Here is a 71,353-nt window from a genome sequence, read left to right as displayed (position 1 = left end):
AAGAGGGGCCAGGGCCCACCCACGCCCTCGTGCCTCTCAGCCCCTTCTCCCAAGAGGGCACCTCCAGCCTTTCTGCCCTGCATAGTGCCTGGGTGCCCCTTCTCTGGACTCTTGGACTCCTGTTCTGTGTCCCCTTGCCCCGGGACCCCTCCTCATATGTCTACCCCATCAAGGCTGCGCTTGTTCTCCACACCCCCACTCCACACACAGGCACCCCCAGCTCGAGCACTGCTCATCCTTCTCTTATGCACCCAATTCTGTCCTCATACCAGGGCACTGTGAAGCTGTCCCTCCTTCAGAGGGACCAGCCCTGGCTACTGGAAGGGAAAAGAAGCCCGGTAGGAGAGGTAATGCGTTTTCCTAGACACTTCCACATGGTTGCAGGGGCATCCTCCCCCCTGACGGATCTAACTGGAGAATTTCAGGATGCTGGCTGCCTCCACAGACCTGCCCGTAAGCCATGAGATTGGCACATGCCAGTCGTACCTGGCACTCGGCACATGTGGACCTTCGATGTGCTTTTTTGTTGTTGTTGGGGATGGACACAATACCTTTACTTAATTTATTTTATTCATTTATTTAATGCAGTGCTGAGAATTGAATCCAGTGCCTCACAAGTGCGAGGCAAGTGCTTTGCCACTGAGCCCCAGCCCCAGCCCCCAGCCCCCATTTCTTTTTAGATGTGGAAAATTTGAAACATAAGGAAAAATGAGAGTGTTCTCCCCCCCAAAGAAAATAACAGTCATGTATATTACCATCACCAATAATAAACTGTTACAGTATTCCAGCACATTTTCTCCTGTTTTTTTTTTTTTTTTTCATACTATATATATTGCTTTTTAAAGTATGCTGGTTTAAGCAAATTGATCCCTCTCAAAAAAAAAAAAAAAAAAAAAAATTGGAACCCTCTAGGTGAGGCTCAGTCCTTCTCTTTAGGCTAGGTCTTTTTGGATAAGGCCCACCCATCCCCTGCTTCTTTTCTCTTTTCCCCAGAGATTTTCGTTGCTATGTGTTTGGGGTGTGTTTTCCTACTTCATTGTTTCACTTTTATCCATGTGTGTATCAAGCACACGGCTTCATTTTGTCTGTTTGTATTTTTTCCTAGTGGTAAAATGTCACCTGTGTTGTCCCACAGCTCGTGTCCTTCCTCCCCAATAGGGACTCGCTGTTGACAGGCACAGATCTGCGCATTTTAACGACCCGTGCCTCCTGATGGGCATCTGCCTGTTCTCAGAGCCAGCTGAGGTGGCAGCCTGCTCCCAGTGCAAGTAGCTAGAGGTGACACTCTGGGTGATGGCCCCGCACAGTTCCCGTTTTACCAGGGGCAGGCAGAGTCCCTCGCTGTGGCCCTGTCACTCCCACTTACATCTGAGTCAGGAGACCCCTGGACCTGATAACCAGGTCAATTCCGGGGGTGGCTCACTTTTCTGAGTGTGGCCAGGGAGAATGGATCTCCGTGTTGCTTTTCTTTGGTTGCTGCTGAGGTTGAGCATATAATTTATTTATTTATTTTCTTGTTTGGATGCCAACTGCTTCAGTATCATTTACTGAATCCCTTTTCTCCATTCTGGGTTTAAATGCCAACATGTAATACTATTTATTTCATATGGGCCATTGTGCTTACTCCTGCTGACCTGGCCCACTCTGGGTCAACACCGCGGGCCTTGTCGTTGCGCTTCACAGGATGCTGACACTCACACAACTCCGCTGCTCCTTCTCTGCCGATTCTCCTGCCTGCTGTGTCCTTGGTCCTTTTCCCCCTTGGCACATATGTGTGCTACGGGGAATGACTAATGAGCCTCCCTCCAAGCTTTGTCACGAGTGTTGGTGGGGGGGTTGTGTCCACAGTATAAGTGTCCTCACCCAAGAAGATCCATCAGCTGTTCCTCCACACTGAGTGGACGTTTTAGTGACCTCAGCCTCAGGAGGACTGGGCTTCTGCAGAGCAGCAGGTTTACCCTTCTCCTTTGGGAGACTGGCTAATGAGTGTGCTGGGTGCTCTCACTCTGCAATCTAGAGCATCCAGAGCTGAGTGAGTGCTCCCTTAGCTTGAGGAGAAGCCTCCCGGGGCTTGGGTCTGCTGCCCTCCTTCCTCCTCTGTTTTCCTTTCCTACTCTTATTCCCCCCACCCTTCCTATGCTGCCATAGGTGGCAGTCTGGGACACCACACTGTTTTAATTGTTATAGCTTTATAATACACTGACAACCACGTAATTTTGCTAGTTCCTGTCTGCTGATTCCCTGCCTGTGGTAGCAATGTCATCTCTGAATGCAAAGTGAAAGGAAAGCACTTTGGGTGGTCCTGGGAGCTATCTGGGGACCCATCTCGGTGTCCTGGGAAGTTCCAGGGTCTTCTGGGGCCTCCAGACTTTTCTTCCCTAACCAGAGCCTTCTTCCCTTCCTCAGCTCATCACATGCCAAGTCCTGCAGCCACTGTGCCTGCCCAGCCCAGCCCCGGCTCCCCCTGCTCGGTCATGCTCACCCGCCTTGGCTTGTGGTTCAGGGAGAGACCCTGGCTGAGCTTCAGCTTCTGCTGCTGCCCTGGCGAGACCAGAATCCTCTCAGGCACTGGGGCCCGCAATAGCTTCCATCGACTAGGCTGTGACTCACCAGGGTGGGCCCCTCCAGGCTGGGATGACCCTGGTGACCGAGCAGTGGACGTTGTTGACCTTTTTTTAAATTACTGAGAAAGGTTGTTTTGTGCAGCTCAGCCTTCAGGGTTTGAAGTTCCCAGCACATCTGCTCTCATCCTAACCCGTCATTAGTGGGACTGCGGAATGGAGGTCTGGGAAGTGTTTTCTAAGAGGCAAACGCCAGAGAGAAAGGGAACTGGACCGCAGGTCGAGAGGCCTGGGTCTGGTATGACGTCACTGCTTGCTGTCTTGTGACCTTGAGAAAATCTCTTTTCTTTCTTAACCTTGCAAAACAGGGGCAACAGGACCTGGATATGAGGCTGCTTCAATCACTGTAATTTTGATGGTTTACTTTCCATGTGTTAAGGACTCTTCAAGGTCACTGGGGGCACAGTGATGGACGAGATGGCAGGGCTCCATCTTGTGGATCTTACTTGTATCCTAGTAAGCAAAAATAGGCAGCAACTATCAAATAAGCCAATGAACAAGGTACCTTTGGATACTGATAAGTACCATCAGGAAAACAAAACAGGTGACTCAAGGGAAATCACGGAGTAGGCGATCAGAAGGCAATTGTCTCAGCAGGCTCAGCCTTGACCTGGGCAAACAGATCCCCCTGGAGGTGGAGCCCGTGGGGTTTGCTGCTTGGGGGACAGGAGTCAAGAGGCTGCATCCATGTTCAGGCCAGACGGCTGTCCTTCTGGAATCAGACAGCTGTCCGATTCCTGAGCAAGGCTGGGGAGCCCAGACTGGGGCAGCACATACCCCGGGGCTCTCTCTGGGTGGATTTGAGCCCTTCGAGAGGTGCTCAACTGCGTCCTGCTCAGCTGAAGTTTACATTCTGCCACCAAAGCTTGATTTGTACCTGGGGAAATGCAGCTTTGCTGGCGGTGGGGTGTTTGGTGACCACTGTGGTTGGAAGTAAGCAGTGGGCAGGCCTTGTAGACAGCAGTCTTGCACAGGGGCTGCCACAGAGCCTGCCACCACAGACCAAACGGGGCCCTCGGGGAGTCACCACTGGCATGTGGGGGTCTGGTAACAGGAGCTCAGCTCCTGAGTATGGTCCTTCCCCAGGATGAGTAGGGGAACAGGTCTTCTGACAGTCTCAGACTTCTGTATGAACCTTTACATTCCCCCCCAAAACAGTGCCCTATGAGAACAGAGATCGTGCAGAAATTCAGAGGACTGAAGTAACTTGACCAAGGTCACATTTAGGAAGTGACAGAGGCAACACAAAGTTTTTCTGCCATCACAGCCTACCCTCTTTCTACTCTCTCCAGGACAGTGGCTGAGGACTCCAGGTAGGGACTTACACAAGAATGGAACCTTTAAAAACCAGCGTGCCCTCAGGTCCCAGCTGGGAGCCGACACCCAAGCGCACAGAGAGCCCTCCTGGGACAGCTGGCTTTTGTCTTTGAGGCAGGGAATACGACAGAAACTTGGACCCAGGTTCTCAGGATTACGGAGTCACTCTGAATCCCTTTCCCTCTTTGGGTTGTAGTGCTCTTAGCTCCAAGAGGAGGAAGAAGTTGGAGCAGATAAAAGGTCAAAAACCCAAAGGCCCCATTAGCCCAGAACATGACAGGCAGAGCAGATCCAGGTTAAGGGTAGTCTCTCTCTCTGCCACGCATTGTCCCACTGTCATAGTAGAATGGGGACAGAAATGATTTTGCCTTCTGTGGGCCCATCTACAGCAGGCAAGCCACAGTGCAGCTCAGGGAGAAATGGCAACTGAAAGCCAGGCTGCACTGGGGACGGTGCCCAGGCTCCACCTGGGTGGGGGTGGGGTGACTGCTGCCTGCCTCCCCTAACAAGAACCACTGCAACCCCGAGGAATTTCAAAATGAAATAGGAGTCTGGATTTTAAAACAAACCTCCTGTTTGAGAACTGCTATCCACAAATCCCAAACCTGAAGTAAATGGGCTAACGGTGAGGGGCAAACAAACAGAAGGCACGGTGTCGCTGGGGACTGACCACACACCCGGGCCACCCCAGCTTCCTCCTTGGTGGCAGGGTCTGGTAGTCTGACGATGCCACAAGATAGATAGTCCTAAGGTGACGCATAATTTTGATGCAGTTCAAACGGCTGGGCCACACACAGGCACAGACACCAGCAGGACAGCCCGGTCTCTGGCTGCGAAAGGGCCAGGATGGCGGTGCAGGTGTGGTCATGCTCAGCGTTCAGGGTGACCTATCGCCCTGTCCCCACGTGCTGTCATCATTTCATGTGTCCTGCCAAGGTGATTACAGTGGTGACGGCAAATGTCTACAGCCATCTCTGTGTTGGAAATTATTCTAAAAGTTCTGTGTATATCAGCTCTTAGAATCCTCACGGCACCCGGGAAGATAGATATCAATATCCTTCAGGGCAAGGAAACATACCCCAGCTGGGCTGGCAACTCCAAGCTGTTGGCCACTAAGCTACACCAGGGACACAGAAGGACTCCCAGGTGAGGAGTCACTCCTTGTGTTTTAAAGAACAGACAACAAGTGCTTTCTGAGTGCCTTTTGAGGGTCAGTCACTTTACAGACCTGCTGATACAAGAACCCCAAGAGCTGCATTTTGTTATCCCCATTTTAAAGATGAGGAAACTAAGGTCTGGGTAGTTAGATAACACAACTAGAATCTTTTTTTTTTTTTTTTTTAAAGAGAGAGTGAGAGAGAGAGAGAATTTTAATATTTATTTTTTAGTATTTGGCGGACACACATCTTTGTTTGTATGTGGTGCTGAGGATCGAACCCGGGCCGCACGCATGCCAGGCGAGCGCGCTACCACTTGAGCCACATCCGCAGCCCACAACTAGAATCTTGAAGCTGGCGAGTTTGCACAGCTTGGATTTCAACTTCATACTGCATGGTGTTAAGTCCTGGGCTTGTCCTGCTGGATCGAGAACTTCCTAGGCTCCACAAACTCCCTTCCAGAAACTCCATACCAGCATTACTTTTTTCTTTTTGGGATTTGATTACCAAGTGGCAGTAAAAATCAACATGGTTGGTTAAACTAACATTATAAAAATGAAACAGAGACGGAATGATGTCAGCAAGATGGCAGACTACCACTTATTTACCCACAAAGACAAGATTTAACAACTACCCATGGAGAAAATAGCTCTGGCGAGCTGCAGAGTACAGCCAGGAAGTTGCAGTGCCCCAGCAGAGCACAAAAACCAAGGGTGTCAAGGTAGGAAAGTATAGGAAGCGTTTTCCATGGATCACCCCAATCCCAGGCTGGCCTAACTCGAGGGCAAGAGCTTTCTCTTTGGCTGTAAACTTCCTGACTTAGGAAAAGGAGAGCAGGAGGAACCCAGCAGCTTTCTCCACAGAGGTGCCAGCAGCTCTTGCCATGGTCACCACAGGCCATGCAGTCTTAACCAATGCTGACCCCGGCTGAATGAGCTGCCTAAAGCCCATACCACTGTGCTCCCCTAGAGCCAGAACCTCACTCCACAACTCCCAGAGCTGCCTCTGTGCCCTCCTGGACTCGCCACCACACACACATACCAGTGTCCCAGCCCTATTGCTGCTGCCCACGTATGCCTGCCCATTTTTGGTCTTAGCACCACTAGTGCTGCTCACGCACCAAACCTGGTGTTGCTGCCTGTCCCCAGAACAGGTACCTGTATGTCCTGTGTATTAGTCAGGAGGAACAGAATCAATAGGAAGTATAATTATAAAAGGGGGACTTATTAGGTTGGCTTATGTGACCAGAAGCTGGATAGTCCACAATGGCCATCTGCAGGCTGGAGAACTGGGGGAACCAGTAGCTGTGCAGTTCAAGAGGCTGAAGCCCCAGACCAAGAGGGATCAATGGTGATACCCTAGTCCTGAGATTGATGGCTTCTGGAAACTCCCTGGAGAATCACTGGCAGAGTCTGCTTTGAAAAAGTGAAGAAGCAAGACTCCCTGATATCTTCAGAGGATTGTAGCAGCCATCAAGAACCCGTTCAAGGGACTGCAGTCATGGCTCAGTGGTAGAGTGCTTGCCTGGCATGTGTGAGACCCTGGGTTTGATCCTCAGCACCACATATAAATAAATAAATAAATAAATATCCATGGGGGGGAATATATATATATATATATATATATATATATATATATATATATATATATATATATATCTCCCCTTCAAGAAGAATCAAGCTTGCTTCTCTGCTACTTCCTTGTTCTTCCACTTATTATAACATCTAGGCTATCATCCTATTGGATGGTGCTGCCCATGATTAGGGAGGGTCTCCATTTCAGTTGGCTATCCCACATGCCAATCATTTCTTGACACACCCTCATCAACATACCCAGAAGCTTCTTAATCTTGGGCATCTCTTAAATGGATAAAATCAACAATTCAAATTAACCATTACACACTGGAATCAGTGTCCCTGTGCATGGCACCTCCCATATCTCATCCAGCCACCACCCTTAAGCCCACTCATAGGTGAAGGTCTTTCTCCACCAAAGCTAGCCCATAAAATTGGAAGACAAACTGTTCTTAGAGTGTTCAGACATCAACCCAAGGCTACAAGGAACACCCCAAAACCAGGGAGCCAAAACAGTACCTAAATATACAATATACAATATAAATATACAATCCCAAAGTAATGGAATTTACAAATTGCCTGACAAAGAATTCAAAGTAATTGTGTTAAAGGAGCTCATCAAGCTACAAGACAACATAGGTAGATAATGCAACTATGTCAGGAAAACAATACTTGAGCAACATTAGAAATTCAACAAGAGATTGAAATCATTGAAAAGAACCAAACAAAAGTTCTGGAGTTGAAGAATACAAAGAATGAAGTGAAAAAAAAATTCAATACAAATCATCTACAGAAGGTTTGATTAAGCAGAAGAAAGAACCAGCAAACTCTAAGACAAGTCATTTGAAATTACCTAGTCAGAGGAGGAAAAAATGAAAAGGAGTAAGCATAACTTAGGGGATTTATGGAGACTGTCTAGAGAGCCAATATATACATGTCAGAGTCCCAAAAGGAGAAAAAAGAAAAAAATAGGTATAAAGTTTATTTAAAGAAATAAAATGGCTGAAAACTTCCTATAATTCAGGAGGGAAATGGACATTTAGATTCATGGAGATCAGAAGACACCAAATAGGATCAACCCAAAGAAGAGAACAGCAAGACACATTATAATCAAATTGCCAGAAGTCAGGAACAAAGAGAATTTGAAAGTAGCAAGAGAAGAGCAACTCGTTATATATAAAGGAACCTCAACAGCCCCATGGGCATATTTCTCAGCAGAAATCTTGCAGACAAGGAGAGTGGAGTATGTTCAAAGTATTGAAAGAAAGAAACCACTGCCAACCAAGAGTACTGTGCACTTCAGATTTAAAAATATATATAGGCTGAAAGTGAAGGAGTAGAAAAAGATATTCCATGAAAATGGTAAACGAAAGAAGGCAAGGACAACTATACTTGGATGAAACAAAATAGGTTTTAAGGAAAAAAACCTGTCTCTAAGAATAAAGAACATATTTTATATAATAATAAAAGGGTCAATAGGAAGATACAAGAAATATAATATATATGCATTTACCATTAGAGTACCTAAGTATATAAAGCAAAAACAGCTAGAGCCAAGAGAGAAATTGACAACAATACAACAATAATAGGAGGCCTCAGTATCTTAGTTTTAATAAGGTATAAAACACTCAGATAGAAATAGTAGATAAATAGATGACTTGAGCAACACTATAAACAAAACAGACCTCACAAACATGCAGAACTTTCTACTGAACGGTTGAATGTACATTATTGCCCAGTGCACGTGGAAAAGTTTCCAGAATAGATCACAGAACAAGACTTAAAGATCAAATTCATTCCAAGTATATTTTCTGACCACCTGGAATAAAACTAGAAATCCCGTGATAGTTTATAAAAAAAGGGGGAAAAAATCACAAATACACGGAAATTAAATAACACATCCTTGAGAAACTATTGAGTCAAACCACATTATAATTCAGCAATCCCACTTCTAGGTAAACATCCACAGGAAGTAAAATGAATATCGCAGAGACGGCTGAACTCCCACGTTTGTTGCAGCATTGATTCACAATGCTAAGAAATGGACATGACACAATGCTTATTGATTGATAAAAGGATAAAGAAAAATAAGCCTATATACACACAATGAAATGTTGACCTTTTAAAAGAAGAAAATCCTGTTAGTTGCGTCACACAGATGAACCTGGAGGACACTGTGCTGAGTGGAATAAGACAGTCACAGAAAGACACACACAACAAGATTCCACACACGTGCGTGTTATAAAATACTTAAAATTATAAAGGCAGAGAACAAAAAGGCAGTTGCTGGGGGCTGGGGGAAAAGGGAAATGGGAAGGTGTTGTTCACGTGGTCCAAGTGACAGTTACAAAAGATGATCAAGTTCTGGAGATTAATGCACAGAAATGTGAATAGAATTAACAATTCTGTTGTATTCTTGAAATTTGGTAAGACAGTGGATATCGTGTGTTACAAACACACACACAGACACACACAGGGGAAGAATGAGAACTATGAGTATGTGAGGGGATGGATTTGTTAATTAGCTTGGTTGTAGTGATGAGAGATATATATGGATGTATGGATCTCATGTCAAGTTGTATACCTTAAGTACTTAAAGTTTTCTACCTGTTAGTTATATCTCAATAAATCTGGGGAAATTAAATGAATAATAATGAAACAGAACAAAAGAACAAAGAGCTTACGGGTATGAAATAGAACAAAAGAGCAAAGACGATATGGGTATGAAATAGAAGAGAAGGTGAGACAAACTGCCTTTGGGTGAAACTGGTTTCACGTTCGTGTGTGTAATGTGAACAACTTGGTTGTAACAGGAACTTTGTTCACTGACGAGACCTTGGAAGCCTCTGCTACGCTCTTTCCCTGCTCTCGACGAGGAGGCACCTCCTTTGGGACCCAGGGATGATGGTATCGTGTCCTAACGGTAGTCCCTGTACCCTCCCAGCTTTGGACAGAGCTATTTCTGAAAAGCAAATCCATTTCCTATTGGTATCCCCAAAGGTTAGGGGCCAGACTGTCAGTTGGGTGAACTTTGGGAGGGGTGCTGAGAGTTACGTCCTTGCTTCTTCTTATGCCTGCATCAAGACATTCCTCAGGGCCACAGCCCCAGAATCTCCCCTTGTCTCTGACAGATGCCCCCTGGAGGTCAGAGAAGCTCTCCTCCCCAACTTGAGTCGCTCTGACCTTTCTCCCTGGATACTCTCTATTTTCAAATTTTAGTTTTAGTATTTTTCAAGGTCATAGATGGATGTGGTTTTCACTTCCTCTGAAAAAGGCTCCCTTGGCTTTGTCAACTCCCTACCCTCTCTGCTCCCCAGAGCCCCGGCTCTTAGCTGGTTCAGCTGATACTGGTGATGCTGACCTCTGTTTCACCGAATAACCTGCTTGGATTGCTACTTCTTTATTTTTTAGTTTTAGGTATAAATTCTGACTTCTTACTATAATGTAAATTGAACTCTTCCACCTCTCCAACTCACCATCTTCCCAGGATAGCTATAAAATAAATTTGATTAGATCAAATATTCAGTGTTGGTATTATAATGATTGCAATGAACTCTACTCACAACTCATGAGCCACATGGTATACTATGCTTATTTTCTTTTGAAGACAATATTATATTTCTCCTGGATATAACTGGTTTGATTTTTTTCATTTGCTTAACTATCAGCATGTTAGATAATTCAACCTCCAGACTAGTTGCCCAACTGTGGAAATCTTTTACCAATACATTCAAACATAGTAGGCAACTTGAATAACAATGAGACGGTGCTATCACCTTCCCAGAGCCCTGACCTGCCCCAGTGTGAGTGGGTTTCTCCCAGGCCTGCAGTACTTGGAGACTCCTTAGGATTTCTCTTTGGGCTTCTTGGGGACCCCTTGCCTCTCTCCTGTTGTCTGTTCTCTTTCTGGGATCCCTGGTCTTCTCTTCCTTGTCTTATGACTTCCCTTGGATGATGCACCTTGTTGAGTACCTTCTAAGATGGGGGATACAAAACCAATGTTTTGAGACCCCACATGCCTGAAAATGTCTCTATTCTACTTTCATCCCTGGTGCATTCGGCTTAAGACAGGACTCCATGTTGCAAGCAATTTTCCCTTAGCATTTTGAAAACATGGTTCCATTATTTTCTGACTTCTGGTGTTGCCTGGAGAAGTTCAAAGGTATTTTGGTTATTGAACACTCCGCTACTTGTTTTTATTTCCGGAAGCTTGTAGATATTCTTATTACTTCATTATTCTGGAATTTTATGGTACAGAGCCTTGGTATAACTTTGATTTTGATTTTATCACTGTTCTGAACATACAATGGGCCCTTTCAATCTGGAAACTTATATCTTTCAACTCTAAGAAATTTTCCTTAAGTATTTGAAAATCTCCTCCCTTCTGTATTCTTTATCCATCTTTGTGTAAGACTTTGTTATTTAAAAGTCAGACCTTCTGGAATGATCTTTAAATCTTTTGCTTCTTTTCTAACTGTTTCTCTTTTCTTCTTTTGCTTTATTTCTTTGAGATTTCTTCAACTTTGTCTTCTTTTTCGTTTTTTTCTATGGATCCCTAAAAATTTGAAAAAAAATCTCTGAATCTTCTTTCTTAGACATCTTGTTTTGATTTTTTTTATGATTCAGTATTACCTATTAACTCTTTAAGAATATCATAGTCTTTTTGAAATTCCTGCATAGGCTATGTCCTCCAAGATAATTTTTTTCTTTTTCCTATTTTTTCCCTGCATGACTTTATAAAGATATTTTTTAGATTTTTCCCCTCAATTATCTGCTTATCTACTTGTTGTTGGCCAGTTGTTCATATTTCAGAATGTTGTGTTAAGAGAAGTAGGGGAGGAGAAACAGCTCTTTGGGAATTCTGAGCCCGTGTCAAGGTCTTGTCGACTGCTCTCACTCTAGATGCTTTGACCTGGGGAGTGTCCATGGAACGCCCTTCCCTGCCTGGTGTTGGCCTGTGTCCACTCTGGCTGGTCCGGTTTCCCATAGAGGACGTTTCACTCTCTTCCTCGGAGGCAGGGCCTTGCTGCCTGTGCTGTGGATGGAGAGTGGGAGGAAGCTGGGGTTGGCAGCTGTCCACCCTCAGCGGGCAGGCGTCCACTCTTCCTTTGGCTTCAGAGTGTGCTCAAGCGTGCTCAGAATCCTTCCACCGAGCCTTACCAGGGGACAGCCTTCAGGCTCCTGGGACAGTGAGGAGGGGCACGTGCCAAGGGAGTGGACAGGCAGAGCCAGGGGTGGGGTCTAACGGCTTCCTAACGGCAAACTTTCACCAACCACATGGGTGTCCAGCACCCCATGACCCTGACTTCTAATCCCTGAACCTTTTGGGGACTCTGTGAGGAAAACAGAATCTTCTCTTCCTATTGGTGTAGCTGGAGATTTGTCAATACCGTCTTTGGTTTCATTGGTTATCTCTTTGTTTGACTTGTATTTCATCGATTCCTGTTCTGAGCTTTATGAGTAACATCCTTCCACTCACAGTGGATTTGATTTGCTTTTCCTTCTCCTTGATCATAGAGCATGCTTCTATTATTTTCTAACATTAACATTTAAAGTCATAAATTTTCATGTCACTACTGTTTTCACTGCTGTCATAAAATTTTATTTGCTATACTTTCATTTTGATTCAGGTAAAAATATGTTCTAATTTTTCCATTTAATTTTTTTCTTGGGGTTATTTAGAAGTATGCTCTTTGTGCACATTACATAAATCTAAAATTTGACCAGATTTGTTTCCGACGTTGATTTCTAATTGAATTCCCTAGTGGTTGGAGAACACACTTGGCATACTTTTATGCCTTTGGTGATCAGTAAGGCTAGCTTTATGGCCCACAGGATTTACCCAAGCGCTGTTCCAGGTCGGATTGGAAACTCTGGCTCCCCGATGTTGGGAGGATGCTTTTTCTGTCTTTGGTAGGGTTGGCTGGGAGTGCTCGCCACTTCTTTCAGGTGCAAATAGAAAATTTGCATCTGATAATTTTTGTTGTTGTTTCTGCCCTTTAAATACACCATCTGCTCTGCTTTGCACTTGTTTGTCAATTCCTGCAAGAGGAGTATCAAAATCTTCAAATAAGTGTTCCACGATGTGCTTTGCCTTCTAATTCTGCCCGTCTTTGCTCCACATGCATTGGGGCTTTCAAAAGAGAAACATACAAATAATTCTGGCGTCTCTGGCTGCATGTGCCCTTTTGTTATCACGAAACCACCCTCTTTTTCCCAGTGCTATTTCTTATCATAGACTACTTTGATATTAATGTAAATGCTCTGTTTATTGCATTTATTATTTACATGGTGCATATTTTCCTATCCTTGTTCCATCTCGTTGAGTCTTTGACATTGAAGTAAATCTTTTGTAGTCATCATAGGATTGGATCTTGCTCTTTTTTTTTTTTCAGTCTAATAAAATTTTCCTTTTGTGTGACACATTTAATCTATTTATAATTAACATAGTCTTTATGTTTGGATTCCCATCTACTACTGTGCTATTTTTTTTTTCTACTTGTCAAGTTCTTTGATGGTCCCACTAGTCTTACTTTACTGGATACTTTTACATTAAAAAATATTTGTGATATACCATTTAAATTCCTCTGTTTAAGTAGTTATTTATTTTGGAGCGATGGGGGCCAAACCCAGGACCTTCACCCACTGAGGCAAGCACTCCACCACCAAGCCACATCCACAGCCCTTTATTTTTAAAACAACATGGCTTTGAATTTTCTTTTCCTCAGTGTTTGCTCCAGAGATTATATTATGCATCTTCAGTTTATAACAAATCTGCTTTAAAATTAATACTGATTTATATTTGGTGAAAAATAAAACTTTGTACTATTATAGCTCTATTCCTTATTTTCCTCTGTGTTATTACTGTTATGGATGTTGTATTTATATGGATAACAAACCTACAACACTGTGTTATAATTTCTGCTTTAAATATTCACATGAATTTTTTAAGAAGAGAAAAAGAGATAATATATCCCTGTGCTTTATATTTTTGCTGTTATGTTACATATTTTTAATTTGCCTGTGTGCTTGCTATTCTCACTGTTGTTCTTTCCTGTCTGTGAACTGGGTTACCATCTGGTAACATTTTTTACCACATGGGTTTCCAGCACCCCATGACCCTAATTTCTAATCCCTGGATCTTTTGGGGATTCTGGGAGGAAAACAGAATCTTCTCTTCCTTGATTGGTGAAGGTTTGTCAATATCATCTTTGGTTTCATTGGTTTTATCTCTGGAAAGATTTTAGTTTTTCTTGTAGAATGTCCGATAGAAACAAATACTCTGAGTTTGTTTATCTGTAAACTATTCATTTTGAAGGATCCATGTACTGGATAGCAAATTTGGACCTGATAATTTTTGTTGTTATTTCATCCCTTTAAATACATCACTTACCACCTGCCAGTTCCTGTTGTGTTGGATGAGAAGTCAGTTGTCAATCATATGGTTGTTGACATGAATGTGACACCCCTTTCCCTCCTTTCTTTGGTTTTTAGCATTTTGACTATGATGTCTTTGTGTTTATCTTATTTTGGGTTCATGCAGTTTCTTTAATGTTTATATGAATGATATTCACTAACATAAGGGAATTTTCAACTATTTTTTCTTCAAATATTTTTTTCTGTGCTTTTTTCTCTTTCCTCCCCCTTTGGTGTTTCTATTACATTTGTTTCAGCAGCTTACATTATTTGACAGGTCTCTGAGTCTGTACTCATTTCCTTTGCTCTTTTAGCTCTCTGTTCTTTGGAATGTATAAATATACTGCTCTATTTTCAAATTTACAGTTTCTTTCTTTTGCCATCTCAGATTTGCTGTTGAGCCTATCTCATGAATTTTCAATTCAGTTTTGGTGGTTTTCAGCTCTAAAAATTCCATATGATTCTTTTTAAAATTTTTGATTTCTTGATATATTTTGATTCATTGACTCTTGTAAACATAATTTAAGTCTTCAAACATATTTTCTTTTAATTACTTGAATACAACTATAACAGATGTTCTCAAAGATTGTCAGAATCTATTGACTGCTTTTGTTTTATTTTGTTTGTTTTTTAGCCACACTTCCCTATTTTTTTTGCATGTCCTGTTATTTCTGTTTGAAAACTGAGTATTATAGTGATTCTGAATGATGCTTTGTTTTTAAGAAGCTATTTTTATTTTTAATTCTAGTAACTTATCTGGACTTTAATTGTAGCATTAGTCTTCTCCATGACATTCAGCCACTAATATCACTGGGTAGTGTCTATTGTTAGTATTTTACTTGCTTTTTAGTCTGATTCCCTAAGGGTATTTCTTATTCATAACAGAGGTTATGCTCAGACATCTTGAAGAAGGGAGCCTTCACCCTCTGCTGCCCATGCTTGTGTGGTTGGAGAAACACTTCAAATCTGCAGCCCATGCTCAGACCCCACTTGGCTTTCACTTTCTACTGGCCTCCCCCCACCCACCGCCCTACTCTTGCATGTTAAGGCAGTCAGTTAGGAATGTACAGGAAGTTTATTATCTCAGCCCTTTCTTGAAAGCCCTCTTACTTCAGGATCTCTCCATTCCAATTCTGGCTGAATCAAGGATATAACGTAGGCCAGGAAGGCTGGAGTTTTTCACATCCTGTGTAGAACTGATTGCATAAGCCTTAACCCCCCAAACTGCAAGTTTTCATCTCCCCATCTCAGATCAAATCTGTTACCTACAGCCGGTACAGCTGCTGGTGCTCACTGACAGACTTCAAACCAAGTCCCTCTCTCCCACTAGTAAACCTGTGGTTTTCCTACCCAAGATAAGTGCTGGAACCTCCGGCAGGAAGATGCATACTTCTGGCGGTTCTGACACCATTGCACTTGCTAAAGATTAGACTTCTAGATTTGTTGTCTGCCCTGGGTCATTTTCCAGTGCTCTAATTTTTTTTTTTTTGACGATTTTATCTAATTTTATATTTGTTTTCATCAAAAGGAAGTTGCCCAACTTCTCACTCCACCATTCCAGAGGTAAATCTTGGACTGAATTATTTTGATGATTCTTTCACTCAAATATTCTATTGCCCACAGTTTTTGATTTTGATCCTAGATGACTTGGTATCAGAGGCTGGTGCAGACTCATGGAAGGAGAAGTCCGAATTTTGCATAAGACACCATAAATGTGCAAAAATAAATGGGGGAGTCAGTGCGGCTGAATGTGAAACTGGAACTTCAGAACTGGGGTCTGTCCAATCCCGGCCTGAGAGGACCTCTCTGAAATTCTCTAAGAAAAGTGTCTAGCCAAGGACACCGCCTCCTAGCACATCTCACTGTGTCTCACTCCCTGAAGTCCTGTCCACCCCCCGCACCCCCCTTCTCATGGACTCTGCGACTCCATGGGGGTGAAAATGGCTGCAGCTAACTTTCACTTCTGTTCAGATACCTGGAACCCGAGACCAGTGTCATTTCCTTGCTCTTTTCTGATTGGCTGCTTGGACCCGTGTGTGTGTGTGTGTGTGTGTGTGTGTGTGTGTGTGCGTGCACCCACATGTCCACCACCTTCTGTCTACTAGGGGTGGCAGAGCGGTGACTTTCCCCAGGAACCCCACAGCCAGGAGACCCAAGCCTCCTCCATGCAAACTCCCTCTCACCTTTCCACTGCCACCTGGAACATTGGGCCGAGTCAGGAAAATGGGCTTCCTCCTCAGGGAGTGGATTTCTTGCCCCCCATTATATTCTTCAATACTAGGGTTCAAGCATATAAAGCTGTCCAAAAATTGTATAGTCAGGCCCCACCAATAAAACATGAGAGGCAGTTCCAGCAGCAGAATAAAATTCCCAGTAAAATTTAAAATTCTTAGTAAAATTCTCAGCCCAGGGATCTGCCTCTGAGAAGCAGTTTGCCTGATTCTTTGTCACCAGTCACGTTCAGAGCTGCCTCCTGGGGGACTCCCCCAGTGATCTCTGATGGGGTTGAGGCTCCCGCCTTTGTTCTGATATGGAGCCTTGATGGGGCTTCTCTAGTCCACTTGCCATGCCTATTGTGATTGTCTGTTTACATGAAGCCGTTCCCAAGCCCCTTGGGCTGGGGCCCTGGGAGGGGACCATGCCTATTTATAGCTGACCTCCCCGCAGTGTGAGCTTACCAGAGTAGAGAGATGTTCAGAAAAGTTTGCTGCGTGAATTGAATTGAAATAATAAGGTTGAGTAATCTCACTCTAATCAGTAGCTGTTTGTTTTGGTACTGAGGATAGAACCCAAGGAGGCTTTACCGCTGAGCCACATTCCCAGTCCTTTTTATTTTTTGAGACAGGGTCTCACTAAGTTGTTTAGGGCCTTATTAAATTGCTGAGGTTGGCTTTGAACTTGAGATCCCTTTGCCTTAGCCTCCCAAATTGCTGGGATTACAGGTGTGCACCACTGTGCCTGGCTCTTCAATCAGTCACTTTTTAAATCATTTAAGGCTTTGAAGCTCTTTCAATTTGTGTTTGATGCTTAGATCCAACTGTTAGGCATCAGGAGGTTAATATAATAATGAATTAACAATAGCTATCATGTGCTGAACATGCGCGGTATTCTGGACACTGTTCTGAGCCCTTTGTAATAGGGACTTTTTATACATCAATCCATTTATTCTCACAAAACCAACGAAGCAGATTGTTTTCACAGTGCCTTAAAACTCAAGAGCTTAATGCTGCTGCTGACATCTGCCAAAAGGTCTTCCCCAGAAGAACTCACAGTGAATTGTTCTCTTAGTCCTAAATTGTGAGGAAAGGAAGTCCACCAGGAAGCTGAGGTTCTGGACTGTGGTGTAGATATGGCCCTGACTGATCCACATGCCCTCAAGGGTCTTAGACTTGAGGTTGGGACGCTGTCCCCATCGCCCTGCTGTCTCTGCCCCTCTGGGTTGTCATAGCCAAGGAAAGTGGTGCAGCTGAAGAAGCTCTGAGATCAGAATCACCTACAGGCTACCGCGCTGTAAAAATGCGGAATTCACTTTCGCCGAGCACCAGTTCCATGCCCACCGTGGGTACTCATTCTACCATGCAGGGCTCAGAGTGGCCTGTGACTTGGCTATTATTAGCATCATTTAAAAGGCAAAACGGAACCCATGCGGCCGAGAGAACAGCTACCCTGGCTCATACAGGTGGCACATGCAGAGGCCAAGCTCTTGTGTAAGGCAGAGCAAAACACCTTGTAGAGTTTGCTAGAGATTCACACACCCTGCCAGACTCGGTGAGGGAAGCATCAGCCATGCCGTTAAACCAAAACCCCCTGAGAAAACACTGGGGCGGCAGAGGGGCCTTTTGACCAACGTGGCTCCAGGCTGGGGAAAGGCCGGGGTTCGCAGACCTTCCTAGCGGGCTTTTCTGGGACAGAGGGGCCACAAGACCCTTTTCTGTGAGCCCGCAGAAGCTTTTGCAGTGCCCAGCTGCAGGGCTGGGGTCTGCAGGGTCAGGGCTCCTGCTGAGCTCGCTCTGTGAAGGCAGCTGAAGGAGCTCCGATCACAGAGTGGGGGGCGACGCCCCCGTCTGCTGCCAGCAGGAAGCCACGAGCTATGCACAGGACGGAGATGCAGATGCGGGGACTCCACCTGAGGACGGGCTTTTCCTTCACAACTGCTTGGTGGGCTGCTGGTCACAGCCAGAAGGCCACTCCACAGTAGGGGTCCTGGCTCCGAAGAGCTATGGTGAGAAGCCACTGAAGCCACGAGGTAGGTCTCTGCTGGTTTTTGGCCATCTCGTGTCTCTACCCTGTGCCAGCCATGCTCTGGGACCCTAAAGTTGGGTGGGCAGGAGGACACCGCTCTGGTGTAGAAAGAGGGTCTGCACTGTGGCTAGGAAGTGGTGGCCCTGCTCTTGGCTTGCTCCTCTTTGGGAGGAATTTCTATTGTTGTATATAAAAGCTCTTCCACCCAGAGTAGAGTCTGTGTCTCGGGCTCCAAGCTGGAAAAGGCCACGAGTGTGTCACAGGACGTGGCTGGAGACGCAGGTGGGAGGGGACCCCAGGCCGGCGGCAGGGCTGAGCCCAGGTGAGCGAGGTTGGCAGGAATGTGGGAACCTCTGGCTCAGGGTCAACGGCTGCTGTCGTTTTGTTTGTTTTTGAATGGGGCTGTTCCATTTTTTCTGTATTCTGAATAGATTTAATGACGGTTCTTTTGGCTAAGACATCTATTTTGCCAGGACAGGCCAACTGTGGAAAGGAAAGGGCAGTGCTAGCATATTTTGAGGGACCTTTTTCGATCCTAGGGTGTTGACGACTTTTCTGTCCACTTTGTCACGGGTCCCTGATTTCACCCTCCTTGCTCCACCCTGCCAAGGAATCAAGGACTGTGACCATGGGGGTGCGTAGTGACAGAGCATTCCCCAGGTGCCGTGGCCACTCTCGTTGGTGGAGCTTCACCCCTCCGACCTTCAGGGAGGAGTGGGCCTGGAGTGTGGAGGGGAAGAACATGGCTGTGCAGAGGAGAACCCTCCAGACACCTGCTGGGCCAAGCGACCAAGTCACAGCCCCGGGGCTGAGTCACTTTTTCTACCTTGCGATTCTTCCCCCAAGCCTGTAACCCGGTTTTAATCATGAGAAAACCTCAGATAAATCCAAACTGAGGGACAGTGTGCAGCATATCTGACCTTCAAAAGTGTCAAGGTCATAAAAAAGGGAAAAATATGAAAATTATCACAGCTCAGAAGAAACTAAAGAGGTGTCACATGTAAATCCAGAACTTCATCCTGAGTTGAATCCCAAAGACAAAAGTGATCAGTGGAAAGATACGTAAGATGTAAACCTAACCTAGGCTTTTATTAATACCATTGTACCGACATCAGTACCTAAGTTCTGGCCAATAAATGGACCATGCTAGGTACGATGCAAACAAATGGGAACCTGGGTGATTCTCTCTATCTTTGCAATTTTTCTACAAATCTAGAATTCCAAACTAGAATCTAAAGCTGAACTAGAACTGTGAATCTAGAATTATGAATAAAATAAAAAGTGAGAAAATATTCACACTCATCCTGTTTTAGTGCAGAGTGGCCAAGTGCTCAACAGTCTAGACACCTGCCATCCATGGCCCCGAGGTCCCCCTCTTTTTGAGCTCCTGAACGTAGGAGCCCTTCTGTATTTTAGCTATTCTCTCTCCCAACCCCCACCTTACTCAGGGAAGAGCTCCGTGTCCCCCCTTTAGGGTCCTTCTTAATGTCCACTTAGTTTTCACTCAGCACCCATTTTGAGCCCTTCCTATTGGGGGACTTGGGGCTGGACACAGCCTGGTCTGCCCTGCCGGGCTCACTGTGCCCACGCAGGCCAGGCTCCCAAACCTGACTCCTCTCAGGAAGGAAGCGGGAGGCCAGAATGGAGGAAAGGAGCCCGGAAAGCCCCCACATGAAACACCGCCTCCTACCCAGATAGAATCTGCGTCCCCTAGCTCCACCATCCCCCAGGGCCTGGGGGCCTCTGATGTGGCCAGTCAAGGAGCCGCTTTCTGTGTGGGAAAATGCTTCTGCCAGCGTGAACTCGTAGCATATAGCGTAGGACTGCAAGTCCCTCCCTGGGTGAGTGAGGTCCCACAGAGTTATGGGACCTGGGGGGCCCACACTGCTGCCCTGCCTCTGTGGGGACAGGCCACTTGTAAGGTTCAGGTGTGCAGAGAGGGAACGGCAGGCAGAGCAGCCTAGCCCACCCCTGCAGGCTCCCCAGGGCAGGTGTGCCCTGCTCAGAAGTGATGCTGGCCAGGAAGGAGAATCAGAAGCTGCAGGAAGACATCGCTTAGATGGAAATCACAACATTGAGATGACAATCACAAAACACTGAGATGAAAGTCAAAACTTGTGAGTGGAAATGACAGCCAGCCCCAACGGCCCTCTTGTCAAATCTGCTCCTTATCTTCAGGGACTCCTCAGACACCTGTGGCTTCTGGAAGGCAGCTGCCCTGCTTGACCTGTCCTGCTTGACCTGCCCCTGCACGGCCTGCCCCTGCTTACTCTCTGCCTGCAGTCCCCCCACCTTCTCAATGAGGAAAGTCCCCTTTTCTTTACTTTCTGTTTTTTTTTTTAATTTTTTTAGTTGTAAGTGGACACAATGTCTTTTTATGTGTTTATTTTTATGTGGTGCTGAGGATCCAACCCAGTGCCTCACACATGGGAGGCAAGTGCTCTACCACTGAGCCCCAGCCCCAGTCCACAAGTCCTCCTTTCTAATGCTCAGGACCAGCGTGGACACCTCCTCTTCGCTCACAGTGCCCAAGGCCATCCCTGTGTCCTCACGAACCTCAGCACATACTAGAGCTCTGGCTGGCAGGTCTGCCAGCCTCTCTAGAACTGAGCTCCTTAAGGGTGGGTGACAGGCCCCACGTGCCCCTTTGGGTTCCAGTGTCTGGCCCACGGGGGAGTAACCTGCAAAACTGTTCTGAGTGAACGATACAAGGACAAAACCCTGAGTGCTAGTGAAGGTTAAGCCATGGAAGAGCTGTGCAGGGAGCAGCCCCTGCAGAAGGAGCAGAGGTGTTCAAGGCCTGGCACGTTCGGTTTCCTGCGAGGTGGGGTGGTGTGGAGCAGCGGGCGTGTGAGGCAGCCACCCCAGAATTAGGCACACATGTGACCTAAATAGAGCCACGTGATGGGAGTCCAGGCCCAAGCCACTGTACGGCTCCTGGTTCCCCTTTGGTGAGGGTGTGACACAAGGAAGTTCTGGGGGTCCCTTACCACCCCCACTCGGCTGGCTCCTTGCAAACCTTGACATCTGGATGCTGGGTGGGGGCTGGGGGAGGCTCAAACCACACTCCCCTTTTTTGAGATTTTGAAATAAACAATATACATAAAAAAATTAAAGAACTTGTCATGTAAAAATATCATTTCATGCTGTCAGGGTGGCTCAAGTTCAGGAGTGTTCATGTAATGCACACCGGTGTGTAGTGTCCACAGGGCTGTGGCTGCCCATGCTCAGTGGGTCAAGTCAGTTCTGACCTTCAAGACCCAGAACTCCTGTGCTTTAGTGTCTTTATGAGAAAAGCTGAACCTCCTTCCTCTACACAGTGACATGGAATAGGAATGATTCCACCCTGTGGCATCTGTCCGATGGGCTCCCTGGCACTTGTCATTGAGTGGGGACGTTGTTTGGTCAGGGTAGTTTCCTTGTAGATTGAAGCAGGGTGTGCTAGGAAGGCTTAGCCACCAGCTTTCTGGGAAACAAGTGAACTAAACACACACACACACATTCATTATGAAACCTGCGAATATAAAAAATACAAAAATTTGCAAATAACAACAAGACACAGCATTCCTTGTTCTAGGTGCCATCTAGTCAACAGACTCCCTTAGGATGCTCCGCTGACCTTTGCCATGGTGGATAGCCAGCTGTGGTTGCTGCTGACCAGCATTGGCTGATAGTTTCATTTACGTTACGGAGAAGCCACAGGTTGTGAGAACCACCGTCCTGCTTACTGACACTGGCACCAAGCTGATTAATTGACTTTACGTATCCAAGAGAGCTTCCTCCGTTTTTTGTGGTGTTCACAGTGTGCTGACATAGGACACACCAAGTCTAGAAAAGTCAAATTGACCCCAGCCTGGTGGCATTTTGCCTACTCCTGGGGTGTAGACGCTCCCACCCTGGCCTACTTCAACGTGCCATGGTGGCTTGGCTGGCCAGGGAGCTGTGAGGAGGTGCTTCTGCTGTGCAGGTACAGCTGGTCTCAATAACGAGGAGCAGAGAGAACATTAAAACGTAGTGAAACAATTAGAATGGCTGCTCCATCTTTTATGCCCCTGCCATGAGCCACCAGCTATGCCGGCATTCCTGAGCAAAGGCTTTGTCCCCCGGGGAAGAAACATGGAGGGAGAGGAGGCAGGAGTCTTAGCAAAGGCTAGAGGATGCCCACCTGGCCTCACCGGTGGGGCTTCCTGTGGAAGGCAAAGCTGTGATAGCACCTGTCCCCTCCTGTCTCCAGTCTGTCTCCAAAGTTCCACGGCTTCAGTTCTGGTCCTTCCTCCTCTAGACTGGACAATTGGCACTTCCTTGGGGCCCATCTCTGTCCAGTCTCCTCTACTCTAACCCATGTGTTCCCAGCCTCCCACCCAGTCCTCCAGAGACTGGGAGGAGACTCCAGGCCTCCTGCTTCTCTCGGCATGCTGGGCCGTCCTGTCCTCGGAGACTCCCTGTGTACCCCAGAACTTTGCCGAACCCTCTCCTTGCCTTCGCTGCCTGTCTCCCCGGGACCTCCTATGTGCACGTGAAGGCCCAGACCTGACGTCCCATGAGCCTTCTAGCCCCCGTCGCTCTTCCCCTGCCCAGCACAGCCAGGCATGACTAACTGTTTCGGGAACTGGGCCCAGTGGGGGCGGGGAGAGTAAAGGGGGCTTCAGACTTTGTGCCAGGAGCCTGTGGTTCTCCACCCCAGTTCCTGTCACCTATCCAGAGAGCCAAGTGCTTTCCTTCAAGTCACACAGACAGTGTCCAGCCTGGCCCTGGCGCTGTCCCTCCTCTTCTCTGCCACACTGCGGGGTATCTTTCAGGAGGCCTGGGAAGGCCTTGGAGCCCTTCCATGCCTTGTTTCCAGGCCAAGGGGGGAGGACAACTCAAATGCTGAGTTATCTCATTCTTTCTTTATTATTTATTTATTTATTTTTGCCTTCCCAAGGTCACACAGCCTGTGGATACTCAGGGGCATGTATTTGGCCTATTTATTATTTCAAACAACAATTAATAACAGAATGTGCTGTTAGCAAGAACAATGACACTAAGCAAAATCTTTGAAATAGTTGGGGACGCTGGCTTCACAGGAGGTTGAAGTGTGGGCTGAATTTACTCCTAAGGTACTTCTGTTTCTGGAAGGATGTGGTTGGCTCAGGTAACCATGAACAGAGAGCAGATTTGGGTGTGGCCAGTGGGAATCTCAGCCCACAATTTGGTATACAAAAGACAGGACAATATTCAGTAACACCTTAATTACTCCTGAATAGTAGAAACTGACACCAGTTAGCTTTGAGTCTAACCAGTTAACTTGGGCCTATCCCGCTTTCTGCAAGGATAGGCCCAAGTTCCAGGGGGATTATGAGTCTCAGGTCAAAAGTTTCTGGGGACGCCCAGTTGGTGTTTGGCAATAATCGATGAATCCTGGGGGGCTGCCAGGATGTCTCATTCCAGCCTCTGGCCCTGGACAACCCCATTCTCAAAACATCTGTGACACGATCGTGGGGCACAGGGCTCTATGTCTCTCCTGCCCATTGCAACTGAGACTTGGTGAAGCCACCTGAGCCCTGTCTATCCAGACTGACCCAGCACATTTCCTCAAGTCAGCCCCTGTCGTGTTCACTGTCCTATGCCCAGTATGTTTCTTTATATTAGATCATTTTCTGCTGCTATAACAAAATTCCCAAGACTGGGTTCTCATAAAGAAAAAAAGGTTTGTTTAACTCCAGTTTTAGAGGCTCCAGAGCATGGCGCTGGTTTCTGCTCTGCTCTTCCCAGGGCACACCCCCAGTGACCTCCTACTGGGCCCTTCCTCTTAAAGCTGCCATCACCTATCACCTCACCACACTGGGGACCTAACCTCCAACACATCAGTGCCTTTCAGCCCACAGCATTCTACTTCCTTCTTCCTGGTGATGGCAGGTACAGCAGCCTCACCCACAGATGGGTCAAGGTGTGGTACAGAACACAGTGCAAAGTGGAGAGAAGATGGACCAGTCCAAGGCATCTCAGAGACACAGACTCCTGTGCTATCTGCCAACAGGCCGTGGGAACCCCTCTGAGCTTGTGGCTTTGTTTTTTTTCCAGCACAGAATTTGGGGGTGTGGCTGACCTCAGGCACCCATGAGGTCACCATCAAGACCACAGTAGATGCCCAGCCCCAGCAGAAGCCAGCCGGAAGCTAGACCAGGCCTGGGTTTGTCAGCTTTGCGTTTACAAAGCCTGGAGCGTGGAAGGTGCCTGGGAGGGAGGAGTGACGGGAATGGGTGTGGCGGGGGGACAAGGAGGAAGGACCCCTGCAAACCAGGGAGAGCCCCAGAAGGATTTTAAAGGAAGAAAGGCAGTGTCTGACCTTCCTCCCTGTGGCGAACCCTGCCCTGAGAATGATCCTAGATCTTCAGGGGCGCTGGCCGGGGCCACCATGAGTGTGTGCAGGTGCAGCTGGCACTGAAGGGTCCTGCCAAGTGCAAACCTGGGAAGGGCAGCCGTGGCCACCTGGCTGGAGGTGAGGACACCACCACGCCGCAGGGCTAGCGGGAGCCTTTAGACAAGGAAAGCCGACACTCTGAAGGATGTTACAGGGACAGGATCCTGGTGGCCCCAGTGGAGATCAAAGGCCTAGGTCAGGGTGGCCCACGTGCCTGAGTTTAGGAACCACTAACCAGAGCTTTCCAGGGGGATGGCTGAGGGCTTGGGGGCACAAGTGTCTATGCCAACACAGAGCCAAGAATATGCCAAAGACCTGCCAGGCCTAGGGGTGCAGATGACGTTAGTAAGACCTTGGATGAGGGGGCATCCTGAGCCAGGGCACTGGGAGGGGTGGCCAAAGAGTGTTGGCCCCTGCCAGGCTAGTTTGTCCCTGAGACTGTGATTCCAAAGCTGGGTGCTAGCCTGGACGCCTTGGCTGGGAGACTTCCTCCCCAGCTTGTTTTCGTGTCTGCTTTTCAAGGGATAGACGAAGGGCCACGGGAGCTCCTCCATCTGGTCGGCCCTCTGTGGGTCTGCCCGGCACTTTATGCATTTGGTCAGATGCAGAAGGGCTGCAGACTGGATGCCCAGGAATGTGCCAGATGCCTTGTGCAGGGGCTCAACATCCACAGCAGCCTGTGCTGTGGTCAGGAGCTTTTCCAGGGCGGGGGTTAGGAAGGATCAGGGCCAAGGTGCAGATTCAGGTCTGTGTGGCTCAGAAGTCTGCGCTCTTCCCTCTCTACTGCCTGTCCTCACTGGGCTGTGCTGGGCACTGCAGCAAGACGGAGGGCGTGGCTGTGGAGGTGGGGCTGAGCCAGCCTGGGATGTTGCAGGCAGTCTGTCCACGCGTGCACACACAGGGACTGAGGAGTCGAGAGCCAGGAACTGCTCACAGAGGAGCATGTGCAGGTGACCCAAGCAACGTGGCCTGTGGCTATGGCACCTTCTGTTCTGCTAGGAAGTTCTGGCATGAGCTCGCCTGAAGGAACGGGCCCGGGGAGAAGCCCCTGCTGTACTGCGGGGTCAGTCCTGCCTGGAGCTCACTCCCGTCCACCCAGGAGCCTGGCCTGTAGCCCAGCTCCTGCATCTCCCTTGCTCCCACATGTCCGTCCTCCATCATTCTTCCTTCTACCTCCGTGGCTCCCAGCTCTGAGACTGTCACTCTTAGCCATTACTTATTGGGACACGCAGAAAGGCAGACACCATGCCAGGTCCCGAGGCCACCAAAATAAAAGTCACTGAAGAGTCAGCCCTAGGAGCCCATCAGCTATTTCAACCCAACTCAAATTGCCGTGGACATAGTCCCCAAGGTCCTGCTGTGTACTTAGGGCCACCAGAGGAGGGAGCCATTCCTGTGTCCAGAGGCCAGGTGGCATTTGAGGCTGGCTCCTCAGGCTCCACCAGCTGCAGATGGGGCTGGGATGAAGGGCAGGTCATTAGGAGCCCAGAGGGGAGGCCAGGGGTCTTAAGGCCAGAGCTACAGGCAGCAGACACTGTCTTACCTAGGAGGCTTCCCAGTAATGACTCAGGCACTGACCGGACCTAACTGGGTCACAGTGGCCTCCTACCTGAGGTTGGAGCTGCTTTCTGCCCTCAGGCTCTGTCACAGGAAGACTTGGCAGTTTCCTCGAGGTGGCTTTGGGGGTGTAGCTGACCTCAGGCACTCATGAGGACATCATGAAGACCACAGTAGATGCCCAGCCCCAGCAGATGCCAGCCGGAAGCTAGACCAGACCTGGGTTTGTCAGCAGGGGACCTAATGCCTCCCCCAGCGGGTTTGTTGCGCCAGATACATCGTGAACACATCACTTACGCTTGACTCTGTGCGTCAGTCTATGTGCGTGCGACAGGAACCGGAGACCCCCACAGGTTTGGACAGAGCCCCCTCACCCTGGTGGCCTGAGCCGGTCTCTGTGCAGGGGCCCACCCAGCAGGGCCTGAGAGGGCTCCTCCAGGGTGGGCACTGGAGTGCTGACTCTGCCTGCCACTCTTTCCAGGGCCAGCCCTGGGCTTTGTGGTCATCTGGGTCTGGGGGCTTTGCTGGGCCTGCTGCAACCCGCCTGCCTCCACAGCAGAGTCACAAGGGAGCCGCGGGAAGAGCGAAGCTGTGACCCTAAGTTCCCCGGGTGGCCAGGGCCATCTGGAAGGGCAGGCTAATGTCGTGCAGATGTATCATTTGCCTCCCGACTTTAAAACTGTAGAAATTACATAATCCAAAGGAAACTTTGAGAACAGATAGAAGCCACTGACAGGGCCGCCAGCCGAGCGCCCTTACCCACGCGGTTCTCAGCTTGGTTTGGCTGATGCCGAGGTTTGTTTCTGGAAGCCTGAGGACGGCTCTTCGAATCTACTTTCTTTTTCCCTCGTAACACACGTCCCTCCTGTGGCTCCAGGTCTCCACAATGATCGCTTTCGAGGCCGCGTCCTATTTCCTTGTGTTAACTAGTTCAACTGTGCTTGCCGTCACAGAGGGCTGCAGCCACCAACAAAATAACACGCAGCTGCAAAACCGCCTGGAATGCGTGGTGCCACTGCAGTTCAGAGCGGAGCGGGTGGGCTTCGAACTGCAGCGGGAGCCAGGGCCGTGCTGGCCAAGCGTCCCCCTCTCTCCTCTGGCTTCCTGGCCTCCATATTGTGGGCCAGGGCTGCTGATGTGGTCTTTGGCCAGAGAGCAGACTTTCCTGCCTATGAAAAGAAATGACTCAGACAGAAACAAACCCCAAGTTTTGGCCTCATTTGTTCTTAATCAGAGGTCCATGAAGTGTGGGGCTTCCGGGAAATCAGTCCTGAAATTGGGTGCCAAATTTGGTGCATAAAGTTAAATTTAAAAATTGTTTATAGATACCAAGTGTTAACAATAGAAGAACAATATGAACTACACCCACTTTAAAAAAAATGGCATGTAAATGTCTTTTCTAGGAATAGATCTGTGAGAGGGCTGTGATTCCCCCAAATATTTTTTTTAAAACTGGATTCTTTCTCCCCCACCTCTCCTCTCTCCTTCCCCCTCCCCCTGGTTTCTGAGAAGGGTGGGGTTGAATGAAGGAGGCTGAAGGCCTCCACCTACATACTAAGGGGCAGCTGTGCTATGGGAACACGTGAGCCCCACTGTGAGATGCAGAAGGGCTTGCCGAGGGACTCTGGGTTGGCATGTGGGAACCTCGGATTTGACCCCAGGTGTTTCTCCCTGTGAGTCTGAACGATTGCCTTCTACACAGAAGTGCCCCATTACTGAAACGGCTCCTTCTACTTCACCTTGTTTAACCAAAGCTAATTGCTAATAAGTTAAAGCACGAGATTTGGCCAGGATTGTGCCAATAGTGGCTCTTGATGAAAGGAAATGTTTGGGCATTTTTAAAAGAGATTAATCCCACCAGCTCTGCATGTCTCACCAGAGAGTCAGACAGACCCAGAAGTATTTGTGGCTAGTTAACTGTTCTTTCCTGATCAAGCATGAACCATAGCAGGCAAGCTGCATTTATCAAACCAAAATGTTATTCGTTAAGGCTCAAGAAGCCCCCCAAACCTTGAAATTCAAGTGGCCAAATCCCAAGGTTCAACTACAGGGTGGGAGACGTCAGCCCTGGGTTCGTGGATGCCGCCGGCCCTTCCTCTTGGAGCAGTGTCTTTCATTAACAACAGATTCTGGCGCAGTGGTGACGGTAACTTCCTAAGTGTACTGGGTTTTCTCAGCCCGCCCTGCTCTCTTTGAGCTCCAGTGTGTGTAGCACAGGCACAGAGCAAAGGCAGAGCTCAATCCCACCTCTCATGGTTCCTCCAGCAAGGCCAAGTTCTCCACTCACAGAAAACCGGCGTCATCGCAGGGGAAGGAGCTCCTGAATGTGGCAAGAAGTCACGCAATGAAAAAGCAAATCGTATTTTCATCCTGGGCGTCTTCAGTGGAATGCAGGTCACCCCCGGTCTCCCAACCAAGCACACCTCTGAGGGCTGGGAGCAGGGTAGGGATAGGGGTAGAAAAGTTAGGGCCTGCAAACCACCCTGAACAGAGGTGCTGGTCCTGGCCACAGTGGCCACTGTGGGCCTCTATGCCCACCTGACCCCTGTAGCTTTCCACTCTCCCCACCCTGAGCCTTCTCAGGGCTGGTTGCCCACCTCTTGGCACAGTGGCTGGTGACTGTGCCTATGCAGGAGGACTAGGACTAGGAGGGGCCTCAGTGCAGCCCTGGCTGTGTGTCAGAATTGTGGGGGACACAGTGGGGCAGTTGTAAGAAATACAGCTTCTGGTCCTGACTCAGACTTTTGGTAACGAGGAGCCCGGGAAGCCGTTCGTCTCAGTTGTTTCTAATGCGGCCAGCGAACACCCGCCCAGGAACTGGGACTGTTACCCTCAGCCCTCCCACTCCTGGCCAGCACCTGTTCCAGGGTCAGCAGCCAGGCCTCAGCCTTCCCTGGAACCCCCACCCTGCCTATACCCCCACGCAGACCGCAGGGGCCCTGCAGTCCCTGAAAACCCCATTTTGTCAGCAGGTGTGAGCTCAGGTGAAGGAGGGCGCTTCCGCCTGGCAGTGAGGGGTGAGGCGGCGGAGGCGGGGGAATGAGGACGGGCTGTGGTTGTACCTGTCCTGCCTCCACACCTGGCCAGGACCTGGCACACCTGGCCTGTCAGGCTGCGGTCCTAGTTGTAAAGCAGGGCCATCAGAGGCTGCCTCCAGGGAGCGTGAAGACTAGAGGGAGCCGAGAGCTAGTGCCACGGGCTGGGGACATGGTGGCTTCCGCCTGCATCCCGGGGTCTGGCAGAAAGCCTGGGCAGAAGTGGCAGGCGGTGCATGCTGGGTCCCCTCTCCCTTTAACTCCTCTGTGCGCTTCTCACGCCCTGATCTTCTGCTCTGGTGAATCTGCACTCTGTGACCTGGTCTGAGCACCTGCCTTGTCTTTGACATTTTCCCCTCTAACTTTTAGGCCAGTCACTGACCTCATCAATCTCCAGAACTTCCTAACATTACGTAAGCACCTACAATACCACTCTGCCTTAGAGGTGCCGCCCAAGCCCTGGGCACCCTCCCCTGGCATCACATGTGCTGTGCTGGAGTGACATGGCGTTGGCAGGACACAGGCTCCCTGGGCACTTTTATCCCCGACTGTGACTCCTTCAGAGCAGTGGCTTCAGATAGGAAGTCACTGCTCTTCAGTTGCTCACCAACTGGGTTGTGAGTTTCATGGGTTGTCACAGCCTTTTAAAAATGACATGGTATAGAACAGAAAATACTGGAGAGCGTGGCTTGGCGGAGTAGTGAGAAGTGTCTTGCGAAGCTTCGGTTCTCACCGTGAGCTGGGTGTGTGTATGCGTGTCCCCGGCAGTGGCCTGTGCCGCAGATACACAACATCTTTCACACTCAAGGTCACAATGAAAAGAACAAAAATCCACGCTGGCTGGTGGATGCCCTCAGACCACGCAGCACAGTGAGGGCGCTCACGGCCCCCTGGGGTGCAGAGACTAGCCCAGAAGAGCAGCAGCTCTCCCGAAACTTGCAAGGAGCTAGCTGACCTGCTCAAGACACATTCATTAGTGACCTCTCAAGGGAAAGATCATCCAGGAGGTCTTTCACGGTCCCATCATCTCCCATTTCCCCAAGAACTAACATCATGGAGGTGGAGAGAAAGAGACTCCCAAACTTCCGTTCTTTAGCCCTGCAAACGTCTTGTTTAAGCCATGCAGTTGGTGGCGGCTGTGAAAGCACCTAATGAACTAACCCACCATTAGCACAGACTCCCCTCCCCTCACAGGCCCTGGCACCCCCACTGTCTTCTGTCTCCATGAATCTGTCTACTCTAGGGACGTTGTGGAGTCACGCAGTGTTTGTCCCCCTGTGTCTTACGTACTTCGCTTGGCATCTGTCCTCCAGGGTATTCTGACTTGCAGCATGTGCCAGAATTCCCCTCCTTCCTAAGCGGGGAATAATTCCCAACTGTGTGTGTGGACCACTTTTGTGTATCCACTCACCCATCAAGGGACACTAGGGTGGCTTCCTGCTTCAGGCTCTTGTGAGTAATGCAGCTGTGGGCACAGGAGCACCAGGATCGTTCCAGCCCCTGCCTGTGCTCAGTTGGGGCACAAACCTGGAAGTGGAATCACTGGAAGCTATGGTAATTGCACATTTAATTTTTGAGAACTGGCCCACAAGACTTTGGATTTGACACTGAGTGGCAGTAGGGCTTGGAGAGCTCTGAGTAGAGAAGTGACATGATGTGGCTTACTTTTTGCAAGATCACAAGATGCTGGCCTTCGGGACTGGGCTGTGGGGGGACAGGGAAAGAGAAGGGAGGCCAGAGGAAGGAGGGCGCTTGGGAGCCTGGAGTGGGTGAAGGGGTTGGCCGCAGAGGAGGTGGGGAGACTGGTCCAGATCTGGCTGCTTGTTGATGTGGCACCAACAGGAATTAGAGATGGTCGTGAGCCACTCTAGGGAGAAAGAGCATGAGCAACTAGAAGATGGAGCTGATGTTGGCCAGGACCGTCACAGTCTGGAGACCAGTGGGGTGGGGGAGGACCCGGAGCTTGGTTCTGGTGCCTCAGGTCGAGATGTCCACCAGAAATTGCTGCAGTCCCCAGTGGGTCCTCTGAGCTTCACTAGCCCCTTCTCAGGCTGCTTTCCTGCAGGTGTCCTGGCCCCCCAGCCCCTGGGTACACTGACATTCCAGCCCTGAGTGACTTTTGGGACAGTGCTTGTCTTGGGCACGTGGAAGTGAGCAGCCCCAGGAGGAGGCTAGGAGGGTAGAAGCTGCCCAACCTGTGACAGGCAGGGGACCATCTCAGCTCCTGAAGACCTGTGCCCTCCCCAGAGAAGCCAGGGCTTGCAGGCCAGTGGGCACAGCCAAGTAGCTCTCCAGAAGGAACTGCCTGCCCATGCACTGCCCGGTTCTGTGGTCAGAGTTCTTGGCTCCTTACGTGGAAGGATCCTCTTCCTCAAGGGCATAACAAGTGAGACCCGAGTCAAGGGTCCCCTCGGAGCAGAGAGAAGGTTTCCCCGCGGCATCCAGAGGAGCCGCCTGGGCCTGCTGGGTGGGGAAGCTTCAGGAAGGGTCGAGGGCATTGGGGCTGGCTCATGCCCGTGCCTGGTGGCAGTGAGAGCTCGGATGCCAGAACCTCAGCTCCCTCTGCAGACGGGAGATGAGGCTGGGGGCCGGGAGTGCGCAGGGCACACAGTCGTCCCTGGGTGGACCAGGTCCAGACCCAGTTCTCCTAGGGCCAGGGAAGTTGGTGGCCACACTGAGCAGCTGTGGCCACATGTGGGCACTGGGGACTTTTATCCAGAGGCCCAGACTTTCCACTTAGGGCAGCAGCTAGGGCAAGACACTGGCTTGCTCGCACATTAGAGGGTGACTTCTGTCAGAACCCAGACGGGACATACTTTCCTAAGTTTGCTCCAAACGTTCAGATTTACAGAAGGTTTGCCTGGCAGCGGCCTGCACGACACGGGTTCTGACTCTGCATCTTGACACCCTATAGCAGCCCCTAGGGCAGCAGGAGGTCCTAACCTTCAGGAGATTGAGGGGTGTTTCCTTGCCCTACACAGACGGCCCCTCCCCCCGAGGTCTTGCACGCTGAGGTTGGTATCTCGCTGCTCCATCCACATCCCCCATTTCTGCTGACAACACCAGTGTCTCAGCCGCGGCTTGTCACCTAGCCTCCTGCCTAATCTCCTGCTTCCAGCTCACTCCCGATTTCTGCTCTACACAACAGCTGCTGTGATCAGGTAAGCCCGCCCTGGGTCATCCAGGAGCTCACTCTGGCATTTTAAGTGACATCTCAGCTCCTTGCCCTGAGGTCTCTCTGCCCTCACCTCCTCCCTCAGGAACCAGCTGCTTCCTGCTCCTGGCTCTTGTGGAGCCCACGCTTCCTTAGGGCCTTGCCTCCCACTCTTCTAGATGCTGCAAAGCCGTCTCCTTGCCATTGAGACCCACCGTAACTCTCGCCCCAGGGAGAGACCTTATGGGAACAGTGGCTCTGTGGCTGCCACATCTTCCTGGCTGACCCTCGCCACAGCCTTTGCCACTATTGAAAATTCTTGCTCGTTTACGTTGCTTGTTTTCTGTTGTCTTCCCTTTGCTCTTCTTGGTGTCAAAAATGTGAGCTCCCAGTAGCCCAGCACCTGCCCCCGGCCTGGCGCAGGGCCCCGGCCTCAGAGGAAGTACTTAGGGGCAATGAGTTTGCATGGGGAGGAATTGGACAGTCCCAGGGATCCCTCTGGGTGTTGAGGACCACACTGCCATCACCATGGCGTGTGTGTGTGGGGGGGGGGGCGGTGCTGGATGCTGACAGTATCACCACCTTTTTGGAAAGCAACTTGGCAGCCTGGGCTGGGAATCCTGAAACAGTCCCTGCTATGGGGACACGGCACTTTTCCTCCTGAGTCTGAGCAAAGTCTGAAATGTAGGCGAAGCCCGCGCACAGGTGTTAGATGAAGACACACACACATGTGCATGCACAGTGGGAGATTTTAAGGATTGTGTTGGAGTCAATGACATGAAAAAGGTTCGTGATGTAGCCTTGAGTGGTAAGAGGGAAGTAAAAGCCGCGTGCAGCAGAATCATAGCTCACCAAGGGCCCGAGGCCCCGGCACTTGAACGGCCACTCGGGTCTGCTCATTCTCTTGACAATCCTGTGTGGTAGTTGTTTTCATCATCTCACTTTTAATGACTGTGAAAATGAGACTTGAGGAGATCGAGGAAGCTGCCAACTGTGCCCTGCTTTGTGACTAGTAAGTTAGGATTTGGATCTGGAGTGTCTCCTTCCAAGACTCTGCTTTATTTCCTGCTCTATATTAACTAGTCCTTTCCCCAAAAAGACCAAGAAGAAATACACCAAGATACTAATAAAGGTTGCTTTGGAGTATTAGGATTATGGGGATTTTTCTATGTAATTTCCCATGTTGACATTATTTTTCTATAATAAGCACACATTTTTCATATAAATTTCTGAGCTTTATCAAGAAATAAATTGTCACGGCTAGGGCTGTGGCTCATTGGTAGAGCGCTTGCCTTGCACATGTGAGGCACTGGGTTCAATCCTCAGCACCACATAAAAATAAATTAAATAAAGGTATTGTGTCCAACTACAGCTAAAAATAAAATCTTTTTTAAAAAAATTAAAAAAGAAATTGTCGTATACAAACTACAAGTAAATTTAGCTTACTAATGTATAAACAAAAATTCTTCTACAAAATAGGCCAAAGGGCATCAAACATGGTATTTCACATGCTGCAATAGATTAGGATTCATTTCATTTCACAGTGAAAGGAGAATCCAACATTATAAAACACTGTGTGAAGGGCTGAGGATGTGGCTCAATGGTAGAGCACTTGCACATGCACGAGGTACACAGCTGGATTGGGTACCCAGATGCAAAAAAAAAAAAAAAAAAAAGAAAAGAAAAAGAAGAAGAATACATTTGGGAAATTTGTCCCATCAGCAAGTAAAAACCAGAAGAATGATTGTCAGCTGTTCTGACAGATGCTTTAGAAGACATTCATCAGAATTCAGTGGCATTCCTGTAAAGGCTTCCCCGCCAAGCTCAGGAGAAGTTCGAGGTGCCTCCTGCAGTGACAGCACTTCGCTTTGTTTTGGAACTTCCAGCCAGGGTGATAAGAAAAAATAATGAAATGTCTACGTATTTAGAGGAAAGGCTTTGAAGATGGCATATTAATCTTCTAGTTCGTCGATGGCTGAAAAATATTAGAATTAATTAGAGGATGAAATATACAAAATTCAATAGCTTTCTTTTTCAGTCATGGCATTAATATTGCCAATTCTCAAAAAAAAATATGAATTCAAATGCAATACCAGCAAAAATTAACATTGAGGTTTTTAACTTGTCAAAATTATTCTAAATTTATAGTATCAAAATAAATGACCAAAAATAATGAAGAAAGTCTTGAAAAGGAGTTAAACTGTATCATTACATGTAATAATTGATATGTGTGGTTTTGTGCAAGGGGTGGACACCTGTAGTCCAGAAACAGGTCCCAGGGTGGTGGGAATTTAAAGTGCAGTAGGTAGGATCTCTAATTAGTGAGAATGGTGTTTTAAATTTTTTTTTTATTATATTGTATTTGTTTTGTTGCTTTAATAATACTTATCTCTATTCTAATAATATTTTGCTGTATTCTTTTTCTGACAATTTAAATTTTTGCTTTTGATGCTTAAATCTTCAATCAGTTTGGATATGAGGAGAAATGGCTATGAGGAGAGAGTAGGGTTTCTGTTGTTCATTGAAGGCTCGTCCTTGGTTGGCCATCTGCGTGTCTCCAGGAGCGGGAGGGCGTCTGGTGCCCCACACCTTCCCCGCGGCGTCTGTACATTCCTCTGCCAACTTCACTTTCTCCTTGCAGCTTGAGTAAGCCTTGGTTTCTACAGGGACTCCTCTCTTACTCTTTATCTTTGTGGATACCTTTGCTATTTTTGAGCCTTTTCTCATCTGCAGGATTTTAGAGCCAGCTTGTAAAGTTCCTTGAAAACACTGGTTGGAATACTGACTAAAAATGCACTTGGTGTTTTCAAGACTTGGAGAGAAGGTGCAGCTTCATGCTGAGTCCTCCTGATCACCATTAGTGTATCTCTCTCCTTTGGTTTAAGTACTTCTTAAGTGTCTTTCAGTAAAGCCAGGGTCTTCATGTAAGTTTGCTCATCTTTTGTTGCATATATTTCTAGGCAACTTACAGTTTAAATTAGTATTGGAAATGAAAAAAAATTACTTGATGGTCAAAAGATAAGCATAGGCCATACACAGTGGAAAAAATCAATATGGTCCATGAGCAATCAGGGAAGAAAAAGTTCAAAAAGATTCCATTTACCACCCACCCTGTTAATAGAAAGGAATGTCTCACGTCAGATTTAGTGGAAATAAGGGCAAGAAGAGATGTCTCATTGCTACTGGGGGTGGGGGATGAATTGGCTCTATCACTCTGATATCAAGCTGGGAGTCCACAGTGTCACCGAAGGAGCATGCCCCTAGCCTGTGGTCCACAAGGTAAACTAAATGCAGTCATTCTCCTTGTTCAGAGAAACTCTCACCTACACATACAGGGGACACCACAAGGAAGCCCCTCAGCATGCTGCTCGTCCTTAAGAACTGGTTCTTAGTTGAAAGTGGGTGTATAAAGTGGGGTTTATTTATGTAATTGAATAGAATAAGGCAAAAGAAAAAAGAACTAGGGGTCTGTCTCAATCTCAGAAACACAAGATATTTGCCAAAAAAAAAAAAACAAACTTCAAAAAGTTTACATATATCATAAAGCCAAGTTTGTAAAAGTCTGAAACACAAAGTAAAAATATGTATTGTTTATTGACTCCTAATACATGCTGTAAGCACATGAAATTGCAGATGGTAGGAACGCCCACTTGACTCAAGGTAATCATTACTTTTGAAGAGACAGAGAGGAGAAAATAATGATCAGTCAATAGGGGTGTCTGTCTTTGTAATATAAAAAAGGATGGGGGTGGGAAAGAGAACTGAAGTAAGTGTAACAAAATAATATTATCTGTTTGAATTAGGGCTGTTACATTATTTCTGTACCTTTTATGTATTTAAAATATTCATAGTTAACAGCAAAATTTTTTAAATAGTTGTCTATTTCTATAATCTTGGGTTGTGTGAATAACACTTGCAAGTGATAAAAGTTGATAAGAAAATTAATAAATTGTCTAGATAAAATATGAAAACTTTTGTGCATAATACATGGCATAAGTAAAGTTAAAAAGCAAAGGCTAAATGAAGAGTGCCTACAACATATGTAACAACGTATACATTAGAAATATGTATCATATAGAAAGCTCTAGCATACCAGGGGAAAAATGATCAATGGGTCAGAGGACTTGAAAGAGCCATGCCCTTGGGTGGAGATATCCCACCGGTCAGATTTTAACCTCTACCAATATTAACGAGAGACTTGAGCCAGAATGATGTCCGTGAGCAAAGGACATTTTTGCAGTCCAAAAGTGTATAAAGGACATGGTCAACCAAATCAGAATATGAGAAACAGTGATGAATAAATACATGGTAAATATTAATAGAAGAATTCATCAGTCTTCATTTAGCAGATTGACAAAGCCGTTTTTAAGCTGGATATAAGTGGGCGGGTGTTCCTCAACACTATGAGGATGTGAGTCAGCCTTGCCTTGGTATATGTCAATTTTAGCGTAACACCAGGAACCTTAAAAATTTACATATTTTTGACACCATAATTCCACTAGCAGCAAGAAAACTTTAAAAACACTGCACAAATAGCTCAATATATAGTTTGTAAGTATGTTTACAATGGATCTATTTATAATAACCAAAGGTTGAAAATAGCTTATTTGACCAATAATGGTTAAATAAATCAACAGTAAAATGGCATATAATAATAATGGTCTCAAAATTATATTTACTTGGACATAATTTACACTATAGTGTTCACGGAAATAATCAAGTTATGACATGGGATAAACAATTTGGCTATTTTTAAGTGTGTGTATACGTCAAACCTGTGGGAATACATATGCCAATTGTTAATGGTGGTTTTCCATTGCTGCAGTTTTCAGTGACTTTATTTTTTTGTGTGTAGATAGATCCAGAATTTTCTGATTTTCTACAAGTGTGTATTACTTGCTTAATAAAAACATGAGGTTGAAAAGTAGAAGGTAACTTTTAAAATAGATTAACTTAGAATAATAATAAGCATTGTAGAGAAAGTGCAGAGAAATACTCACACATGGCTGTATGAAATGGCCGGGGACAACTTGGCCATGGGTCAGAGGACTTGAAAGAGTCCTTGGGTGGAGAAATCCCACCGGTCAGATTTTAACCTCTACCAATATTAATGAGAGACTTGAGCCAGAATGAAGTCCGTGAGCAAAGGACATTTTTGCAGCATTTTTGTGATATTAAAAGCGTTTTGAAGTAAGCTGGGGTGTAACGGAAGGAATGGGGACAGTAAGCGTGCCACACGCTTATGATAAGATGCTCTACAGCCTCTCATACGACGAGGCAGACAAAATAGGTAATAGGAAAAGATGACCGTGATGTGTTCTTTTAAAAGCAGATCACAAAACAGGATATAGATAAAGATCCCATTTTTGCTTTAAAAAAAAAATAGCCTGGGAAAATGACATTCCAGGATGTCAACAATGGTTATCTCTGAACGATGGTGTAAGAGGTCATTCTTATCTTCGTTCTATGTTCTGAAGTTTCCGGCGCACAAGCAAATTGCTGTGAAAAGGGGAATCTTGGCATGATTCCTAAGAGGAGGCCGGACAGTGGAGGACGGTGTCACCTCCTTCATTCTGTCCCTGGCCTTTCTCTACAGGACTTCAGGGCACACACTCCCCTTTGTAAAATTTGAGTAAATGCCTGTTTTTCTTTTGGTCTCACATTTTAAAAAGGTATGCAATGCAAGCACACGACCCCCACAGAGCTATGTCAAGACCCCACTCCCTTTGCTTGCAAATTTCACTCCCAAGAATTGAGGGTTCAGTTTGATTTCCACCAAAGGCTCCCAGACATTTTTTTAAATTTGCAGGTGTATTCACAGACCCTTCGCCCAGCCTGCTTCTGTACACTTCTCAATCATGCAATTCAAAGCATTCTGCCGTTTACTCCTTTGCCCAACCATGATATATTCTGGACTTTTGTTTATTCATATTTCTTTCATTCTTTTACGAATTTATCTATCCATTCATCTGCTTAGCTAGATTTTGTTATTCTTGTAGTTATCTAGGAATACTGTTTTAAAACTGGGACAGACCCAAGGGGATAAACTGAAAACTCGAAGTTTGCCTCTCTGCCAACACTGTGCTCCTCCATGGAGGCAGACAGTGACAACAGGTTTTGTTTTTAAATCTCCTTTCTGCAATATTTACCACTGTCATTCGTGGGAACAGTGACATTTCTGTGCTCACTGAATGGATCCCACAGCGTGCTGCATCTGGCTGCCTCTTCTCTGCCAGCTGCCTAAACCCCCGTCTCTCGGTCCCCTCAGTTTTGATCAATTATTTTGTATTTTTCTAGTGATTGACTTCTGGTTTAAAATGATATATTTAAACCCTTATTTTGTCATTTATCCACTTACAACAGTATTTATTTACACACACACACTCTCACATGCTCTATTTTCAGCTTCACACAGTAATGCTCTTAATGTCCATATTTTGCTCTGTATTTATATGACCTTTACTGTGCTTCATAGGTAAGTTAGTTCTCAGATATTTTCAAAATGAAAAGCAAGCATTACAACAACCTGACCGACCATGTGAATGTTTTCCTGTACCACTGAGAAGAATAACTAGACACGTAGAGAAGGTCTTACGGACACTGTGTCACTTGCGTTTCTCATTGACGACAATTCCCCGAATCCCAACCTTCAGTGGGGGCTTCTTTTATTTTCTCTGTGAACTTGGAGCTGCACTCAGCTGCCAATACTCCTCCCATCTCCTGCTACTCCTGAAACTTCACTTTCTGTCCTTCCAGAATCCATTCTAGTTTACCTACTTTCCCCAGCATGTTTGTGTGCAAGGGCAGCTCTCACTGGCTTTTAAGTTAATTTGGGATGTCTAGACAGGAATGAGCTTTTTCTAACATGTTGCAAAACTCAATATACAAAGGGAAAGCGAAGCTCAACACCATGGCTCCCAATTTTTTTTTTCTGTTTGTTTGTTTGGTTGTTGTTGTTGTTATTTGGTAACCAGGGATTGAATCCAGGGGTGCTTATCCACTGAGTACATCCTATGCTTTTTTTTTTTTTTTTTTTGGTGCTGGGGATTGATCCCAGGGCCTTGTGCATGCAAGGCAAGCACTCTATTAAATGAGCTGTATCCCCAGGCCTTCCAGTGTTTTTTTAAATCAGCTTTAATAAGGTGTAAATGCCTTCTGTAAGGCTCACCTGCTTTAAGTGTACAATTAGAGTTTGCACAAATACATAACTTGTGCAACCTCCACCTCAGACATCATGTATAACATTTTCATCACCCAAAAAAGTTTTCTTTAGCCCTCTCAGTTCAGTCCCCTTATACCATCCCAGCTGGTGACGACCACTGATCTGCTCTCCATCGCCACACATGGACTGTCTGTGGCATTTCATGTACAGAGTCTCACACAGAACATGTTCTTTTGGATTTAGCTGCCTTCTCGTACCATCCTGCTCTTCTTGTTCAGGTATTAATGGTTTGTTATAATCACAATTTTTAAACCCACTTCTCAGCTGAGGGACATTTTTGTTTCCAATTGGGAGCAAATCTGAGCAAAGCTGCTTTGGATCCACACGTGCTAGTCCTTCTGTGGTGATATATGTCATTTCTCTTTGATATATGACTAGAAATTCAACTTACCATTTTTTTTTTCATGGATTGCTATTGGTACTATATTTTTAAAATCATCACCAAACCCAAGGTCAACTAAATTTCTCCTCAGTTATCTTCTAGGAGTTTTATAGTTTCATTTTATATGTAACCCTATGATCCATTTTGAGTTAGTTCTTGTGAAAGACGTGTATTCTGTATCTAGATTCATGTCTTTAAAATTTTTTTTGCATGTAGACGTCCAATATTTTCAACACGTTTGTTGAAAAGATTACCCTTTATCTGTTAAATTACACTTGATCTTTGTCAAAGACGTAGTTGACTATGCTTATATGAATCTATTTTGGGGCTTCCTAGACTATTTTTTTCTATTGATCTATTTGTCTATTTTCTTATCAATACGACTCTAGCTTTAGAATAAGCTTTGAAGTCAGGTAGAATCAGCCCTTAACTTTGTCTTCTTCTTCAATATTGTGTTGACTATTCTGGGTCTTTGTCTGTCTTATAAAGTTGAGAATCAGTTTGTTAATATCCACAAAATAAGTTGCTGGGATTTTGATTTAATTTAATTGAATGTATGTCAACTTGGGAAGAACTGATATCTTGACAATATTAAGCCTTCCTCTCCATATACATGGAATATTCCTTCATTTACTTAGATCTTTTTTTTTTTCATTTATTAGGATTTTGTAGCTTTCTTCATATAGATCTGGTACATATTTCATTAGATTTATATCTGCAAATGGTTATTTTTGGTATTAATGTATCATTTTAAATGTCAAGTTCCAATGGTTCCTTGACAGTATATGAGAAAGTAATTAACTGTCACTTAACTTTGAACCTTGTAATCTCACTTGCATGTCAGTTCCAGAAGCACTTTTTGCTGTTGTTGATTCTTTGGGATTTTCTATGTAGAGAATCATGTCTCCTGTGAAAAAAGACAGTCTCTCCTCTTTTCAGTATGTATACCTTTTATTTTCTTGTCTCATTTCACTAGTTAGAACTTCCAGAATGATGTTGCGTCAGAGCGGTGAGAGTGGACATCCTGTCTGTGTTCTCAATTTGTATTAGTTACTTTGCATTGTTTCTGGGACATTTTCCAGACTTATATTTTGGATCACCAACTTGAACCTCATACACATCTTTTTTTTTCAGTCACAATTTTGATTTGCAAGAATGCCTTTTTTTCTGATTATTTCAGAAGAAGAGGAGGGAAAGGGAAGGGGATTCTGTTTAACTCACAGAATCATTTGAAGCTCTTGAGATGCTATATGGGAAAATACTTTGCAAGCTGGAAAGTACCACAGAAGTGCTAGTTATTACAGAAAAAAGTATTTCTCCATGTCAGAAATCTATGCAGAAATATAGTAATATGTAAGAAATGCTTGTATGGAGGAAAGAAAAATTATTTCACTTAGAGACAAGAGGATCATGAGCAGTAAAACATCTATCATTATTTAAGAGGGACTCAGAGCCAAGTTAGAGATCAGCCCAGGTATCCATCAACAGATAAATGGATAAACAAAATGTGGTCTATATGCACAAAGGAGTTTTATCCAGCCATAAAGAAGAACAAAACTATGTCATTTACAGGAAAATGGATGGAATTGGAGAGTATCGTGGTAAGTGAAATAAGCCAGACCCAGAAAGACAAGCATCATCTGTTTTCTTTCACGTGTGGAAACTAGAGGGGAAAGATGAGAAGAAGGATGTCATGAGAGTAGAAGGAAGACAATCAGGGTAGAGGAGGGGACCCAGGAAGGGAGGAGGAAAGGCAAGGGGAGGGATCAGGGAGTGAAATTGATCAAGTTGTGTTATATGCATGTATGAATACGCTACAAGGGAACCCACTATTCTGCATAAATAATAAGCACCAGTTACAGAAAGAAGAAGATTAAGAAAGAAAAGATGGACTCCGTTCTTTAGTTCTTTTTACAACTCAACACATACTCCAGAAGCAAAGCCTAGCGAAGGAAAGGGTCTTTGCAAGGTCGCATCAGCATTCTTGTGCAAGTGTAAAAAATGCAGGTCTAGACCCCGCTCCCCCGCCTGTGCATCAGAAGTCCTGGGGCCGCACTCGGGACTCGGGCGGGGCTTGGGGCTTGCGGCTCCCCAGCTGCTTCTAATACAAGCCGAGTTTGCAGAAACACATGCCACCAGGAAAGAATGGATGGCATCAGTATGTAAAGAGCCCATGCTTTAACTTTTCACTTTGATTTTTAAAAATGAAAACAATGTAAAAAATCAAAATTTGAACATCAATACAAAATACAACAGTGGCTGTATTAATGTTTTAGCATTTCACTAACATGTCTTTTTAAATTTTTTAAAATTTGTCCTAATTAGTTATACATGACAGTAAAATGCATTTTGACATATTGTACACAGATGGAGCAGAACGTCTCATTCCTCTGGCTGTACATGGTGCAGATTCACACCAGTGGTGCAATCATACATGTATATGGGATAATAATGTCCATCTAATTCCACCATCCTTCCCACCTCCACACCTCTTCCCCTCCCCTCACTCCCCTCTACCCAATCCAAATCTCCTCCATTCTTCCCTACCCTCCACCCCCATTATGGATCAGCATCTACTTATCAGAGAAAATATTTGGCTTTTCATTTTTTGAGTTTGGCATATGTCACTTAGCATGACATTCTCCAGCTCCAACCATTTATCTGCAAATTCCATAATTTGTAACATGTTTTAATTATCACTACTTTGAGGGTTCTTAAAATATAAATTTATATGGTGCCTCCTTCCAAAAAAGGAATTTTGTTCACATAAAGGAATTTTGTTTGTCTACATAATTGCTTAACGATCTCAAGCTTGCCCAAGTCCGCAGAGTCAGAGTAGGTGACAGTAAATGTTCATCGGTATTACTAAGAATGCCATCTTCCTTCCTGAAGTTTTGCTCAGAACCCTCAAACTTTTTATCATCTGAAATCTTTTCTATCACATTTACCACAGTGGGTAGGGGAAGGGGAGTGAATTTCCACAGCAAAAATGTTTTTGCTTTATAAAATTAAAATAGCCACATGGTCATCTCCTCACTGTGCCCACTAGCTGCCACCTGGACCAGAGGTACACACAAGTCCTAAGTTATCACTGCTAGTGAGCTAGGGGCCACGTGTGCCCCGCAGCCCTCAACTCTGCCAGGAGTCAGGAGGTAGCATCTAGGGAGCCCTTTGCTGGCTCTGGGAAGTGCCCCATACAGGAGCTGAGCAGGATCAGGGCAGATCAGTACTAGGACAGCAGACCACCTGGGGATACCGTGTGCTGCAGGCTTTAAGAGTATCGTACAAGGTATGAACTGTGGTTCCTTGAATAATTCTGCGTCACTCTGAAATCCAGCCAATGAAAAAACTTTGCCAACTGAATATGTTTCCTGTCTCAAATGTCTTTGGGAAAATACCTGTCTCTCAAATCCAGCCCAACTCTGGTGATTGCACATGGCAATGTTTCCACTTTCTCATCCTTTCTTCTCTTGACCCCCAGACAAATGTGGGATAAATGAGGAAATCAGATTATGGACATTCTATAACCCCTACAGAGACAGTAATTGAAATGTTGGTGAGGAATGTTTTGACAGAGGGACGAGTACCCCTGAATCCCCATCTCTCTCCGCACCATTAGATGGTGTAGCGAGACATCGTGATTATCCTGATGGGATGCACCGTGGAGAAACACGCCTAGGTAGCATCTCTCCGAGAGGAGCCTGGATCTGGTGGAGCCGGTGGAGTTCACTCAGTGTGAAAGGAAGAGGGAGAGAGAGTCACCTGATGCACCACCACAGGGAAGCAGAATTCCCCATGCAGAACATTCTATAGGACTGAATTTACAAATCAATGACATGAAGCTACCCCAAGCTGAGGCAGGAGGGAATCCTGTTTGAGGAGACATAGGAGCATGTGAGCCATGTTTGGGAAATAATTCAAATAAGATTTGAAACTTTTTTTAAAAAAAAAATCTTAAACAAGACAAACCAAGCGAGAAGCCATGTTTGGGATTATTGTTAGAATTTCATGATGGGTTAGGTTGGGTGGCTGGAGAGTTAGATGACACCTTAATTCTACAGCTAGTGTCCTCAGGGTTGATAAAATGACACTGTGGTCACAGGAGAGGTGTCCACGTTTTAGAGATGTGTGCCAAGTTCAGGAAGTGAAATGATTCACTGTGAGCCCCTTGTTTCGTTTCCAAGTTTCACTTATTTGTAATGAAGTTGCTCATTATCAAAGGCTTCAGTCGAGAATAAAATGTGAGGATAAGTATTGAATCTAGTCTATTAAGGCTCATTAATCACTGTTTTAGTACTTTTTTAATGTTTCATAAAAATAGTTTCAACCAAACAATCCTGTCTCCGCCGTCCTCCCGGCCCCTGGAGACTTCTGCGTGCTGAGCGCACAGGGCCCCGCCAGGCCTCTCTTCTGTGTGGTTCGCCTCCCTTGAGTGGCTGTGATTGGGCTTGTGACTCTCTCCTCTGTCTCACACTTGGGTCTCTTCCTTGTTTCATCCCTGTCTTCTGCTGTGCCTGACACATTACGTGGTTGACAGCAGAGACTGAATGTTTGTGACCAAATGAACCAGGGTATGGAATTCTAACCGCGTCAGGGGGGCCATCTTATGCTTAGATGTGGAGGGCGGATCTCGGGGCAGAACTGAGAAAGCCTCGTGGGGCTGAATCATCCTGAGTTGAGGCATGAAAAATGGGTCATTGTTCAGGTTCTTTGGCCTCTGCTTTAATTTGGAGTCACAGGCCAATCACTCTATTTTGTGCATCTAGGGACCAGGTCCAGCACAAGCTGGTCTGTGTAAGGAAAGGACTCAAAAGTCCTGGATGCCCACAGAATGCCCCAGGAGTGATCTCACCAAGGCCGGCTGGCATCTCAGCACAGCTGCCAACACCCCGGGTGAGCCCCACTTTGCCAATATTACTTCATGCTGTCCGCCTGGATCCGGCAGCTCTGGCCAGAAAGCTTCAGCTTTCAGCCAATGCATGGCGAGGGCTCCCGGGAGAGGGCTGGGGGGGTCTTCAGAAGCTGATTCCAGGCTGGCCCGCAGCTTAGGAGCTGCATGGCAGAGGTGAGTTGCCTGATGTTGCCAAGGCTCGTCTGAAGAAGGGCGCAAGTAACATCTACCCCACGGTTACTGAAGGAGTCGTTATCCCTGGCAGTATACGTGGAAGAACAGCAGGATGTTTATCAGACACTTGATATAAATTAGGCACTGTTCCGAGATGCACTGATAACTGGTAATCCTGGTTTAGTCTTTATAACACCCCAGGGGGAGAAATTATTACTCTGCAACTAAGAGACAGAAATGTCAAGCTACTTGCCGAAGGGCAGTTACAACATGGCAAAACTGGGGTGGAAGCTAGCCTCTGCATTCTCGTCTACCGCCCTGTGTGGCCTCTCTGAAACAGGGTGCTTGAGGCAGAGGGCACAGTCAGGGTGTAGGACACAGGAGATGCCAAGCCCCCGGCAGCTGCTGCCCAAACGCCTTGACCAGGGCCAGCTGATCTGTCATCCTACTCTTCCATACTCCTCCCAGAGTTGATTTTGTGAAGGAGACTCGCTCTCAATCCATTGTTCCTCTGCCCTCAAATAACCTGCCTGGATTTCTGGAAGGGCCAGAGCTGACGGAGGCTCTCAGACAGCTCAGCACTTTGCTGGGTCGCACAGCAGCCCGGTGCTCAGGCAGTCCTCTGTCCTTCCCTGCACTCACCCTCCTGGCCCCTGACCCCAGCTTCAGGAGGGATAGGAAATCCCAACACAAACAGGGACTACCCTGGGTACCACCCGAGTTTCACAGGCCACCACTGGTTCATATTTATCTAGAAATAGGCACAATTGCCATGTGACAATCAAACATAAAATTTTAAAAAGAAAGAAAGCAAAACCCAAATATTTAGCATGTTTGTTCCTTTTCTTTCCTCGCTCTCATCTTGCGTGATTTGCTTGGCGACTGTGTGAATTGCGCACAGGCCATTGGTCCTTCATGCTGTGAAGTCCACCCTGTTTGTTTTTTTGTGCATCAACTTTCAAAATGTTTTCCATGTGTCCAGTTCAGACTTGAGCACTTCAGCAAATGACAGAACGTTTCCAGCCTCATGGGGCTGTGCCCTCCTGCCAACCGCTCAGCCTCACCAGCACTGGGTTTGCACAATGGTTTTCATATTTTGGCCCCTCTTCCCCTTATTTTACACAAATAGTCCAAGCCCATAGTCACGTGGAAGTGCATAATTAACAGACACCTGCAAAAGGCTGACTGTAGATTGTGGAGATTCGCCAAGCAGGCAAGTTGTCATTGAGAATCGCACGACTTGGTTCATTCTGCAGCTGTGGAACTGCCCCCTGCACAGATCAGGACATCCAGTGTCGTTTGACTTCTTCGGCTCTGTCTTGGGGAATACTTTCTCCGGAAGGCTCTTGGTGTAAACCAGGATTGGTCTCACACCTTCCTGACCGTAAGGAGACAGACTCGAGATGAAGTGATTTGCCAGGTTCACTGAGCCCGTAAGCAGCTTGTTTGGAGCCCTGGCTCCTGGACCCACTGACTGCTCTCTCTGGACCAGGGAGACAGGAGGAGGCTGTAGTCGGCCTGGAGTTCCACAGTGGCACTCAGCCACCAGACCTCCCAGTGCCGGCAGCTTCTCTCCAGTTCTTCCTTCATAGGCAGGTGGCAGCCCCCCCAACCAGGGAATCTGAACTTGAACCGGAATTTAGCCAAGGGGATCAAGCCCCAGGCAGGGCCACGTGGGCACCTGCTTTGGGCAGTGAGCTCTGCCCAGATGGGGAGGCAGACGACACCCTCCTGCGATCTCAGCAAGCCTCCTCAGCTCCCTTTCTTCAATTGCAAAGTGAGGATCATTGTAGCCAGTCAGTGACCCTTCATGAGTGTCAAGGGATCACGCATGTGTGCCTTTCAACATGACATGCAGGCCAGGGTAAAGGGAGGGCTTCTCACGGCTCTATTTTTAGCTGTTGCCTCCACCACATCCCCTGTTTGACTGCGGCTCTTTGGGACTTTGAGCATCTCCCCAGGGGGAACATGGACCTCCCTTTCCTGAGAAGGCCGACAGGGGGTCTAGTCTGTTTCACGTGGACAAACAGCCTTTCCCCACTTTCCCCTCCTTTACTAACTGCCCACTGTGCTCACACGTGCCCACGCATGCTCTCTCACACACACATACACATACACGCATGGACAGGCACACACCCTGGGTGCATGCACATGCTTGCTCTCTCTGTCTCTGTCTCTCTCATACTTGCACAAACACACGCGCACGCACACAGACTCACACCCCTTCCCATCCTTTTTCTGCTGCAAAGGAAGCAGTGTTCAAGGAAGCAGAGCCCCCCAGAGCCCCCAGACCTGCAGGTGCTCCCTCTGCTTTGGGGTGGACTTCTGCACTTCCTGGCCCCACCCAACCTGAAACTGCCTGCGGGTAGCCCAAGCCCCAGTCACAGTGCTGGTTGTCACTCAGCTCCTGAGTGACTCTAGTCTCCAGTCAGAGCCACTGGGGCAGAGGCTCCGGAGAGATCCCAAGTAGTCCTAAAGGCCATGGAAAAGCCAGGCGTACTCTGCTAAGCAGTGGAAGGACAGAAGTGTAAGTAATAGGTTGTTTGATTTTAGGAATTTTTCTTTCTGCCTTGTTTTTAAATGTTCACGTTTGATGTTTAAGTAGACACAGTGTTTGACCAAGTTTAAACTTGGTGGTGATTGGGCTGACTGGACAGAGGAAGATAGCAGGGCTGGTCACTCGGTGAAGAAGCAGGTGTCCAAACCCAGGGCAAGCTCTGGGAGCAGCTGCCCCTGGACCCTGTGTTGAGCCAGGGAGGCTGAGAGGTCAGGAAGGGCCTGAGGCTCAGACAGCCCGGGCCACTCACTCTTGCCAGGACTGGGGGAGGCCTGACTCCAGGCCATAAGCCCCTCAGCTACTGGGCAAGTCATTCACATTCTTTGTATTTTTCTGTTTGTAACAATAAAATATGCTTCCTATTTGAGTATTCAAGGAATATATTAAATTATCACACTAACTCTTATTACCTGAGATAAACCATGTTGACATTTTAGGAACTATTGTGTTGGGCCCTACTTTGCATGAGCACACCACCCCATCCCCCCACCCCACCAACAACTTTTAAATTTTGCTTTTATTTTTGGCTTCTCATCTCTGTCTTCTGTGCCTATCTTCCCAGCTCCCAGTGCCACTGCCAATAATCAAAATAATCAGGAAAACAGCAATTCTGCACTCCTCCCCCTAGACCTCTCCCTATGTCACACACACACACACACACACACACACACACAGACACACACACGTGCCTAAGGAGGGGTTTCTTTTCACATTCTCGGATACTTCCAAATGTGGAGTACCTTTCTTTCTTGTGTTCAGCAGGCTGTAGACATTTTACTTCGCCTTGGTAAAGATCCAGCACAATCTTTATAATAGTGGCATAACATTCTAGAGAAGTTTAGAGTATAGATTTATTCAACAATTCCCTAACTGATGAACGGTTACATTATTGATTTGGGGGAGTTTTTTGTTTGTTTTGCTGCTGCAACTATTACTGCAAAAACATTTTTATATCTCATATATTTCTATATAATGATGTTACATTCATCTGATAGATTCCAGAGTGGAACTGAAAATCCAAAAGTATGTTTTTGTTTTTGTTTTTTTTTTTTTTAATTTTAACAGAATTTAAAAGATTTCTTTCCAGCTGGGAGTCCATGGCTCAGTAGTAGAGTACTTCCTAGCAGGCAAGAAACCCTGGGTTTGGTCTTCAGCACTGGAAAACAAACAAACAATCAATGCTTTCTGAAAAGTCAGTAGTATTTCACATTTTATTTGCCTGATAAATATTTTGTTAGGTTCAGACTCCGTGGCAGGCACTGCTTTAGCAATTTGGAGTCAACAATGAATAAAATAAAGAGCCCAGCACTCACAGAGCTTTCACACTGGAAATGAGTGGGGAAGACAAACAGAATAATAGTACCTAGAACATATGCGTTTCTACCTGAAATGTGTGCAAAGACAATTTTCCTTCACTTTACCATCAACAATTGGGTTGTCATTTTGTTTGTTTGGTTGGTTGTTTATCTTTACCTGTCTCATTCATCTAGTGTGACATTTTATTGTTCTCTTGATTTGTGTTTTCCATTTAGTAAATAACCTTAATATTATTCTATGTTCATTTAGCAATTTGGGTGTGAGCTTTATGAACTTTCTATTTACAATTTTCATGAGTTTTTCTGTTGAATGGATTGATGTTACCATATTCTTCCTGTCAATTTTCATGAGCTCTGAATACATTATAAACAAAATCTTCCCTTTCTTTGGGGTTGTGGCTCAGTGGTAGAGCATTTGCTTGGCATGTGTGAGGCACTGGGTTCGATTCTCAGCACTGCATACAAATAAATGAATAAAATAAAGGTTCATTAATATCTAAAAATTATTTTTAAAAAAGGCTTTCCTTAACTTGTGCTTCACAAATTTTTCCCCAACCTATTGTTTATTTGCTGACTTTATGGGTTTCATTTGTCATGAAATACTTTTAATGTTTATAAATGTATTTTTTGTTCTCTCTTAGCTTCTGGCTATCCTATCTTTGTTATTAGTTGTCCCCAAATTCTGGGTTGTATGTATGATTTTCTACCAATCAATCAATTTTTCAATTTTTTTGTTTTTCTTTTTTTAAAACATATTATTTTTTTAAAGTGCACCCAGTTTTATTTTTTGGATGCTAAAGGTGGAACCCAGGGCCTTAGATATGCTAGGCAAGCCTCTACCACTGAGCTACATTCCCAGACCTATTTTTAAATATGGTGTGAGGTAGGATTGTGTTTTCTTCTAGGTAGATAGTCATTTTCCCAGTACCATAAACTAAAATAAACTATCTATTCTCCACTGAATTAAAATAGCACTATCTTCATATATGTAGTTCCTGTGTTATTTTCAGAATTCGTGTGCAGGGTTCTTATTCTATTCCACTGATGAGATATCTATTTCTATTCCAATTTCATGCCATTTTTTGCAGTGCTCTGTTTTGCTTTTTGTAGTGCTAGGCAAGTCTTCTTTTTCATAATTTTTAAGCTAGATTAAAACTTTGATTGTATTAATGTCCAGATAATTTTATTCAATTGGAATTTTAATTAGAGTAGAAAGCACTTTCAATTTATATTAGGATCAAGAAAGAAGCTGTAATCAAGAGTTACAAGACAATGCTACAAAGACTGGGAATGTGGCTCAGCCGTAGCATGCTCGCCTAGCACATGCAATCTGGGGTCAATCCCAGCACTGCCAAAAAAATAAATTAATTAAAATAAAAAACAACACTACACAAAACTTTATGGCAACAAATTGAGAACTGTAGAAGAAATCGAAGGTCTCCTATAAATCATACAACTCATCAAACTGGCACAAAGAGGAAGGAAAGCAAGCCAATTCCTGTACGAGAAATGAGAGATGCATTTGAAGATCTACCATTTGAGAAAGCCCCAGGAACATGTGATATAATGGCTATGACCTACCCAGCCTTTAAAGAACAGGTAATCTCAATGCTAACTAAGCTACTTGGGACTATAGAAAAGGTAGAGAGCTCCCCAGAATATACGATGAAGCCAGCAGCATCTTAGGGCTAATGCCACATACAAATCTCCCTTGGAAATGTAGGTTCTAAAGAAGATACTAGCAAATAGAGTCCATTTGCCTGTCAAAAAGGGTAACATAGTATAACCATACAGCTATTATTCAGGAATGCAAAGATATTTTGTTATCAGAAAATTTACCAACAGAATTCATTGTGTCAACAAAGAAGAACAAAGTATGATAGATACTAATCAAAGACCTGTTAAAATTCAGTAGGTGTTCCTAATACAAACTTGTAATACCATATTTAAACTTCTGGAAACAAAAATCTCTGCAAGATGAAGTGTTGCTTGTAATTTTTGTACCATGAGTTATTTGGTAATAAAGCTGATATGAATTAACATAAAGAAACTTTAAATATAAAAAAGTATTTTTCTTTACAAATGTAAAGCTTTAGGTGTTCTATGGCAAGACATACTAAAAACAAAAACAAAAACAAAAACAAAAAACAAAAAAAAAACCCCAAACTGAGGTTAGTTGCTGTGGCTCTGTTCTGTATACAAAATTATTATAGTCTTTTCTTTTTTCAAGATGAGTTTGAGGAGAGATGTATTTCACTGAATCTAAGGCACCACTCTAGGGAGCTAGCATTTATTTCATGTATTGCTAAAACAGGAAAAGCTGTTAGTGATCATACTACAATGCACTGAGGATTGTAAGACTCCTTCTGGCTTCAGAGATGTTGAAATGGGATAAAGGTACATCTTAGAATGGATGGAATACGGCATCCTCGCCTGAAGGAATTCACTCACACGCCCCTCAGCAAGAGTAGTGACTTGGGGCTTCCCCTTGAGAGCGGACATCCTGTGGATGGCCAGATGTGCATGTGGGGCTGTGGTGGTCTCAGGTTAGACAGGGGCTCCAGGGCCAGTTCTGCACGGGCCATAGACAACCTATGAACACTGAACACTCCCCTGGCCCTGAGCAGTAGCCCTGGCAGCCGCACAGTGGTGACTGATGGGTGGTGTTGAGGGAATGGTCTCTGGTCTTCCCCTGACTGCCATATTATGATTATTTACCAAAGAATAGCCTTAACTGTGCTTTTCTCACCTCTAAAGAAGATTTGTGGGGGAGGGGGTGTACTGGGGATTGAACTCAGGGGCGTTCAACCACTGAGCCACATTCCCAGACCTTTTTGTATTTTATTTAAAGACAGGACCTCACTGAGTTGCTTAGTACCTTACCATTGCTGAGGCTGGCTTTGAACTCCTGATCCTCCTGCCTCAGCCTCCCGAGCTCCTGGGATTATAGGTGTCTAACACCGTGTCAGGCTAAAGAAGATTCTTGATATTTCTGAGAAGCTGCAGTTGGCCTAATGCCTATGCCATCTGCCCTAAACGTAGGGTGTCCTACCTGAAATCTGATCTGGGAAGGAGGGTAGACACATTCTAACAAAGATTTGCCATCTACAAAGGAGCCCAGGGGCCCCGGGAACTGTGACTTTCCTAGTGACACAGCCTGCCCACTGGCAAAAGTAAGACTAAAGCCCAGGCACGGGACAGGTAGGAAGGCTCCCCTGGAACCCAGTGTGGCCTCCCTGCCCAGCTTCCTGTCCCCAGGGTCTAGGATCCACCCCAGCAGTTTTTGGTCACGGCACCAGGCCAGATCATTTTTTGTCTCAATGTAGTCATTTCTTTTCTCTGGGCACCCCCATCCCCCCAAAAAAAGAAAAGAAAAGAAAGGAAGGAAGGAAGATGGAGGCGATCTTGGCTCACCCGGCCCCTCTAACTCTCTCTGACTCTGAGGACTTTGCCGCCCCACCTCTGCCAAGCTTTCTAGTTGAAGCTGGTTGCGGTGGCTCCTCTGTGCAGAGGTCCTGAGGACCTGCAGTCTCACAGTCCATCTGCTGTGCTCCCTACAGGATGGGTCTGCTCAGCAGCAAGAGGCAGGTCACAGAGAAGGGCAAGGGCTGGAGCCCCTTGAAGATCGGCACCCAGAGCAAAGACCCCCCACCACTGCCACCCCTGGTAAGTGCCCAGCCCCTCAGAGCTGGGGAGGGAGTGGGAAAGAGAACCCAGTGCACCCAGGGCTCCCTGGACCTGCCCCTCTGGGACTTGATTTTGGATGATTGACACCTCCCCGCTGCCCAACTGCAGAGCCTCTTTTGGTTTAGGGTACTGGGGAGTGGCGCCTGGACCCCTGTTCTGCTTGGTGCCCACCATGGGCATGTTCATGTGGTCATCATTTCATCTCACATGGACCCTTTAGGGTGTAGGGAATGCTGACCCCGTTCCATGGGTGAACCTGGGCATCTTCTCTGTGCCCCTGTGTAGCACAGGGCTCAGCACACAGTAGGGGACTTTGGAGAATGATGGGTGCTGTTTTTTTGAGTTTTTATATATCCTAGAAATCTATGCCATATCTGAGGTACAGGTGGTGAAGATTTCTCTCCCATTTATAGGATCTCTGTTCACATTCTTGATTGTTTCCTCTGCTGTGAAGCTTTTCAGATTGATAACCATCCCGTTCATTGGTTCCTGATTTTACTTCTTACGCTTTAGGAGTCTTATTGAGGAAGTTGGTTCCTGAATAGAATAAGTTACACTCTATGTATGTATAATTTTCCAAAGTACATTCTACTGTAATGTATAACTAAAAAATCAAATAAAATTAAATAAATAAGGCCAGGGATGTGGCTCAGTGGTTAAGTACCCCTGGGTTCAATCCCTGGTACCAAAAAAAGCAAGCCACATAATTGTGGGAAACAAAATGGAGATAATTTCTCATCATTTCACTTCCCAGAAATACCAGGAGTCATCTCCTCGGAGGTCCTGCTCCAGATCCTTTTCCTATGCATTCATTTTACCACGTGAGCGAGTTTTTAATGGAACCACATGGTGCCACCATTTTGTAAAACCACTTCAAAATTGTGTCCAATAAGTATAGAATAAAAAAGTAAGATTTATAACACCTACGTCAGGTTGAGAGAATAAAATCTCACAGAAAAAAGAAAGTGTTCACATACTAAGAAATAAATCCTCATCCTCAGAAATCAAAAGTGACTCGTTCCCTGACTCTCTACCTATCCAGCCTGTCCTCTTCACCCCAGACCCCCGCATTCCAAACCTGTTTATCATTTATTTTTTATTACCAAGTATGTATTTCCCCTAAATAATACACAGGTTCATTTTTCACATCATGAACTTTACACCAACTCAATCCGGTACCCCGTGTTCTTCTGGGACACAGGTTGGGCTCTGCATTACGTTGCCGGTTCACCTGTGTTGACAGGTGTCCCTGCAGCTTGTTCATCCCACTACACGGCTCTACTTCAGCTTGTCCAATCCTCCGTCTTGGGTCACAAGGGTAATCCCACATTTTAAAATGCGCTAGGTATTACCATTCTTGTCATTACTCGGAGCACTCTCGTTGTGTTTTGTGGTATCCGTGTGCCACAGCTGACCCACAGGCTACAGGCCTGTGAGAATGTTTGTTGAGTTTTAGGGAATCTACTCTCTAAGTATCTTTCCCTGTCACCAAATACCACTTCACAACTTTAAATGGTACAACCAGGATTTTAATCCTGGTGGCTGATTTTTTTTCTCCCTTCAAAGATGGGGCATGTCTACTGTGGTCAGGGCCAGATGCCAGATGCCAGATGGTCCGGGGCTTGTCTAGGGGAGGCGCTGGCACCTGAGGAGCAGCATGTATGGAAATTCCAAAGGTGGCCACCCTCTTCCTCAGAGCGGACCCCACGGTAGTCTGGCTGACATGCTCTAGAGAGACATCCGGGTTCAGCAGCAGGAGCTGAACTAACTTGGAGTGTGTGTGTTTCTGCCCAAGGTGGTCTTCAATCACCTCACCCCTCCGCCACCCGAGGAGCACCCGGACCGCGGTAAGAAGGGGGCCTCTGCCTTGGGGCCCTGGAGTTAGATCAGGGGACAGTAGGATGGGTCCTCCAGGGTGGAGAAGAACAGAATGCCCGGGAGCTGAGAGCCAGCGACTCCCTCCATGATGTCATGCGCCCCAGTGTCTCCCCAGGAACCAAGCAGAGACCCCGAGTGGGTGTGGGCCTGTGGGATTTAAAACAACACACTTCACAAATATAAACAGGAGCACAGAAAAGAGTTACAGGAAGTGCAGAGAGCACCCTCAAGCCCCGGCCAGAGCCAGGCCAACTTCTCCCCCACCCCTAGCCTGGGTTCTATTCCACGTGGCGGCACCTTCTCAGCCATGTTCAAGCCCCCCCTGGAGATCCTCTGATCGCCCCCACCACCCGCCTCTCCCAGATTCCACTCCGCCCTGGTGAGCAGCACATGACGTAAGGAGTGAGCCCAGCCTTCCTGGTCCAGGCTCAGACCTCCCGGGCTCACAGCACAGGGCCCGGTTCAGAACCGGCTTCCCCAGCATGCCCACCACCTGCTTCCAACAGCCTTCAGGAAGGGCCGCCTCGGCCAGGCCAGCAGGGCCCTTCTCTCCTGGCTCACCTAGTGCCAGGGCCCTGCAGCGCACAGCCAGGGGAGGGGTAGTGAGGGGTAACCCGGGGTCCTCCCTCCAGGATCTCAGCCTGTCACTCTCACAAGTAGAGTCCCTAAACCAGTCAGCGTCCTCACCTGGTGTCCCTTGTCCTGTCTGATGGGTGATCCTTCGTCTCCTGACAGGAGCTCCCCACCCCCAGGAAGGAAGCTCAGGGGCGGTGAATGTGCTGACCCCTGGTGCACCAGGACTTGAGCCCTAGACCACAGGGGTGACTGTCATCCATTCCAAGGCCTCTTTCCCATCGAGGGAGGCAACTGGCCCAAGGTCACACCACTCATCAGTGACAGCGCTGAGTCATGACTCCTGGGGAGGCAGAGAGCCATCTGGGGGACCTGGGCCAAGTGTGCAGGGAGCCTTCATCACTAGCAGTGGTCATTGAAAGATGGCCTGCACAAGCCCAGCCCTCTCGTACATCTGTTCCAGGGACCCCCAGCAAGTCAGCAGCCCTCCAGAGAGGGCTGGGGCCAGGCAGGCTGGGCGCCACCAGCCAGGCTCACCACTGGGGCTTGGGCACCAACGGGGTGGAGAGGTGAAGGCCTGAGCTGCCACCTTCCAAGGTGTGGTACTTTGGGATAAGGCTGGGAGGGGGAGAAGGAAGGGGACAAGGGGGAGGCTCTCACACTACGGGGCTGGGGGCAGGGGGGATACGGCTGGATGGGGGACCAGCCAACGGTGGTTCCCAAACTAGGTCCTGCAGCCCGCTGATGGCCAGCAATGGTGGCCGCTGCACACCCACCCTCCCCAATCCTCATCCCAGCCCAGGGCTTCTCAGCAGAGCTCAGACAGGAAGACAGGCGGGCTGTGACGGCAGCCCGTCCCTGGAACAGACAGGCCGCCTGATGAGGCTTTTCTCTTTAGCACTGGCCCTGCCCCTGCCCTGCTTGGTAGCCAGAAGATGGCTCACGACACACGTTCTCCCAGTTCCCCTCTCCTGAGGGCCTGAGTGGTGGCCATCTCTACTTTGTTCTTTCCAGAGGAGCATTTTGTGGTGGCCCTGTATGACTATGCCGCTGTGAATGACCGGGACTTGCAGATGCTGAAGGGCGAGAAACTGCAGGTCTTGAAGGAGTGAGTTTCCGGTAGCTCCCTGGTCCCTGTTCTGTCAGTCCTGCGGCCCCTCTGCCTCCCTGTCTCCCCAGCTCGCCCTCAGGGCTGCCTCCAGAGCATCTTCTCCATCGCACAGCCCACCTATCCGGGCATGTTCTTAAACTTGACCCGTTGTCCTCTCCAAAGTCTTTCTGGTGAGGTGGTTTCTGCCCGTGGCCTTTAGCTCTGTTGTCAAAATCCCACCCATGCTCCAGAGCCCACCCCAGGGCCGCCTCCGTGCACAGGGAGCTCCTGCCTGTCAGATGCTCCACACAGTGGAAAGAGACCAGAAGCCACCGAGTGACTTGCAAGCTCCTCCTTTCTCCAGACTGTCCACCTCCACCAGTCCCCACCCTCCTGAGGGCGGGTCACGCTGTGGGGGAGGGGACCAGGAGCTGCTCAGGGAGGCCCCTGGGGGTTCATCATGCTTCTGTCTTCCCTTCTCCCCTTAGAACTGGAGACTGGTGGTTGGCCAAGTCACTCGTCACAGGGAGAGAAGGCTATGTGCCCAGCAACTTTGTGGCCCCCCTGGAGACCCTGGAAGTGGAAAAGTATGTGGACCAACAAGTCCCCTCGAGCCAGAGGGGCAGTCCCTGCTTCTGTTCCATAGGCTCAGGGCAGGGCCAGAAAGTGGGCCCCACTGGGAGCCTTGGGACTCCAGTCGGGAACAGAGAGCGACATCTAGACCACTGGGCACTTCCAAGGAGGTCACTCTTCCCATTGGACCAGGGGCCGCCCCTTCCCTGGCATCCCTGGGTGGAACCGTCCTAGTGTCTAGCCTCAGAGCTCACAGCAAGGACCTAACCAGCAACTCCCCACTGCCTCCAGGGACAGGACTCAGGGCTCAGATCCCAGGGGCGTCCCAGGAGAGGGGACTTGTTTAGAACTGGGTTTGCAGCATCCCCATCACCAGCTTCTAGAACACACCAGGAAGGTCCACACTGGTCAGGGCAGTGGGCCTGCTCATTCTCCACTCACCCACTCACCTACCCACCCATTCACCCACTCACCCACTCACCCACCCTCCACTCACTCACTGACTCACCCACTCACCCACTCAGTCATTCACCCACCCACCCACTCACCCACTCACCTACTCACCCACCCACTCACCCACTCATCCACACATTTACCCACCCACTCACCCACCTACTCACTCACCCACTCACCCACTCACCCACCCACCCACTCACCCATTCACACACCCACTCACCTACTCACTCACTCACTGACTTACCCACTCACCCACTTACCCACTAACTCACCCACTCATCACTCACCCACCCACTCACCCACCCACCCACTCATCCACACATTTACCCACCCACTCACCCACCCACTCATCCACACATTTACCCACCCACTCACCCACCTACTCACTCACCTACTCACCCTCTCACTCACCCACCCACTCACCCAGTCACTCTCCCATCCCCTGCCACACACTCATCCACTCCCACTTACCTACCCACCCACTCACCCACCTACTCACTCACCCACTCACTCACCCACTCACCCACTCACTCACCCACCCGTGCACGCGCATACACACACACACACACACACACACACACACACACCCATTCACTCACTTACCCACCCACTCACTCACCCACCCACCCACTCATTCTCTCACTTGGTGCAGGTGTGAGGTACACTCTCCCAGGATGGGGAAGGTGTCACAGTGGTTGACATTTGGTCCCATGTCTGTCCCAGAACCGTGTGCGGGAAGCTAGGGCACCTCCACATTGAGCAGCCCATGCTGAACACAGAGGGAGCCCAAGCCGGGCGTCTCTGGCGTCTCAATCATTCAGACACAGCTCCAGAGCGGGCGCCTGCTCTTGTGTGCCACCTGCACTGTGGGGAAGGGCCGTCCATCTGGAGCATTTTTGCAGAGGTCATACAAACTGTGTTCCCTTTTCATTTCAGGGAGACAGTAAGTCCAGCGGCTGATAGGAAATGGGATGGGATAGGGTCCGAGGGACAGAGGGGCAGGGTTAACAGGGGAACAGGAGCGGCGGAGCCTAAAAGGTGCATGGACTAGAATGCTCCAGGCAGCGTGGCCGCTCTCTGAGGCTCGCTGCCTTTGCCCTTTTCTAGGTGGTTCTTTAGGTCGATCAAGCGCAAGGAGGCGGAGAGGCAGCTGCTGGCTCCAGTGAACAAGGCGGGTGCCTTCCTCATCAGAGAGAGCGAGACCAACAAAGGTGAGTGGTGGCCTTGCCACCTCCTGCCCGGGGCTCCTCAAGAAGCACCCACCCACCACCAGGCTCCTCTTCAGCAGCCACTGCCCTGGTCTCCCTCCTGATTTGGACTCTGCCCAGGAGCTGGCTTTAAGATGGTGCATGCCAACATGCCGTCCCCCAGGCTGGATGGCAGAGAGCCACACACCCAGCCACTCACGGTCGGCAGCTACACTGGGAACCGTGGGGGCTGAGGAGACTGTGTCCCCTTCAGCCTCAGGGTCCAGCCACATTTGGGAATCAAAGGATTTGGGGGTTCAGAGTATCCCTAGAGAGCATCTCAGTCAGAGAGCCCAGGTAACAGGAGTTTGGGGTGATGCTCGGTTGTGGAGAGCTGGGGAGGCAGACCCCGTCCCGAGGATCACAGGTTCAAACCTGAGACTGAGCAGGCTTTCCTGCCGCCACCAAGCCATTTCTCTTCCTTCCTTGGTCACTTAGCTCAATGACATTCCTTCTTTTTTCTTCCTTTTTTGTTTATTTGTTCTTTTTAGATACACATGACAGTAGAATGCATTTTGACATATTATACATTCATGGAGTGTGACTTATTCTAATGAGGGTCCCATTGTTGTGGATGAACACGATGTGGAGTTTCCCTGGTCGTGTATTCACCTGGTCGTGAACAGAGCAAAGTGATGGCCAAGTCATTCTACTGTCTTTCCTATTCCCACCCCTCCCTTCCCTGCATTCCCCTTTGTCTAATCAGTCAACCTCTATTCTTCCCTCCCCCTGCTGTTTGTGTCTTAGCTTCCCCATATCAGAAAGAACATTTGGCCTTTGTTTTTTTGGGACTAGCTTATTTCACTTAGCACGATAGTCTCCAATTCCATCCCTTTACCAGCAAATGCCACAATCTCATTCTTCTTTATGGCGGAGAATATTTCATTGTGTGTATGTATCACATTTTCTTTATCCATTCATCTGTTGAAGGACACCTAGGATGGTTCCATAACTTAGCTTTTGTGAATTGATTTGTATAAACATTGATGTGGCTGCGTCTCTGTAGTAAGCTGATTAAGTCCTTTGGGTATATACTGAGGAGTGGGATAACTGGGTCAAATGGTGCTTCCATTCCAGGTTTTCTGAGGAATCTCCACACTGCTTTCCAAAGTAGTTGCACCAATTTGCAGTCCCACCAGCAATGCGGGAGTGTGCCTTTTCCCCCACATTTTTATCAATATTTATCACTACTTATATTCTTGATAATTGCTATTCTGACTGGAGTGAGATGAAATGTTACAGTAGTTTTAATTTGCATTTCTCTAGTTGCTAGAGATGTTGAACATTTTTTTCATGTATTTGTTGATCATTCATACTTCTTCTTTTGTGAAGTGCCTGTTGAATTCCTTTGCCCATTTATTGATTGGGTTACTAGGTTTTTTTGGTGGTGTTTTTTGAATGCTTTATATATCCTGGAGATTAATACTCTGAGATGCAGGTGGCAAAGATTTTCTCCCTTTCTGTAGGCTCTCTCTTCACGTTCTTGATTGTTTCCTTTGCTATGATGTTTAGTTTGATATCATCCGTTTATTGATTCTTGATTTTACTAGTTGGGCTTCAGGAGTCTTGTTGAGGAAGTCAGTTCCTGCACTGACATGATGGAGAGTGGGGCCTATGTTTTCTTTTCTAGTAGGTGCTGGGTCTCTGGTCTAATGCCTAGGTCCTTAATCCTGACCAGGCCTCCCTGTGTGTCTGTGTCCTAGGCTCTTCTTATAAATACACAGTCTGTTGTGTGAGGGCCCAACCGAAGCACCTCATTTACCTTAATCCCCCTTTAAGAACCCTGTCTCCAGACACAGTTGTGTCCTGCAGGTGGGGATTAGCACTGCAGCACCCGAATTTGGGGCTCTTGGGACACAACTCAACCGAGGACAGAGGCACGTGGGCATGGAGAGTGGCAGTAGTTCAGCTCCGTGTGGTGCAGAACGTCCTGCGTGCATATCCCACGACTGGCTCAGCGGTTCTAACTCTGGTGGCACTGGGCTGTTTCCCAGTGGGACTGAGGTGCCTGTGCCACTCTGGTCATGCTCTGTGGACTCCTTGGTACACTGGCTGCAGTGGTCCACCTCAGAGATTCTAGGCCAGCCCCCCATTTGACTGATGAGGGAGCTGAGGCCCAGGGAGAGGAAGGCCTTGTCTGGGGCCAACAGTGGACACCATGGACGAGGCTCTGAATCTGTGCAAGCTGCAGACTGTGTCAGGCTGGGGGGATCAAGGACCCTCCAAGTGGTGTGAAGAAAACCTGTTCATCAAGAGGCTGCCCACAGGGACCTGCGATGTGCTATGGGGGGGAGATGGGGACGGTGAGCCGGAGGAGGAATGGGGGCAGAGAGTGAATGTGAATTTGCAATGTGAATTTGGCTCCTGTTAGTGGCCAGTGAACAGCAGCCAGGAGTTGCATTTCTGACAGCAAAAGCTGGGTGAGAAGAGCTCAAGGCACCGTGAGACACCCTGCAGCCGTTCTGCACCTCAGGGCCAGGGCCACACTGGGGGCAGAGGGGGCATCGGGACCCGGGTGCCTCAGGTCTTCTGTGCACATGTACATGCATGTACTCACCTGGGTGTTATAGAGAGACATTGGGATGTGGCCACCATCCCATTTTCAGGGCAAAGCACCCCTGTCCAGGAACCAGCAGGGAACCAGTGGAGATGGCAGGTGTGTTCTGGGGCTGTTACTGGTAGAGCATTTCCAGCAAATGCAGAGGCAGAATGGTGTGATGGGGCCCACTTCCACAATTAGCTACTCAGCCGGTCTTGTGTCTTCTCTACCCCCGCCACACACATGTGTGCACACACACAATAACACACGTGCACACACACAATGACACACGTGCACACACAGGCTCCTCAGCATTCCAAAGGAAGCCCTGAATCCGCATCACAGGGCTACGGCCAGTGGAGGCAAGGCCAGCAGAGAGGCAGCCTCGGGGGGGTCCCGTGGCCTCTACATGTCCCTCAGCTTCTCAAGCCTCTGCTATTGGTGTCTGTGTGATGACAGCCTCGTTTCCCCGTCCAAAGGCAGGGGCACCTTTCCGTGGTAAGAAATCTGAATCTGCGAGAGCCCATCCCTCTGTGCCCAGGGCAGCCCAAACACCCCAGAGACAAGAGTCCTAGTTCTGCAAACCTGACGCTGGTCGGAGCTGGAAGTCCTCTTTCAGAAGAGCACCCATTGTCCTGAGACGCCACAGAGAGGACTTGGAGAAGACCCCCAAGTGCCCTCAGGACAGTAGGGCTCCCTGCTTACTGAGAGGCACCTCTGTGGGAGAAAGGGGGAGGAAAGCTCTTGTCCTCACTGTGAGGGGGGATCTGTGAACGCACTAGAGCCAAGGTCCTTACAGACTGGGACACAGGGGTACCAAGCTGGGGTGGGGTGGGCAAGGAGCTTGTAGCTTCCAGCCTGAGGCTGCGGTGGGTGTGGGGGCTGTGGCAACTTCCAGGTGCACTGGTGGGTGCACAGCCTCTCTAGTCCTTTCATAAGTAGGTGGTGAGAGAGGTGAACCTGTCAAGGAAGATGGGAGGGGGACGGGATGATGGTTCTGATCTGAGAAGAAGGGGCCCAAAGACACAGGACCATGGTGTAAGATAGCTCTTCTCCGGGACAATGGAACTATTATTTAACACCTCTGACCCCTGGTGGAGAGGGGTGGTACTGCTCCTGGGAGGCGAGTCCTGGGAGGTGGGGCCAGGGAAGCCTGCCCAGAGAGGGACCTCCTGCTCAAATAAGAGTTGGAGAGGGAGGGAGTGTCCATGGAACCAGAGAGCTGGACAGAGGCATTTTAAAGCAACACCAAGCTTGGGGCAGAAGTTCATGGACAGAAGTTCTTTAGCTGAAAGTTCTTACTTCCCCAATTGTTCTTAGCCCTTGGCGTGTGCTACTACTGGTCTACAGGTACAAAATCCACAGGAGCGTGTCTGCCAAGCTGAAGGGGCAGGCCCCTGGGCACAGCTCTGTGCCCCTCCCATGGGCGTGGTGCCTAAGGTGGATGCACCTCTTCCTGGAGGAGTTGTCAGCCTTTATAGCCAAGGACCCCAACATGTCTCAACATTCCATGGCAAAGGGTAGCTGAGGGACCAGGTGCTCAAGTAGGGGACTTGCATGATTGCTGAGAGACTGGCCTACCTGCCCCAAGCTTGTGATTCTCAGATTGAGTCTGGGGGCTTTGGGGAAGGTCAAGGTGTTCAGATGGAGCCAACAGGGAGGCTCAGGGGAGCAAATTGGGATGAAGGAAACCAGTGGAAATGGAGCCCAGAATCTGGGGACCTGTCCTTCGGAACAAGCCCCATCTGGGTCCCGACCTTTTGACTCTGTGCCTTATTCCTCCTTTGTGTCTGTTGGCCTCCAGGTGCCTTTTCCCTGTCTGTGAAGGATGTCACCACCCAGGGGGAGATGGTCAAGCACTATAAGATCCGCTCTCTGGATGAAGGGGGCTACTACATCTCCCCCAGGATCACCTTCCCCTCCCTCCAGGCCCTGGTGCAGCACTATTCTAGTAAGGGGGTGTCTTGGAGGGGCGGGGGCTTGTGCTAGAGGAGCTCTTGGGACGGCTATTACAGGATCCCAAATTGTGTGGATTGCCTTGGGAGTTGGAGGGTGACCCAAAGCCAGACCCGAGGAGCTGGCCCCTCTCCACAGGGTAATTCAAAGCCAATATCTAGTGCGCACAGCGGAGGATGATCGGCGTCCACGTGGAGTCCGGCCTCCAGCTCACTTTCCTTTCTTCCCTGATACAGAGAAAGGGGATGGCTTATGCCAGAGGCTGACCCTGCCCTGTGTGAGCCTGGCATCACAGAACCCCTGGGTCCAGGACGAATGGGAAATCCCCCGGCAGTCCCTCAAGCTGGTCCGGAAACTCGGGTCTGGGCAGTTTGGTGAAGTGTGGATGGGTGAGTTGTGGCACCCCTCCCCGCCCTGCATCCTGAAACGGGCAAGTTGCCCCTGAAGGCCAAGGGCCCAGTGTACGCAGAGCTCCCGCCCCAGGAGGCCTTGTGAGGAGAGGCAGAGGCCAGGCCCGGGATGCTGAGGGGCACCCAGTGGTGATGGAGAGGACAGAACCCACTCTCCCAGCCCTTCTCAGCCCCGGCTGGCTTTGCCATGGACCCTGTGCGCTCGGCTGGCTTGCTGACTTCCTGGCCTCAGCTCACAGACAGAAGCTGTCTGCTAGACAGAGTGGGCCACTAACTGGGAACTCCAGAGCCCGGTTGCAGACCAAGGCCACCACCTGCCAGTGTTGACTTGGGCCAAGTCACTCAACTCCAGCTCCCAGTGTCCTCCAGCCGCAGGCGGCTCCTGCTCGCCACAGCGCTGTTGGAACATAGAAGGCTGTTTACTGTCTGCCTGCTCTGAGGCACCAGGTCAGGCTCAGACCCTGATGTTCCTGGAGCCTTCTGCCCGGGCCTGGCACGAGCTGCAGCTTCCCTGGGAAGGACAGGCCTGTCATTGACTGTTACTCAGTATGATGCCTCCCCCCTAAATTTCTCCATCGCCTGAGGCTCCCGTGTGGCCAGGGGAGATGGTCACATCCTCGCTAAGTATGAACACCCATCCATCACCCTGGGGGACACACACTCCATCTCTGGCCTCAGGTCCCCATAGAAGGGTCTGGCACCTGGAATCTCGTGTCAGTTGTGACAGATGTTCTCTGAGCCTCTGAATGTCTCCTTTATTCCCCACCCCTCTTCCCTGGTCAGGTTATTACAAAAACAACTTGAAGGTGGCCATCAAGACCTTGAAGGAGGGAGCCATGTCTCCAGAAGCCTTCCTGGCTGAGGCCAACCTGATGAAAGCCCTGCAGCATGAGAGGCTGGTCCGTCTGTATGCCGTGGTCACCAAGGAGCCCATCTTCATCGTCACCGAGTACATGGCCAGAGGTGGTGCCCCAGCCCCTGCAGAGGACCAGGCTTAGAGGGTGGATCCCTGCAGTGGCTTTGCCAGGCCAGGAGATCACCACAGGATCTGCACCAGACGTTGCTGGTGCAGGGGGACAGGAAGGGAGGAGGCCAGGAAGCAGGAGGGCTGGTTGGTCTCTGCAGAGCTGCCTCCTTGGCTCAGGAGCCCTGCGGCCAGTGCTCCCAAAGTGTATCTTCTGCACCCAGTGCACTTTGATACCCGCTGGGAGGGACAGAACCTTGAAAAGGGGAAAGAGCCATTGGCTGGGCATCCAGAGACAGTTCTACTGCCCCTTCCTATCATGGGACCTTTTCCAAGTATATGAACATTTCATAGCATGGTGACCAGAGGGGTGAGGCTGGGCAGCCTCTGAGGTCCACAGGGTGTCTCATGGGACAACAGTCTGGGAACAGCTGTCTCCATGCCAGTGTCTTCTTGCTGATGCTTGGAGCTCAGGGACAGTTTCCTTGCCACTGAGGATGATGGGGGCAAGGCAGGTGTGCAGGAATGTCCTGTCATGTCAGGAAAGACCACTAATCCCAGAGCCAGAGCTCAGGTTCCAGTCCCCACTCCTCTGGCCCTGAGACCTCAGGCAGGTCCCTGAACCTGCTGTGCGTTCACTCTGGGTGGTTGGGCGCTACCCCAGGGTGGTGAGGCCTGGGTCTATGTGAGCCTAAGGCAGCAACAGCTGCAGGCAGAGCTCCCAGTGCATCCAGAGATCTGAGAACAGTGCCCGCTTCCTGCCCCCGGCCCGCTCAGGTCACCATGCACAAGTGCCGTTGAGCGCTCTCTCTCTCTCTCTCTGTCTCTCTCTCTCAGGATGCCTACTGGACTTCTTAAAGTCAGATGAAGGCAGCAGGTTGTCCCTCCCACGGCTGATCGACATGTCAGCCCAGGTTGGTGAACTACCCCATGCAGAAGGTACCTGGGGGAAGTGCGTCCTTCTCCGAGCCCTGAGGCTTAAGTAAATCCACTGGTGAGAGGTTGCACTGGTTAGGTTTCAGCTGGACTGTGAAGGACAGAAAGTAACGACGACGTGAATGTGGAACGTCCAGCTGTAGGCAGGTTGGAGGCTCCACCCCATCAGGAACCTTAGCATGTCATCTTAGTGTCCAAGATGGTGACTCATGGCTCTACCATCTTGTCCCACTGCATCTTACTGCCACACCTGGCAGCAAGCAAGCCTGGGAAATGCAGTCCCCACCCTGGGCAGCCATGATGGGGTGAGGCTGCTCCGTTGGGAATGGAGGGAGGGCAGATGGATGTCGTGGGAAACCCAGAGTGTGGGCAAGGGTTCCGTTTCGCAGGTGAGAGGTGTGCTCTGTTGTCCTTCTCACATGGTGCCACCAGTGCCTTCAGCAAGGCGTGACTCTGAGAACACCCATCCTCTACCAAGACCCTAAGTCCTGGTGCAGCCCCAGGATCCGCCCAGACTGATGGGCAGGTGTGGGACACACAGGAACCCTAGGGACATTACTTCTCTGAGCCCTAGAGAACGTCCACCATCGGGAATCTTTTCAGCTGCCCTGGACTTGTCCTTGGTACCCTTGGGGCTCACAGGAAGAACTTCCCAGACTCTGTAGGGGGGCAATGAATGAGGAGGAGAGAGCTTCCCTCCGCTGGGGACTGTAGCTGGGGGTTCCATCTAGCAGGAAGACACATCTGGTGGTCTTGTGTGTGTGTCTATTAGAACTAGAACTCTCTGCAAGAAGGTATGGTCTGTGGTTAGCCCCTAAAATGTGAGTGTGCACATGTGTGCGTGCGCACACACACACACAGCTACAGAGGGGGCCCTCCCCACCCACGCTTCACACCAGCCACCCCCCACCCTGTTCCTCGTTATCTTTAACTAGCATCAATGCGGGAACTGAGGTCATTGTGCCTTTTTTCCATGAGGCAAGAGACGAGTTTGAGCAACTGGTGAGATGGTTATGGGATAAGCCCATCCTCTCGCTTTCTTCCTTCTCTTCTCCCACCCCTGCCCCCCGTCTTTTCCAATCCCCATCATAACCCCTCAGGAAACCTTGGGTCACATGGGGAAAGGTCAGGAGAAGCCATCTGAGCTCAGGGCCAAGATGTGGTCAAATATCTGGGGGTTAAGAAACCAGGAAACCAGGACCTCCCAGAAGACAGCTTCTAGACCACATTGGGGTCACACTGCGCCTCACCCTGCATGCAATCGCATGCACAAACCCGTGCACACACCCGCAAGCAGGGACCTCGGGGCTCTCCGCCCCTACTCTGGGGTGGGGTGCAAAGCACACAGGGCACTTTCTCCAAGGCCAGCGCTGGCCGCCCTGTGCAACCTCCAGCCAGGACCCCCGTGCCCTGACCTGCAGCCCCGAGGCCTGGTTCCTGGTGCCTAGTACCTGCCACACCTGCCTCCGCTGCCCAGAAGGCTTTGGTCTCTCCCCACCCTCAAAATCCTGGTCAGCTCAAGACCTGAGTCGATGTCGTTTAGGTTCCTGGGCGCTGGGGGAGATCCACTGGCTCTCTGTTCTCGGCCTCAATTTCCTCGCCCATCCAGGGGTGAATAAGCCTTAGCTAAAAGAGCTACAGAGGGGGCCCAGCAGGTAGTCCTGGCCTGGTGCTGCGATCTGGACCGATTTGGTGCCTCTGTTCACCCGGATCCCTACATGCAGGTTCGAGCCTTGGCACGAGTTACTTCATTGAAGGCTGGCCTTAACTCCTGGATCGGGAGCCCCCTCCATGGTCCAGGTCAGGACCGAGCCCCCAGAGAGGCTTAGAGACTTGCTGAACGGGCTCCAGACTCCAGGCAGAGTGCTTGCCAAGGAGAGGTGCCCTCTGACTGTGCCCTCCGCCCCTCCCTCTCCTCCTCTGCCTGTCCTCCCTGGCAGGCCTGTGGAGACAGCTGCTTGGAAGGGGAGGGCAGGAGGAGACAGCTAGCCCCTCTGCTGCTCGGGCCTCTGGGCTGACCCATCTGGAAGCGGTGGAAGCCCTCTTTCTTCTCCACCCAGGAGGATGCATGTCCCTCCCAGCGGTGGCCACCTCCATGCATCCACTCAAAAGCAATTAAAGGCACCCACCGTGCCCTTCTGCCCCATCAGCCTTGCCAGAGGATGAGCTGGTCCAGAGACAGGTGGTGGTCAGGTCCTTGCTCCCCCAGGGCCTGTGTGGGATGCTGGGAGGAGAGGCCCCCACGCTGACCTTCACCTTGGGGCCTGTCTCCTCAGATCGCGGAAGGGATGGCCTACATTGAGCACATGAATTCCATCCACCGAGACCTGAGGGCTGCCAACATCCTGGTGTCTGAGACCTTGTGTTGCAAAATCGCGGACTTCGGCTTGGCCCGGATCATTGACAGTGAATACACTGTCCAAGAGGGTGAGCAGAGCCCCAGCCCCAGGGAGACGCCGGGCCTCACCTGCCCAGCTCCCGGAAGCCCTCTTGAGCTTCTCCTTGGTACTGCACTGCAGAGCCTCGCTGACAGGGACCCGGGGAGGCCTCGGTGGCCCCCACCACTTGGCCTTCCCCGCTAAATGCGCATGGCAGAAAAGAAGTGCCTCCAGGCCTCTCACGAGGAGGAGCTCGACAGGCGGTGGGTTAGGAGACTGGGCAGCCCATCTCCCGCTGCCCTGGAGATTCACAGCGCATCACGGTAAAGGGCACAGAGAAGTCCCGCCGCTTCACCTGGTGTCTCACCAACTAATCTGAGTTGCAAATGCTTTTTCCACTTGGCTCCTGTGAACCCCATGGAGCTGGGCTTTCACAGAACACACTGAAACACGAACAGCAAATTCTTGGACCTACGTTTAGGTTTCGGCAGAGCACTCTTGCTTTACTCTCAAAATCTGCTTCACGGGGGGATCTGAATCCCTTTAGCTGAGTATGAAGATCAGCGGACACAGGAGGAGCGATGTGGGGCGGGGACCACGTCTGTCCTCAGGGGCTTCAGGCTGGCTCATAGGACGGGCACCCAGTGGAGAGCCACGAGGTCTGCTCTAAATGCCACCCAGGACTGCAGCCTCTTGAGGGGCTGGGACAAGTTAAAATGTTGGGCCTATGTGATAACAAGGCCATGTGACATAGAAAAGGACTCTTCTATCCCAGATGGAAATTCATGCGTGCTGCCCAGTGAAGCCCACGTACTCTCTTTTTTTGGGGTGGGGTGGGGGGGGCACTCGACCTCTGAGCCACGTCCCCAGCCCTATTTTGTATTTTACTTTAGAGACCCCTCTCACTGAGTTGCTTAGTGCCTCGCTAAATTGCTGAGGCTGGCTTTGAACTCTCCATCCTCCTGTCTCAGCCTCCCAAGCCACTGGGATCACAGGTGTGTGCCACCATGCCCGGCCCACCTGCTCTCTTTTTAAAGACCCTAAGGACAGTGGGGACAGACGTGTGACTGGTAGAGCCGTGACTGGTAGAGACTCCCGGGTCTCTGGATGGTAAAGAACATCAGCCACTGTGCCCCACCAGGTGACAAAGGTCTCCTCTGCTGGAGTCCCTTCAGTCTGCGGAGCACCAACAGTTGCTCTTGCGAGGACCCTTTTGGGCCTGTGCATTCTCAGGCACACACCCTCCAGTGTCCTCCTGACTCCCTGGGTGCACCTCTGCACTGTCCGGTGGCCAAGCCTCGCGAGGCACAGCTGTGGGGACAGGCGGGGAGGCTGTGGGCAGGGCAGCCAGGCTGGCCTCACAGAGCTGCTGGGCTTCTCTCCCAGGAGCCAAGTTCCCCATCAAGTGGACTGCCCCGGAAGCCATCCACTTTGGGGTGTTCACCATCAAAGCAGACGTGTGGTCATTCGGGGTCCTCCTGATGGAGATCGTCACCTATGGGCGCGTGCCATACCCAGGTAGGTGCTGCCTCTTGCAGCCTCACAGTGCTCTGCTCTGCTGTTACGGCCCATGGCAGCCATCCCATCCTCAGGCACTGTGGCCACCGCCCACTTGTCAGAGTGCCGCCCGTTAGCTGGACTGGGATCCAGGCCTCCCTCTGGTCATAGCACTCTGGGCCTCAGGGCTGTGCCCAGGGAAGGTCAAATGAGCCCCCTAAAAACAGCAGCCAAAAGGCAGTCAGGTCTAGACAGGGTCATCCAGGAGCTTGTCGGCCATTGAGGACAGAGGTCCCTCTTTGGCCTTAGCCTGGGGGCATCCTCTGAAGCCTGTCCCTGGGCAGAACCTGAGCCCCAGGCTCATGTCACAAGGGCCTAAGCAGCTCTGCAGGCTGCAGGGAGCAGCCCCACCAGCAGCAGAGGTTCAGTTTCCTGGACAGGTGACCTAGACAGGGTCCCATCCTGAGACAGATTGCCTGAGTTCAGGAGAGAATCGACAGCCTCGTTTGCAGCTCTCCAGACAATAAAAAGTAAACCAAGTTCTGCTTAAAGGGTCACCAGCTGGGTGGTCAGGTGACCAACCTGGGAGGAGACTGATCTGATGAGCCTGTGGGGGCTGCTCTCCCGCTTCCAGGCCCAGTGTCCCCCAGGGCCACTTGGATGACACCACCCCCTCTGGAAACCACCCTCCCCGACATGCTCTGTCCCCTCTGCCTGCAGGCATGAGCAATCCCGAGGTCATCCGCAGCCTGGAGCGAGGCTACCGCATGCCAAGGCCGGACACGTGCCCACCCGAGCTGTACCGCCAGGTCATTGCTGAGTGCTGGCGGAGTCGGCCCGAGGAGCGGCCCACCTTTGAGTTCCTGCAGTCGGTGCTTGAGGACTTCTACACGGCCACCGAGGGCCAGTATGAGCTGCAGCCCTAGGCGCCTGCTGACTCAAGGGACTCCCTGCGCCAAGCCTAGGGACTGAGGTTGACCTTGACATCCAGCCCAGACAAGCCGCTAAAGCAGGGGGGATGGCATTCCATTTCTTAGATGGGGAAACCAGGAGGTGAGGTGGCTTGGCAGGTGGCTGGTGGCAGGGCTCTGGAGCTGGAGCCAAATAGAAGCCACTTTTCACTAGCTGTGTGCCCTTGGACAAGTTACCTAGCCTCTCTGTGTATCCCATTCCTTGTTTGTAAAATGGGGGTAGACCATTTTTGTTTGTGGTCAAGTCCAGTAGAGTTCAGAGTGCCTGACACACTGTTAGGTGATTGTCATCGCCTAAGGCTCAGTGCTACCAGCCATAACCCGAGGTCGGCCAGCAGCAAGCCACCACTGCTCTGACGACTGCCCTCCCAGATGCCTGTGCACTGGCTCTATGGGACTCACAAAGCCACGAGAGTCTGACGGTTTCCGTATCGTTGCTGGCATTAACAAATCGGGAGGTGGCATGCAGGATGTGTACTAGTGTGCACGTTGAGGGAGCCCCCGATTCCAGGTGAAATCCAGTCCCCAGCCCCAGGGCGACCAGGGACCCAGCTGTCCCCGCCCCTCAAGGCCGGAAGGGGGCGCCCTCATGCCACAAATCCTTGGCCTGAGTCCTGGAGTCCTGGGAACCAGGGTTTTGGGGGACTGTGAGAGGCCCGCTCCTGGGGCTCCAGTCCCCAGGCACAAGGGGCACTGGGCAGTACACCAAAGCCCGTGGGCAGTCCTGCTGGTCATGAAACCTCCCCACTTGTCCTGCTTTTGTTCTGCTTATAATAGGCTTAACTTTTTTAACAGTTTAGGTTTATAATAATAATAATAATAGTCCCCAAGTGTACAGTCCCATGTGCCCTCCTCCCTCTGCTCCAGTTTCTACCATTATCTTGAAATGGTGGGTCCATTTGCTGCAATTGAGGAGTCAGTATCAGCACATTACTAACCAAAGACCACAGCTTGCACTAGGGTTCACTCTGTGTGGGACATTCTGGGGGTTTTGACATAAGTACAATGACATATGCAAGTGCTCACAGGACAGCTCCAGTTCCCTCAAAATCCCCCGGCTCCCCTGCCCATCCCCGCCCTCCCAGCCTGGCAGCCAGCTTGCTGTGTTTCCCTACATCTGACCCGAGAGGACCCCTGAGCTAGGTATTTAGCACCCCAGGAACCGAGGAGGAAACCAAGG

The 71,353-nt window shown here is 48.7% G+C and overlaps 1 protein-coding gene across 1 annotated transcript; it reads left to right on the top strand.

Moving 5' to 3' along the window:
* Positions 1-18,272: 18,272 nt before the first annotated feature.
* Positions 18,273-70,264, top strand: Blk (BLK proto-oncogene, Src family tyrosine kinase). The gene is made up of 13 exons (XM_076852254.2): positions 18,273-18,331; positions 52,579-52,684; positions 54,501-54,552; positions 56,171-56,264; positions 56,735-56,833; positions 58,383-58,486; positions 62,866-63,012; positions 63,254-63,406; positions 64,211-64,390; positions 65,229-65,305; positions 67,604-67,754; positions 69,092-69,223; positions 69,923-70,264. The coding sequence occupies exons 2-13, from the start codon at positions 52,580-52,582 to the stop codon at positions 70,126-70,128; spliced, it is 1,500 nt and encodes a 499-aa protein (XP_076708369.1). The 5' UTR covers positions 18,273-18,331; position 52,579; the 3' UTR covers positions 70,129-70,264.
* Positions 70,265-71,353: the final 1,089 nt, after the last annotated feature.

The sequence above is a fragment of the Callospermophilus lateralis genome, chromosome 4 (genome assembly GCF_048772815.1).
Source record: "Callospermophilus lateralis isolate mCalLat2 chromosome 4, mCalLat2.hap1, whole genome shotgun sequence".
NCBI classification, from domain to species: Eukaryota; Metazoa; Chordata; class Mammalia; order Rodentia; family Sciuridae; genus Callospermophilus; species Callospermophilus lateralis.
The sequence above is the reverse complement of the archived record's forward strand: the minus strand, read 5'-3'. Positions and strand labels throughout refer to the sequence as shown.

Excerpts from the sequence above, each read along its gene's own strand:
- Blk (XM_076852254.2), top strand. The coding sequence starts at position 52,580 with ATGGGTCTGCTCAGCAGCAAGAGGCAGGTCACAGAGAAGGGCAAGGGC. Across the intron at positions 56,265-56,734 it reads AAACTGCAGGTCTTGAAGGA|AACTGGAGACTGGTGGTTGG; the intron begins GTGAGTTTCCGG and ends TTCTCCCCTTAG. Across the intron at positions 65,306-67,603 it reads TGATCGACATGTCAGCCCAG|ATCGCGGAAGGGATGGCCTA; the intron begins GTTGGTGAACTA and ends CTGTCTCCTCAG.